We start from the raw sequence: 70,239 nt of genomic DNA on the forward strand, positions 1-70,239 counted from the left end.
CCCCAGTACAAGGACGCCCATAACCAACGAGAACATGCCCAAACCGGAGGGGGTGAACCTGACCTGCGTCGCCTCACCGTGCACTGGCAGAGGGCACTGGGCATAGCTGGTGCACACGAGGACCGGGAGATTGCCCATGCCGAGATGCCCCCCTGCCTGGCCCCTTTTCCCTCAGCCCCGTCCCCTCAGCCCTCTTCCCTCAGCCCTGTCCCCTCAGCCCTCTCCCCTCAGCCCTCTCCCCTCAGCCCTCTCCCCTCAGCTCCTTCCCCTCAGCACTCTCCCCTCAGCCCTCTCCCCTCAGCTCCTTCCCCTCAGCACTCTCCCCTCAGCCCTCTCCCCTCAGCTCCTTCCCCTCAGCCCTGTCCCCTCAGCCCTCTTCCCTCAGCCCTCTCCCCTCAGCCCTTTCCCCTTAGCCCTTTCCCCTCAGCCCTCTCCCCTCAGCTCCTTCCCCTCAGCACTCTCCCCTCAGCCCTCTCCCCTCAGCTCCTTCCCCTCAGCACTCTCCCCTCAGCCCTCTCCCCTCAGCTCCTTCCCCTCAGCACTCTCCCCTCAGCCCTCTCCCCTCAGCTCCTTCCCCTCAGCCCTGTCCCCTCAGCCCTCTTCCCTCAGCCCTCTCCCCTCAGCCCTTTCCCCTTAGCCCTTTCCCCTCAGCCCTCTCCCCTCAGCTCCTTCCCCTCAGCACTCTCCCCTCAGCCCTCTCCCCTCAGCTCCTTCCCCTCAGCACTCTCCCCTCAGCCCTCTCCCCTCAGCTCCTTCCCCTCAGCACTCTCCCCTCAGCCCTTTCCCCTCAGCTCCTTCCCCTCAGCCCTGTCCCCTCAGCCCTCTCCCCTCAGCCCTTTCCCCTTAGCCCTTTCCCCTCAGCCCTTTCCCCTCAGCCCTCTCCCCTCAGCCCTTTCCCCTCAGCACTCTCCCCTCAGCCCTTTCCCCTCAGCACTGTCCTCTCGGCCCCTTCCCCTTAGCACTCCCCCCTCACCCCGTACCATGACCCACACCGCCCTCCACCTGCCTAACCATGATGGTGTATTGTGTGTCGCAGGGCCATGCGTTGATTGACCAGGAGCACCTGGCAGACACCGCCCACATCCAGCGCCTGGACGGCCAGCCGGCGCAGATCAACCGGGTGCATCAGGCTTACACCGCCCTGGCCAGCGCCTGGACGGCCAGCCGACGCAGATCAACCGGGTGCATCAGGCTTACACCGCCCCGGCCAGCGCCTGGACGGCCAGCCCACAGGGATTCTAGCCGCGGCGGGGAGGGCAGCTCCAACAACAGTTCTCCGGCCCAGTCCAGTGACGACACAATGACACAGGACACTAGAACTCAGGGGACAGACAGACATGAAAGATCACAACACAACACCACCACGGAGGGGACGGACAGACAGGACATGGCACCCCAAGGGACCCCCGACCACAGGTCCAATGAAGACACTGAGGTTGCGTCGCAGCTGGCCCCTGAACTCTCTGCCACTGCAGATACTCTCACATCGGTTGGCCATTTTAGTGGTGAGGCTTCTGGGACACTAACTGGTTTGCACCACACAGCCGCTCCGGTACAGCAGGTGGAGATAGGAGCAGTCGAGGGGCCGGACGGTGGGAGGGCAGCCCAGCCCCGGGAAACATCTGCCGCCTGGACGGGTCCCGAGTCCCTGGAGTTCCTCCGCCTATCCATAGACCCGATGCAGTCAGGGTCCCAGGGGTGTGTGAAGGTGACAGCTGCTTTCCAGCACCTGCAGGCGCAAGTGCAGGAGTGCATCCGAGTCTAGGAGCAGGAAATGGTGCCGGTCATGAGTGCCACACACGCCAACACCTGGCCAGCACGGGTGGCGTCCACGGTGGAGCCAACGGTGGCAGCGGTGTCGGGCATGGGACTGAGTTTGCAAGTCCTGGGGCTATCTGTGCACGTGGCCTCTGCGGCCCAGGACAGGGATGCCATCTCACAGGTAACCATGAGCCAGGGCCAGCTGAACATCGCTGAGGCATTCAACAACCTGGCCAGGTGCTGGAACCGTTCGCACACCCATCCCATGGAGAGAACCGGGGCCAACCGGGCACCCCGAAGAGGAGGAGGTGCTGGGGCCCATTCCGGGCTCCCTGCAGGGGGGTCCCTGAACCCCGCGCCGCCTTGGTCTCCCACCCCTACCGTGCCTGGTACATCTGGTGGGCAGCCATCCCAATTACCCGAAGTGCAGCCTGGCCCATCCAGGCCAGGCCGCCACAGGAAACGGGGACCCTAGTCACATGGCAGGAATCACAGGAGTCCACCTCCAGTTCTGCTGTACAGTCTGGGGGAACACTGAGACATAGCCATAGGGCCCGTAAGACCAGAAAGGTAGACACTGGTGAGTAAGTTGGCACAGGTGCTGGGCATAAATGGTTAAATGGGCTAGGGCACATGTACAGGACATTTGTTATTAAACACATTCCACACCTATGTGAGCTGCCTCTGTGCTCTGTCCAATGCATGTGGGGGTGGGGCGGGGATTGTGTGCCAAGTGCGTGTAAGGGGTGCTGCGATAGAAGTTGAGCTCCGGTGCGTGTGACGTACGGCCCCGCGCACCCCACTCCCCACTCCCCCCCTTGCCAACCTGACCCCAGCCATACGACAAGGCCATGGGATGCAGTGTCTGGGACGCGTGCAGGGTCCACCCAGGTGAAGGGTCTTGATGTGGCCTTGAACATAAGAACATAAGAACATAAGAACTAGGAGCAGGAGTAGGCCATCTGGCCCCTCGAGCCTGCTCCGCCATTCAATTAGATCATGGCTGATCTTTTGTGGACTCAGCTCCACTTTCCGGCCCGAACACCATAACCCTTAATCCCTTTATTCTTCAAAAAACTATCTATCTTTACCTTAAAAACATGTAATGAAGGAGCCTCAACTGCTTCACTGGGCAAGGAATTCCATAGATTCACAACCCTTTGGGTGAAGAAGTTCCTCCTAAACTCAGTCCTAAATCTACTTCCCCTTATTTTGAGGCTATGCCCCCTAGTTCTGCTGTCACCCGCCAGTGGAAACAACCTGCCCGCATCTATCCTATCTATTCCCTTCATAATTTTAAATGTTTCTATAAGATCCCCCCTCATCCTTCTAAATTCCAACGAGTACAGTCCCAGTCTACTCAACCTCTCCTCATAATCCAACCCCTTCAGCTCTGGGATTAACCTAGTGAATCTCCTCTGCACACCCTCCAGCGCCAGTACGTCCTTTCTCAAGTAAGGAGACCAAAACTGAACACAATACTCCAGGTGTGGCCGCACTAATACCTTATACAATTGCAACATAACCTCCCTAGTCTTAAACTCCATCCCTCTAGCAATGAAGGACAAAATTCCATTTGCCTTCTTAATCACCTGCTGAACTTGTAAACCAACCTTCTGTGACTCATGCACTAGCACACCCAAGTCTCTCTGAACAGCGGCATGCTTTAATATTTTATCGTTTAAATAATAATCCCGTTTGCTGTTATTCCTACCAAAATGGATAACCTCACATTTGTCAACATTGTATTCCATCTACCAGACCCGAGCCCATTCACTTAACCTATCCAAATCCCTCTGCAGACTTCCAGTATCCTCTGCACTTTTCGCTTTACCACTCATCTTAGTGTCATCTGCAAACTTGGACACATTGCCCTTGGTCCCCAACTCCAAATCATCAATGTAAATTGTGAACAATTGTGGGCCCAACACGGATCCCTGAGGGACACCACTAGCTACTGATTGCCAACCAGAGAAACACCCATTTATCCCAACTCTTTGCTTTCTATTAATTAACCAATCCTCTATCCATGCTACTACTTTACCCTTAATGCCATGCATCTTTATCTTATGCAGCAACCTTTTGTGTGGCACCTTGTCAAAGGCTTTCTTGAAATCCAGATATACCACATCCATCGGCTCCCCGTTATCTACTGCACTGGTAATGTCCTCAAAAAATTCCACTAAATTAGTTAGGCATGACCTGCCTTTAACGAACCCATGCTGCGTCTCCCCAATGGGACAATTTCTATCCAGATGCCTCGCAATTTCTTCCTTGATGATAGATTCCAGCATCTTCCCTATTACCGAAGTTAAACTCACTGGCCTATAATTTCCTGCTTTCTGCCTACCTCCTTTTTTAAACAGTGGTGTCACGTTTGCTAATTTCCAATCCACCGGGACCACCCCAGAGTCTAGTGAATTTCGGTAAATTATCACTAGTGCATCTGCAATTTCCCTAGCCATCTCTTTTAGCACTCTGGGATGCATTCCATCAGGGCCAGGAGACTTGTCTACCTTTAGCCCCATTAGCTTGCCCATCACTCCCTCCTTAGTGATAACAATCCTCTCAAGGTCCTCACCTGTCATAGCCTCATTTCTATCAGTCGCTGGCATGTTATTTGTGTCTTCCACTGTGAAGACCGACCCAAAAAACCTGTTCAGTTCCTCAGCCATTTCCTCATTTCCCATTATTAAAACTCCCTTCTCATCCTCTAAAGGACCAATATTTACCTTAGCCACTCTTTTTTGTCTTATATATTTGTAAAAACTTTTACTGTCTGTTTTTATATTCTGAGCAAGTTTACTCTCATACTCTATCTTACTCTTCTTTATAGCTTTTTTAGTAGCTTTCTGTTGCCCCCTAAAGATTTCCCAGTCCTCTAATCTCCCAGCAATCTTTGCCACTTTATATGCTTTTTCCTTCAATTTGATACTCTCCCTTATTTCCTTAGATATCCACGGTCGATTTTCCCTCTTTCTTCCGTCCTTCCTTTTTGTTGGTATAAACCTTTGCTGAGCACTGTGAAAAATCGCTTGGAAGGTTCTCCACTGTTCCTCAACTGTTCCACCATAAAGTCTTAGCTCCCAGTCTACCTTAGCTAGTTCTTCTCTCATCCCCTTGTAATCTCCTTTGTTTAAACACAAAACACTAGTATTTGATTTTACTTTCTCACCCTCCATCTGTATTTTAAATTCCACCATATTGTGATCGCTCCTTCCGAGAGGACATTGTCGAACGATGTATGGCTCGGAGCCCATCGTAGGGCGGGCTGTCATCATCCTCCATGCCTTGTAACAGACTCGCTTACACCATCAACTCTGTGCCCCCATCCCGTTGTGCCACAGGTGAATGTGTCATGGAGCGGTGGTATGCATGCAGGTGATGTGGTGGTGGGGGAGGTGAGGGTGATGTGGGGGAATTGAGAGTGGTCGGTGGTGGGGGAGGTGAGGGCGGTCGGTGGTGGGGGAGGTGCTGAACTCTGCTGTCTGTGCCCATGCCCACCACTACTGACCCCCACCGTGGTCGCTGAAACGTGCAGCTACCAGCGACACCCGTGCCTGCTGGCCCAGCTGGCGGCGCTGGGCAGCCTCCTGTTGTCGTCCATCCCCCATGTCCTGGGCATCTGCTTCCCCCTTGCCCACCCCCTCACCTGGAGAAGAGTTCCCCTCATCCTGACCGTCCTCCTCCTCATCCAGCACATCGCCCTCTGCTGGGCTATGTTGTGCATTACGCAGCAGACCATGATGATGCGGCCGACTCTCTCTGACGGGTACTGGAGAGCTCCCCAGAGCGGTACAGGCACCTGAAGCGTATCTTCAGCAGCCCAAAGCACCTCTTGACCACAGTTCGAATCCCGGCACTGGGTCACTGTCCGTGTGGAGTTTGCACATTCTCCCCTGTTTGCGTGGGTTTCGTCCCCACAACCCAAAGATGTGCAGGTTAGGTGGATTGGCCACAATAAATTGCCCCTTAATTGGAAAAAGAAATAATAATCGGGTGCTCTAACTTAAAAAAAAGATAGGGCAGCATGGTGGCACAGTGGTTAGCATTGTTGCCTATGGCGCTGAGGACCTGGGTTCGAATCCCGGCCCTGGGTCACTGTCCATGTGGAGTTTGCACATTCTCCCCGTGTCTGTCTGGGTTTCGCCCCCACAACCCAAAAGAGGTGCAGGATAGGTGGATTGGCAATGCTAAATTGCCCCTTACTTGGAAAAAATAATTTGGTACTCTAAATTTTAAAAAAAGATGTGGGCAACCGTCTCCCGGTTCATCCGGAGTCCCCTCCTGCACGTCCTGACTGGGAGGTCCTCGAAGGACATGCGGGGCCGGTACACACGTTGTCGCATCGGCCGCCTTCTCCTCCTCCTCCTCCTCCTCTTTATCCTCGTGCTGTGGCTCCCGCACGGCATGGTGCTCCTCCTGCACTTCTCGGGCGTGTGGCCCTGCGGCCTGTGCGGCTTGCACATGCCCCACTGCAGCCTGCTGCACTACAGCAGGCACCGCCGCCTCCCTGTCACACCCGTGCTCCACCTCCCACAGGGCCTCATGCAGGGCAGCAGCTCCCCCACAGCGGCCAACAACGCTGAGAGATGGCTAAGCATTGTACGATCTGTAGGGGGTGGGAGTAGACAGGGTTTCAGCATTGGTATACCCCCCTCCATAATCAGGTGCCACGGGCTACATGGCTGGACCTGCTTGTCAGCACACACTCCACCCCTGCCCCCTCGGTGCCCTGACATCAGCCGGGCGTTCCCCTGCCAGGGCCACCGTCTGGTGGCACTGCCCTCACCATGGGTCTACCGTGTGTGCTGCCCTGAACCTACCCGCTGGTGGGTTCCGGCAGTTTGGTGGGGGCGTGGGGGGGGGGGGGTGTCTGGCCGTCATAGGGTCTGGCCGTTGGATCCGCCCTGCCATGGCGGGCCATGGCCGCCTGCAGCCTTTGTCGACCCCACCGCTCCTTCACCACCCGCACCCCGGCAGGGGATGTGTGGGACCAGCCCCGCCCCACCCCCGGCAGTGGGTGTGTGGGACCACCCCCACCACCTCCCTGCAGGGGATGTGTAGGACCAGCCCGCCCCACCCCCGGCAGTGGGTGTGTGGGACCACCCCCACCACCCCCCTGCAGGGGATGTGTAGGGCCAGCCCGCCCCACCCCCGGCAGTGAGTGTGTGGGACCACCCCCACCACCCCCCGGCAGGGGATGTGTAGGACCAGCCCGCCCCACCCCCGTCAGTGAGTGCGTGGGACCACCCCCACCACCCCCCGGCAGGGGATGTGTGGGACCAGCCCCGCCCCAACCCCGGCAGTGAGTGTGTGGGACCACCCCCACCACCCCCCGACAGGGGATGTGTGGGACCACGTCCCCTTGACCCCGGCAGCGGACGTGAGGCACCACGTCCCCTCGACCCCGGCAGGGGATGTGTGGGACAACCCCCCACCCCCACCAGCAGATAGTGTGGGACCACTCCTCCCCACCCACGGCAGCGAATGTGTGAGACCACCCCCCACCCCCCAGCAGGGGATGTGTGGGATCAATCCCCACCCCTGCCAGCAGATGTGTGGGACCACGTCCCCCCCCAACCCCGGCAGCGGATGTGTGGGACCACCCCCGCCACCCCTGCCAGCGGATGTGTGGCACCACCCCTCCCCACCCCCGCCAGCGGATGTGTGGGATCACCCCCCACCCCTGCCAGCAGATGTGTGGGACCACGTCCCCCCGCCACCCCCGCCAGTGGATGTGTGGCACCACCCCTCTCCACCCCCTGCAGCGGATGTGTGGGACTACGTCCCCCCCTGTCATGTGAGAGTACCTTTAAGAAATGGGTGTTTTATAGAATAACTGTAGTGGGTGTACCTTTAGAAATGAGTGTTATTACTGCAGTGATGTCAGAGTGTGGGTGGAGCTTGGCTGTCTGTCAGCCTTTAGTTTCACTTTGAGAAAAGCTTGGGTGTGTCTTCTGTGTTTTTTCTTTGTTTCAATTCAATGTTGGAGCTGAAGCCAGACAGAGCAGGTGTACTGTTGTCCTCTCTGCCATGAAAAGACTATCTCTTGATCATTTGGTGAATTCAGAATTATAAATGTTCTCAATAGTGAATTTAAACCTGATCTTTGTGTTAAAAGGGTTTTTTGTCTTCTGGATGTTGTTTGGGACTTTATTAAGGATGACATAGTGTTGTATTCTTTGAGGGTTGTATTTGAATTGATGGTTGCTAAGATGGTCACTGTACGTTTTAAAAAAGGTCAACGTGAGTTCATAGAATAAACATTGTTTTGCTTTAAAAAATACTTTTCCATTTCTGCTGTACCACATCTGTAGAGTGGGCCTTGTGGTCTCCATCCCACAATCTAGTAAAAGTTGTGGGTCAGGTGAACTCAATGATACACTTGGGGTTCTCTAAACGCTGGCCCATAGCAGCCCCCCCCCCCCACCCCCTGCAGCGGATGTGTGACCCCCCCAACCATGGCAGCGGATGTGTGGGACCACCACCCCCCCCCCAACCATGGCAGCGGATATGTGGGACCACCCCTCCCCCACCCCTCCCCCACCCCTCCCCCACCCCCAACCCCGACAGCCTCTCACACACCGCCTCGCACACACGGCCATGCTGCTCCCCCTCCCGGGCTCCCCACCCCCAACGCCGTCAACCAGCATGACTGGTTGATGCTGTTTTATACCATGTTAGAACGGCGCCAGCGTGACATCCGGTCATGCCGGCGGGACTTCAGCCAATCCGGCGTGGAGAATTCCTGCTCCATCGGAGAATCGCCGCTACGGCCGTTTTCACCAATTTTCCATGCGGCCAGGCGCCATGCACGGGCGCCCGTTTTGGCACACATCGTAGAATGGCGCCCCGGCGTCGGAGCAGTGTCGCGCAATTCGCATGACCTCGCGACGATTCTCCGACCCGGCGGGAGGTTGGAGAATCCCTCCCAAAGTTTTATTGTTTCCAATGGTAGGTGAACCTTCAAAAGCAAGGTTTTGTGGACCTTATCAGATTGAAAAGAAATTGAGTCAGACAGAAGGAAAACTCACCGTGTGTGTCATGTGAATATGCTTAAAAGGTATTTTGAAAGTGAAGGAGAGAAAAAGGTCCTGGTTTTAGTGATTCTAAGGCACAATCAGCTTTTTTCTCCAACTGGATACTGGCAGGTACCTTTATCCGAAAGGGTGAAGGAGATTTTAGCTTGTGTGACTCCAAATGATATATACCAATTCAAAGTTATGCCATTTGGCATGAAAAGACCCCAGCCCATCTCAACGGTTAACTAACAAAGACATTTCAGGATTACCCAATTGTGCGGTATATCCAGGTGAGTTTTAGTCAGACATGAAATTTGAAGCATCTGATGGAATTATTTGATCGACTTCAGGAGGCGGGTTTGGTGGTAAACCTAGCCAAAAGTGAGTTTGGAAAAGCCCAAGTTTTGAATAAAAAATACATTTAGAGTAGCCAATTATTTTTTTTCCAATTAAGGGGCAATTTAGCGTGGCCAATCCACCAACCCTGCACATCTTTGGATTGTGGAGGTGAAACCCACACAGATATGTGGTGAATGTGCAAACTCCACACGGACAGTGACCCAGGGCTGGGATTCGAACCCGGGTCATTAGTGCCGTAGGCTTCAGAGCTAACCACTGTGCCATATGCCGCCCTTGGAAAAGCACAAGTTACATTCCTTCGCCATACAATTGGACATGGACAAATGGTCCCACGGGATGTGAAAGCAAAAGTTATTGGGGAGTTTCCAACACCCTCGGAACGAAGGGAAATAATGCAATTTCTTGGCATGAGTGGATTTTACCGTAAATTTGTGCCGAATTTTAGCAGTGTGGTTGCTCCACTGACGGACTTGCTGAAGAAGCATAGCAAATTTCAGGCCTGAAGGCTGTGTTAACCACTGCTCCTGTGTTGGAGAATTGCTAGTGGCTTTGTTATAGTATTAAACGAAAGTACCTGACCGTAAAGAATGATGCAGAGGCATAGAGAAATGGATGGATCATGCAGAGACCTCCTTGTCCAAAGAGACTGTCAATCAAGAGGGATTCCAGTTGCAGGAAGAAGAACTAAAATGTACTGCATTATTATCAATGTTTGCCTGTTTTGTTTTTGTTTAAAAATGTATATATATTGACAATTGTTAATAATGGGCAAGTGAAAAGGTGAAAAATGAAACCATCTTTGAAGTTGATGGTTTATTTTTCTCCTGGGCGAGGTGTCATAGGAGTGTCCCTTTAAGAAAAGTTTTAATTTTATCACATGGCTTCAGTGATGTTATTGTGTGGTTGGAGCTGGGCTGTGGCTCTGAGTTTTTACTTTTGTTTTCACATTTGGCTGCTGTACTCAGAGACGTATCTTGGCCTGTCTCTCTATTTTCAATTTTAAAGAGTTAATCCAAGGAAGAAACCCAATGATTATATTTTCCAACTGTTTTTGGTAAAAAGGGGTTTGTTGGTTTATGAAATCTTGTTATTAAATTGGAACAGTTAAAGGGAGAATATATTAAGGGATATACATAGAATACTGTAGCTGTGTGGGGTATTTATGTTTGTAATTGATTCAAATGCTTACTTTGTAGGTTTGTAAAAATGTTAATTAAATTCACAGAATAAAGTTTGTTTTTTGATTAAAAGCGCCTCAGACCTCTCTTGAATAACACCTGATAGGCAGGCTCTTATGCTCATTGTAACAAAAATCAATAAACAGTTGTAGGTCAGGTGAACTCCATGATGTAAGAACAAAGAAAAATTACGGCACAGGAACAGGCCCTTCGGCCCTCCAAGCCTGCGCCGATCCAGATCCAACTATTGCCTATTTTCTAAGGATCTGTATCCCTCTGCTCCCTGCCCATTCATATATCTGTCTAGATACATCTTAAATGACACTCTCAAACCCTGGCCCATAACAACGGGTAGATCATAACATTGGCACTTAATTATCAAATTAAGATCCAAACGAATTATGTGGAACTGTTGTTTTAGAAAGCAGTTATGAATGACTTGGCGATGCTGTGAATGCTGATGGCAAGAATCCTGTTATTATGGAGTCAGACAAAACCTTGGCAGCCAATTTGTCTCAATATCTTGCACTAATAAATCATAGGCATGAATCAGCAGACTTCAAATTTAGCCCTGCTAACACAGCGTCCCTCCTCAACCCAACCCCACCATTGACCTGAATGACCCCCCAACACAAAGGACATGCCCACAAGGTGACTGACACACCCCCCATATCCATCCCCTCGCCAGGCCCCGACATGACTTCCCAAATCTTGATACCCCACCCTATCCCAACACCCCCTTATCCGACGCAATCCCCCCCCCCCCGACCCCCATGTCAGGCTGCCCCCCCCCAATGTTTGACATGACCCTCCCCATGCCCAACCCCCAATTTCTGACATGACCCCCCGATGTACGATCCCCCCATCTCAACAACCCCCATGTCCAACTCGACACCCGACATGTTTGAACCCCCAAACTCCAATCGCTTCCCTTAGAAATCAGTCGTATCCCTTATAATGGAGTCTTTAAATTCACCTGCATCACAGCAGTTAGTGAAATAAAACGTGGGCTGGGCAGGGCGGGGCTGGGTGGGGTGGGGCGAGGGCGGGTTTGGGGGGGGGGCGGCCCCTCCCATCTGCTCTTTTTGTTCCCTCCCATCTACTCGCTTTGTACTTTGCAGCTGGACCCACTGACCTGCTTCACTTCTTCTGCCTCATCCGGCCTGAGTCAGGAAGGTCGGGACAGAAAGGTACTTTGGAAGTCAAGCACGGGTAAGTTACTACGAGGAGGCAATCCACCGTTGATTGCCTCTGGGAGGCAGTTACAGGCCAATATTTTGATTGTGTAACCCACATGAATTATTCATATCTATAATGGATATGAGGGCACTTTTTCCAGATTTGTTGGGTCCACCAATATTTACAAATCTGCTTTCAGCTTTTTGATCTGAGATCATGTGAATAATTTAAATCACCTACTGGAATACTAGTAAACATACTGACTACACCAAAAGTTTAAAGAGAGGTTATTTATTGTTAAGTTTCTCACCAACAAGTCTGATCTTAATAAATAAACAATTGTTACCTTTAATTGTTATTAACCCAGGCTTGCTTGATTTGCTTCACATCAGGGTTTTATTTGGTAGTTTTTAACAAAATATTTCCATCCATAAACAGAACAAACTTTAATTACCAACATATCAATTATAAAACTAAACATTTGCCCTACAAAATGTAAGGTAGAAGATTTCAAGCAATGATTAAAACTTTTTTACGCAGGCAAAAAAAGCAAAAGATTACGGATGCTGAAAACTTGAAATAAAACCAGATGGAAATACTCAGCAAGTGCATCTATTCTTATTTTAATAACATTTAATCATAACGAACAGCATAGTGTCAGAACAGCAAATGAGTTTGAAACCCGGAAATAATGCAGGTTAATCTGCCGCATTGTAGATCAAACATCACTGCAGTCTGTAAAAACTGAGCAGTAATGTTGATCGGTGTAATGCGCGAGGTTCATGTCAATCTCTGCTCAGCGCAGCCTGGACCAGCCGTTGTCCAGTTTCCAAACGGTCGTTCAGTGAATCCTTCAGGAACTTGTAGGTAAAAGCAAAGGATGACACAGCCCCAAAGATAGAGAAGGCCATTGGACTGAAGCCATGTTTGATCCCAGTTATCATACAGGTGACGGCGGTGATTCCGAACAGTACGTTGGTAACTGCTGGTGATATCTTGCTTGGACATTGATGCTTCATTTCAGCTTTCAGAACTGAACTGAGCTTAGTGACATTGTTGGCCAGACTTTGCACCAACCTGTCACTGAGCCCCAGCTGTTTCCGGAGGTATATCCACCCAGAAACTGTGATCACGATGGTGGTAAATAAATACCACACTGGCACTAACATTGGCTCTGAAAATGGTGCTAAAACTGGCACTACACCCACTGTTCCGGAGAGAATGGCCAATAACAGGACTCTGGTCATCAATGTGCTTCTTTTGGGCTCTGTGATTTCCAGCATCATCTTTGGGATTGAGAGAGAGAAAACATTTGACTTAATGTTCGGGAGATCCCTGGCGAGGGTGGACTTTATTTCAGGAAAGTCATATTTCTCCCGCTCAAAATTGGAGATGAGAAAAAGTTTTGGAGGTGTCACCCCAACACTTTGGAAGTTAATGATACAATCCCTGCGGATTGAGCTCAAGCCTTCATTCAGATCAGCACCTTGCATCTTCAGTGAGCGAGTATCATTGTCTATTTTGGATCGGATATAATAGAACTCTTTACCCTGTTCCTGAATCTTTTTGGCAATTTCTGCATCGTTCTCTCTGAATCGGGCCTGGGACATAATGATGAAAAAGTCAAAACTTTCAAACTTCACCTGCTTTAGGTAATTAATTAGTTCAAAACCAAAGGAATTTGTTCCTGGAAAATCCCAGAGTTGGACATTGGGCAGAGCTCGATAAGGATACCTGGTCGGCTCGATCCAGGTTTCTTCATTACCAGTTGGAGCAGCTCCTTGATCATTGCTCCGAAGATCTCTCATTGCGTTGATGAAGGTGGATTTCCCTGAACCTACATCACCCATCACTGCGATGTTAAGCTGCACATTGTCTAAATGGTCTGACTTTCTCTTCACCTGAAGAATCATTGTTTCCAATTCCCCCGTGTTACACAGAGATTGCAGGTTCCTGCAGTCCTGAGTACAGAAGAACTTGGAGAGAGTAGACTGGGCCATTTGATCTCTGAAAATGACATAAATATATAAATGTTAGATGAGTTCAAGAATATCTGAGAATATTCAGATCTTTAGGAGGATATTATCTAGTCCCATGTTACTGTGCATGGTAAAATTTAACAAAAAGATCACTCTGATGAAAGGTCATCAACCTGAAACATTACATAGAACATAGAACAGTACAGCACAGAACAGGCCCTTCGGCCCTCAATGTTGTGCCGAGCCATGATCACCCTACTCAAACCCACGTATCCACCCTATACCCGTAACCCAACAACCCCCCCATAACCTTACTTTTATTAGGACACTACGGGCAATTTAGCATGGCCAATCCACCTAACCCGCACATCTTTGGACTGTGGGAGGAAACCGGAGCACCCGAAGGAAACCCACGCACACAGGGGGAGGACGTGCAGACTCCACACAGACAGTGACCCAGCTGGGAATCGAACCTGGGACCCTGGAGCTGTGAAGCATTTATGCTAACCACCATGCTACCCTGCTGCCCTCTATTTAACTCTATTTCTCTCTCCAACGATACTACCAGACCCACTGAGTGAATCCAGCATGATCTTTTAATTTCAGATTTCAAGCATCTGCAGTATTTTTCTTTTATATTAACAACATTGATTAAGTCAGTGGTTGGACAAGCTGATAACCGTTTTGACAGCTATTCAGTGTTATTTCCGTGTTAAACTGTGCTAGCTAAAGTTAGTCCACTCATCAAAAGTGCTCAGTGTTTATTAAAGACCAATTGCAGGTCAGCCCAACTCAGCAGGGGATAATTCCATGCACTGAAACCATTGTGTACAGTTATGTCTGAGGGGAAATTGTGTCTCATGCTACTTGGGACCAGCATATCGTGCAGGACAAGGGGGTGGGAATCTGTTTCATCGGAGTACAATGGATCAGTGTTCATGTCGCGCTATTCACAAATTTACTATTTTGCCATTATTTTTATTCACTATTCAATAATTCGCTATTCACAAAGCCACTTCCACAGCCAACCCTCATTGTTATTGACCCATTGTGCCTTTGCAAAGAGTGCAGCTCTCCAAAAGCTATATGAATCATCTGGTGGCCCTGACACAGCAGACCACCTCGAGTCTCTCAATGTTGTTTAACACGCCGGATGGGGTGAAATGACAGTGGGTCTCAATTTCACTCATTCCAGTCGGAAATACTGGAGCCTGATTCACCGATTTGGAGTAGCCCAAAATCATTCACATTAAAGCATGCATTAGTCAACCTGAATTACGTTGCTACTCATCTGCTTCCTGTAGAGAGGGCACGGTTGGAAAAAAGATAGAATACATTGTCCATAAAAATCTGAAAAAAATACTAACAGCACAAAGAATACAACAGTCCTTTTAAAATCATAGTGGTTTATAGCATGAAAACAGGCCCTTCGGCCCAACTTGTCCATGTCGCCCAGTTTTACAACTAAGCTAGTCCCAATTGCCTGCATTTGGCCCAAAGCCCCGTAAACCCAGCTTTCCCATATAACTGTCTAAATGCATTTTAAAAGACAAAATTATACCCTCCTCTACTACTGCCTCTGGCAGCTTGTTCCAGACGCTCACCACCTTTTGTATCTCTCCCCTCTCACCTTAAACATGTCCTCTAGTTTTAGACTCCCTAACTTTGGGAAAGAATGTTGACTATCTACCTCATCTATGCCCCTCATTTTTTATAGACCTCTATAAGTTCCCCCCTAAGCCTCCTACGCTCCAGGGAAAAAAGTCCCAGTCTATTCAGCCTCTCCTAATAACTTAAACCATCAAGTCCCGGTCGCATCCTAGTAAATTTTTTCTGCATTCTTTCTGGTTTAATAATATCCTTTCTATAATAGGGTGACCAGAACTGTACACAGTATTCAAAGTGTGGCCTTACCAATGTCTTGTACAACTTCACCAAGACACCCCAACACCTGTATTCAATGTACTGACCAATGAAACCAAGCATGCCGAATGCTTTCTTCACCACTCTGTCCACCTGGGACTCCACTTTCAAGGAGCTATGAACCTGTACTTCTAGATCTCTTTGTTCGATAACTCTCCTCACCTCCCTACTATTAACTGAATTGGTCCTGCCTCAAAATGCACCACCTCACATTTATCTAAATTAAACTCCATCTGCCATTCATCGGCCCACTGGCCCAATTTATCAAGATCTCGTTGCAATCCCAGATAACCTTCTTCACTGCCCACTATGCTACCCATCTTGGTGTCACGTCAAACTTACTAACCATGTCTCCAGAATTCTCATCCAAATCATTAATATAAATAATAGTGGACCCAGCACGGATCCCCGAGGCACACCACTGGTCACAGGCCCACAGTTTGAAAAACAACCCTCCACAACCACCCTTTGTCTTCTGTCGTCAAGCCAATTTTTTACACAATTGGCTACCTCAGCCTGTTTTAGGTATCCTTTTTTTTTGAAAATATTTGATTGACGCATTTATAATTTTAACACTTTTCAACAATAACACCCAACAGAACTCACAACGAAAATAACCATTTCCCCCCCCAAATACAAACCCCAATCAACATGGCTTATAATGACAAACCACCAGCCCTTCCCGCAATCCCACTGTCATAATATGCACTCATGTAGATAATGAGATACAGACAGGCAGTGATAGACACATAAAAGAACCAATCATCACACAGGACACAGAACAACCAGTCACCAGGCAGGATGCTACGGGGTACATTACCACTATAAAACATACGAGGCGTCAAGACTCTGCCTCTTCCACGGGTTATAGCTGTAGCGACAGTCAGGGTGTAAAAAGCAGTTAGCACCTTCTACATGTGGACCAGAGCTAGTCTGGTCAAGATAGGCAGAGGATAGCAGCTTAGATTAGTCGAGTGTCAAACCCACAGCGAACTGTAAACAATTCTCAGTGAGTTCAATAAAACCGTGTTGAACCAACTTCAGAGTTAGAAGTCTGATTTCAAGTTTTACAGCATCCAGTTGCAGTCAATGTTAACCCAACTTTTATAATACAACACACACCATTGGTTTTCCTACCCTTATTTATCACTTCCCTTCCCCCCTCTCCCTACATCCCTGCCCCCATCCCTGCTGATAGTCTAATTTTTCTTGAAGAAGGCAATGAACGGCTGTCACCTCCTCTAACAAACTTTTTACAGCAGCATCACAACTCAAGGTCCACCTTCTCCTGCCAGTCCATTGTCTCTCATAAACTCCACTGTCTCCTCCGAAGATCCAACATACAGTTCCAGGTCCCCATATGTCACCCATATGCGCGGCGGGTACAATAGTCCAATCTTCACCCCCTTCTTGTAGAAGACCGCCTTGACCTTATTAAAACTTGCCCTCTTCTTGGTAATCTCTACACTCAGATCCTGAGACACACAAATCTCACTGCCCTCCCAGGTGCAGGGCCTCGCCTGCATGGCCCACCTCATAATTCACTCCTTATCAAGGAACCGGTGCAGCTGCACCACCATTGCCCTCGGCGGCACATTCCCCTGGGGCCTCTTCATCAACATTGGCTCAGTCAAACCTCCAATGGCCGGTCAAACGCACCTACACCAAGCAGCTTCTCGAGCATCTTCCACATGTACATGCCAGCGTCGGCTCCTTCTCACCACTTCGACAGACCCACAATCCAATTATTCTGCCTGCATGACCGTTTCTCCAAGTCCTCCACCTTGGCCTCCAACCGCTTCTGATGGTCCCGCATTAGCCACATCTCCGCTGCCTTCGAGGCAAATTGTTCATCGTGTTCCCCCATCAGCTCCTCCTACTTCTGGATTGTCTGACCCTGAGCTGCCAGCCTCCTCTCCACACGGTCACAACCACGCCTTGATCGAGTCCCCGCCTTGGCCAGGTCCTCTAGACTCTCCTTTCGTTGCTTTCTCATTCAAGAAGCTCACCAGCTGTTCCGTCGACCATTGAGCCAACAGTGCAGTCTCCTGCCCCCCCCCCCCCCTCCGCCATCTCCATGTGCGCTGCCAGCTCCACACCCACTGCGGCCGACTTATTCCTTCTTTTTCGGGCACTTCTGGTCCCCAGCTCCATAAACTAGAGGGTCAATCTCCTCCACTCACACTCCTTCACCTTTTTCCATCAATCTTCCACTTGGAAACTGAAGAAAAAAGCCCCTAAAAGACCACCATGAGCGGGAGCTACTAAATGTGCGACCACTTACTCCATGGCAGTTCCCCGGAAGTCCCCCGTGAGATTTATCCTTATCAACAACCTACCATGTGGTACCTTGTCAAAGGCCTTGCTAAATTCCATGTAGACAACGTTGACTGCACTGCCCTCATCTACCGTCTTGGCTATCCCATCAAAAAACTCAATCAAATTTGTGAGACATGATTTTCCACTCACAAAGCCATGCTGACTATCCATCATTAGCCCTTGCCTCTCTAAATGCCTGCAAATCCTGTCTCTAAGAATATATTCTTACAACTTATCTGGCACAGATGTTAGGCTCACCGGTAGGTATTTCCCAGGCTTTTCCATGCGGCCCTTCTTAAACAAAGGCACAACATTTGCTGCCTTCCAATCTTCAGGCACCTCACCCGTGGTTGCCGATGATTCAAATATCTCTGATAGAGGACCCACAATTTTCTCCCTAGCCTCCCACATTGTCCAGGTATACATTTCACCAGGTCCCGGGGCTTTATCTACCTTGATTCTCTTTAAGACTTCTAGCAACTCCTTCTCTGTAATATGTACAGTCCTCAAGCATCACTATTTATTTCCCCAAGTACCCGAACATCCATACCTTTAACAGTAAATACCGATGAGAAATATTCATTTAGGATCTCACCCATCTCTTGTGGATCTGCACATAGATGACCTTGTAGATCCTTAAGAGACCCTACTCTCTCCCTTGTTAATATTTTGCCCATTATGTATTTGTAGAAGCTCTTTGGATTCTCCTTTGCCTTATCTGCCGAAGCAATCTCATGTCCCCTTTTTGCCCTCCTGATTTCTCTCTTAACTCTAATCTGACAAGCCCTATACTCTTCAAGGGATCCATTAGATCCCAGCTGCCTCTGCATGCCATATGCCTCCTTCTTCTTTTTGACCAGGGCCTAAATATCCTGAGTCATCCAGGGTTCCCTACTTCTATCAGCCTTGCCCTTCACTCTAAAAGGAATGTACTTACCCTGAACCCTGGTTAACCCACTTACCAGCCGTCCCTTTGCCTGCCAACAGACTCGCCAATCAACCTTTAAAAGCTTCTGTCTAACACCATCAAATTAGCCTTGCCCCAAGTTATCTTAAAACTAATGGAATTATGGTCACTGGTCCCAAAGTGATCCCTCACTAAGACTTCTGTCACCCGCCCTTCCTTATTTCCCAAGAGAAGGTCAAGTTTTGCCCCCTCTCTAGTCGGGCCATCCACATACTGAATGAGAAATTCCTCCTGAATACACTCAACAAATTGCTCTCCATCCAAGCCCCTAATGCTATGGCTGTCCCAGTCAATGTTGGGAAAATTAAAGTCCCCAACTATTACCGCCCTATTTTTCTTGCAGCCATCTGTAATCTCCTTACATATACACTCCTCAATTTCCCACTGACTATTTGGGGGCTTGTAGTATAATCCTATCAAAGTGATCTCTCCCTTCCTATTTTTCAGTTCTACCCATATAGACTCAGTGTGTGAACCCTCGGATATACCTCCTCTCAGTACTGCCGCGATACTGTCCCTCATCAAAAAAGCAATCCCCCTCCTCTCTTACCTCCTGTTCTATTTTTCCGATAGCATCTGCACCCCGGAACATTGAGCTGCCAGTCCTGCCCCTCCCTTAACCATGTTTCAGTAATAGCTATAATATCCCAGTCCCATGTACCCATCTATACCCTGAGGTCATCTGCCTTTCCTGTTAGGCCTCTTGCATTGAAATAAGTGCAGTTCAATCTAGACTTCACTTGCTCTCTGTGCTGTTTTCTCAGACCATCTGTCTGGTCATGATTTGTATACTCTCCCTGTGTTTTATTTGTCTTAGCCCTACTGGACTCATTCACTGAGTTATCTAGTCTCTGTATTCTGTACTGTGGCCCTTTTTGATTTTTGACTTTGGTTTCTCTGCCTTTCACTTTTTCCCCTACTGCCTTTTATTTCTGTCCCCACTTTACTTCCCTCCGACTGCCTGCATTGGTTCCCATCCCTCTGCCACATTAGTTTAATCCCTCCCCAACAGCAATAGCAGACACTCCCCCCAGGACATTAGTTCCAGTCCTGCCCAGGTGCCGACTGTCCGGTTTGTACTGGTCCCACCTCCCCCAGAACCGGTTCCAATGTCCCATGATTTGAATCACTCCCTCTTGTATCATCTCTCAAGCCACATTTTCTTTTATCCATCCTGACATTTCTACTCTGACTAGCACGTGGCACTGGTAGCAATACTGAGATTACGACCTTCGAGGTCCTACTTTTTAGTTTAACTCCTAACTTCCTAAGTTCAGCTTTAGAACCTCATCCCATATGTTACCTATGTCGTTGGTGCCTATATGCACCATGGCAGTTGGTTGTTCAGCCTCCTCCTCCAGAATGTCCTGCAGCGGCTCTGAGACACCCTTGTCCTCCCTCATGTCTTTGTAGTTACCCTTATTTAATTGTAATACCATTACATCTGACTCATACTGCTCCCTCTCAAACTGCAGGGTAGATTCTGTCATATTGTGGTCACTGCTTCCTAAGGGTTCCTTCACCTTAAGTTCCCTAATCAAGTCTGCCACATCACCAAACCCAGAATTGCCTGTTCCCTCGTCGGCTCTGTCACAAACTTCTCCAAAAAAACATCTCTTAGACATTCCACAAATTCCTTTTCTTGAGACCCACTACCAACCTGATTTTCCCAGTCCACCTGCTATTGAAGTCCCCCATGATTATTGTAATATTGCCTTTTTTACATGCCTTTTCTATCTCCTGATTTATTTTCTGCCCCACATCCTGACTACTGCTAGGGGCCCTGTACACAACTGCCGTCAGGGTATTTTTACCTTTCCGATTCCTCAACTCTACCCACAGATATTCAATGCCTTCTGATCCTGTGTCGCTCCTTGCTACTGATTAACTTCATTCCTTATTAACATCCCTTCTCGTAGTCTCTGGCTCTCTGACTGCATCTGCACTGTGGCTGGGACTGGATGTTCCAGATGCCCGGGATACGTCTGGACGGCAGCTGGTTCCTGGGGCCGGCCTGCCCGCCAACCGTCTGGCCTCTCGACGACTCTTAACTCTACCTGCTGTACCGGATGCGTTGTGTGGCGCAGACCAGATAGTGTCCCAGGAGCCTCTTCACTAAAGTGCCCAACCGAAGTGATGATAGTCTCTGGGATGGTGGAGGGTGTTAGAGACAGCTGTGATGGAAAGTCAGTGTCATGCTCCGACTCGAGCTCCGGGGTGTCCAAAGCTTTGGGCGGAGGCCTGGTTTTCGGGCTGCTCGTCCCATCGGTGCTCGGCTATCTGGGGGGCACTGCCCTGGCATGGCTGGGGCGGGGGTGGGGGGAGGGGGGGCAGATAGACCGGCCCCATCTCTGGCAGGTCCTGCAAGGCACAAGATGACATGTGTGATCAGAAGGCTGGGAGGTGGGGAGTGTGGCGGAGGTGAAAAGAGGGAAGGGGAGAGCCTTGGCACACGTGTCATGGGCAACCGCAACTAGGCTGGGTCTCACTTGCCTGCCGTTGACTGCACTCCCCCCGGTGACGTTCCTTTCCTCTGGACCACCAGCCATGTTCAGGGTCCTCTGCTCGGGCATGATGAGGGGCCGCAGTTCTGCCATTCCCCCTCCAGTCTTCTCCCGCTCCCTAGGGTTGTGTGTGGCCTTCTACTGGGGAGAGAGGGGGGAGAAACACAAATAATTAAACCACTAGACGGTCCGATGCATGCAGCCCAGGGGTTGAGTAAATGGTGGCCCGAGTTATCAGGGCACCATGCCATGGCAGTTGGCATGGGTTCTGGCATGTGGGGCAGGGTGGGGTTCAGCCATCCCCCGGATGGGGGGGCTGGGGTTAATGACAGGGGTACGGAACAGCCAACTCACCTTGTCCGCCCTGAGGAGGTTGTGGAGTTTCTTGCGGCACTGCATGCCAGTCCGCACGATGTTGCCTATGGCATTGACCGTCACTGCCACCTGCGCCCAGGTATGGTGAATAGCGGCACCTGGCGGCCGTCCTCCCGGGCCGGGATATAGGGTCATCCTTCTCTCCTCCACGGCGTCCAGGAGGGTGTTGAACTCAGCGGCCCTGAACCGTGGCGCTGCTCTCCTTCAAGCCATCTTGTTGGCTGGGTTGGTGTGTGTGGGGGAGATGGACCGTTTAAGTGCGGCTGCAGCGTGTCAGCCTCATGAGTGCCAATTACGGACCCGGCGAATCCGGCACCGTTTTTCATGGAATTGATTGTGTTCCACATGGCACCGGTGCGAACCCATTTAATGTAGCTGAATCGGTGCAGGTATTGCGCTGATTTTTCAGTCATAAAACGCCACACTTTCTCCACTGGCATCAACACTTAGCCTCAGAAACGGAGAATCCAGCCCCAGATTTCCTGTTATTTAAAGATTCAGCTTTGTGGATATCATCCAGACAAACCTTTGATCTCATTGACAGGCCAGGTGTCCTGTGGACTGGGAGCATTCTATTTTTTAGAAAACGGAACTGAATTGAAAGAGGTCTGTTTGCAAGTTTTGCGATTCTCTCAAAGAAATTGAATTTCTGGAAGCGACAACGTTAGTTTCTGTCGTCGCGTTAGCAGGTGGTTGATTTCATAGAATTTACAGTGCAGAAGGAGGCCATTCGGCCCATCGAGTCTGTACCGGCTCTTGGAAAGAGCACCCTGCCCAGCCCCACATCTCCACCCTATGCCCATAACCCAGTAACCCCACCCAACACTAAGGGCAATATTCGACACTCAGGACAATTTATCACGGCCAATCCACCTAACCTGCACATCTTTAGACTGGGGGGAAACCGGAGCACCCGGAGGAGACCCACGCAGACATGGGGAGAACGTGCAGACTCCGCACAGACAGTGACCCAGCCAGGAATCGAACCTGGGATGCTGGAGCTGTAAAGCAACTGTGCAGACCACTATGCTACCGTGCTGCCCTCCCAAGCTTGCGCCGATCATGTGTCCTATCTAGACCAACCGCCTGTATCCTTCTTTAGATGTGCAGGTTAGGTGGATTGGCCATGATAAATTGTCCTTAGTGTCCAAAATAAAAAGGTTAGGTGGGTTTACTGAGTTATGGGGATGGGGTGGGCTTACGTGGGGTGCTCTATCCAAGGGCTCGTCCAGACTCGATGGGCCGAATAGCCTCCTTCTGTACTGTAAATTCTATGATTCTATGAGAACAGTGGCACCACAACTGGTTCTGATGCTCAGCAGTGGAGGGAAAAGTGCAGGGGAGCTATAGTTGTAGACTATAGCTAGAGACTATAGAGGGGAACAGATAGGCATTTCTGTGGACGTGAAGGAGACTCCAGGATGGTATGTTGCCTCCTTGGTGCCAGGGTCAAGGATGTCTTTGAATGAACACAGAACATCCTGAAGGGGGAGGGTGAACAGCCAGAGGTCGTAGTACACATTTGTACTAACATAGGCAGGAAGAGTGATGAGGTCCTGCAGAAGGAGTTCAGGGAGTTAGGCAGTAAGTTAAAAAGCAGGACCTCTAGGGTTGTAATCGCAGGATTACCCCCTGTGCCACATGCCAGTGAGGCTAGAAATAGGAGGATAGTGCAGCTAAATATGTGGCTAAACTGGTGGTGTAGGAGGAAGGGATTCAGAATTCTGGACCACTGAGATCTCTTCCGGGACAGGTTTGACCTGTACAAGAATGATGGGTTGCATCTAAACTGGAGGGGCACCAATATCCTGGCTGGGATGTTTGCTCGCGTCCTCAAAGAACAAAGAACAAGACATAGAACAGTACAGCACAGAACAGGCCCTCCGGCCCTCGATGTTGTGCCGAGCAATGATCACCCTACTCAAGCCAACATATCCACCCTATACCAGTAACCCAACAACCCCCCCCCCCCCCCCCCCCCCCCCCCATTAACCTTATTTTTTAGGACACTACGGGCAATTTATCATGGCGAATCCACCTAACCCGCACATCTTTGGACTGTGGGAGGAAACGGGAGCACCCGGAGGAAACCAACGCACACATGGGGAGGACGTGTAGGCTCCGCACAGACAGTGACCCAGCCGGGAATCGAACCTGGGACCCTGGAGCTGTGAAGCATTTATGCTAACCACCATGCTACCGTGCTGCCCAAACCGTGCTGTTCATGTGCCGATCCAGATAAGTCTTAAAGGTCACTCACGTATTTGCCTCAACCACCTCACCTGGCAGTGCATTCCAGACCACCACCACCCTCTGTGTAAAAACTTCCCCCTTGTCATTGTCATTTCCACCCTGGGAAAAAGTCTCCAACTGTTCACCCTATCTTTACCCCTAATAATTTTATAAACTTCTATCAGGTCGCCCCTCAGCTTCCTTCTCTCTCGGGAGAACAATCCCAATTTATTCAATCTCTCCTCATGGCTAATATCCTCCATACCAGGCAAAGTCCTGGTAAACCTTTTCTGCACTCTCTCCAAAGCCTCCATGTCCTTCTGGTAGTGCTATGACCACAATTGGATACAGTATTCCAAATGTGACCTAACCAACGTTCTATATAATTGTAACAAAATTTTCGAGCTTTTATACTCGATACCTCGTTTATGAAGGCAAGCATGCCATATGCTTTCTTTACCATCATTTCCACCTGTGCTGCTACTTTTAAGGATCTGTGGACCTGCACGCCCAGGACTCTCTGTGTCTCTATACTCCTGATGGTTCTGTCATTTATTTTATCGCTCCCACCTGAATTGAATCTACCAAAATGCATCATCTCGTATTTGTCCAGGTAAATTCCATCTGCCATTTATCTGCCAAATTTGGCAGCCTATCTACATCCTGTTGCATTCTCTGACAATCTTCATCACTATCTGCAACTCCTGCAATCTTAGTATCATCCGCAATCTTGCTAATCAGACCCACTATGTTTTCTTCCAAGTATATTAGAAGGAGCAGAGGTCCCAGAATTGAACCCTGCGGAACACCACTTGTTACAGACCTGCATTCGGAAAAAATACCCTTCCAATGCTACCCTCTGTCTTCCATGGCCAAACTAATTCTGGATCCATAAAGCATGTTCACCTCTGACCCCATGTGTTCTAATCTTTTGCACCAGCCTGCCATGAGGAACCTCATCAAATGCTTTACTAAAGTCCACATATATAACATCCACAGCCTTTCCCTCGTCAATCATTTTTGTCAGCTCCTCAAAAACTCCAATCAAATTAGTGAGACATGACCTCCCTCGTATAAAACCATGCTGTCTGTCACTAATAAGACCATTAACTTCTAAATGTGCATAGATCCAATCTCTGAGAATCTTTTCCAACAATTTCACTATCACTGATGTCAGGTTCACTGGCCTACAATTACCCGGATTATCCTTGCAACTCTTCTTAAATAATGGTACAACATTGGCTATCCTCCAATCTTCTGGGATCTCACCCGTGGCCAATGAGGACACAAAGATTTCTGTCAGAGGACCAGCGATTTCATCTCTTGCCTCCCTCAGTAATCTGGGATAGATGTCATCTGGCCCTGGGGATTTTTCTATCTTAATACTTTTTAATACACCTAACACTTCCTCCCTCGTAATAACGACCTGTTCTAAAGTGTTTACACATCCCTCTGAGACACTACCAATCAGCCAAGGTCCCAGGTTCGATCCCGGCTCTGGGTCACTGTTCGTGTGGAGTTTGAAAATTCTCCTCCTGTTTGCTTGGGTCTTGCCCCACATCCCAAAGATATGCAGGGTAGGTGGATTGCCCACGCTAAACTGTCCCTTAATTGGAAAAATTGAATTGGGTACTCTATTTAAAAAGTGTGAAATCAGGAAGCTACTGATTCACTGTCACCTTTTACCATTGTTTCCAATGGGAATCTGGGGAGATATAAAACAGGCTTTGGATTCACTGTTTTACATTGTTCGGTTCATTCTTGTTTGTTCCGTCTTTATTCCTTAATTCCCCATTTATTTTATTTTGCTGTTACATTTTTGACCCATGGATGATTAATGGACCTGTGACTTTAAGGCAAGCAGCTTGTAAGAAGGCTGTACCTTTCATTCAAACAAAAGAAACCTGAAGGCTATGCTGGTTTAAACTGAGATTGACCACTGACAGAAAGATCAGTAAAGACTTGGTTTGGTTTATTGGATGTTGGTCTATGAATTGGCCCAAAAGGCTGTACGCTGCCTGGTAACTTGACTGATTCAGCGATCATGGAGGGGCTAGCATGAGCGCCAAGTGGAACACAATCTATTCTTTTTTTAAAATAAATTTAGATTACCCAATTATTTTTTCCAATTAAGGGGCAATTTAGCATGTCCAATCCACCTACTCTGCACGGGGAGAATGTGCAAACTCCACACGGACAGTGACCCAGAGCCGGGATCGAACCTGGGACCTCGGCGCCGTGAGGCGGTTGTGCTAACCACTAGGCCACCGTGCTGCCCAACACAATCTATTCTAATGATAAATTATGTGGCATTAACTGGGTTCAAGATTAACATTTGGGAGGCAGACAAGCTGAAGCCACTTATACTCACTTCACTCCCCACACACCCTATCCTAGCCAACAAGTTGGCACTGGTTGAGCTGGAGCATTCCAATCCCGCTAATGGGTCGGTTGGAGCCAGAGAGCTCCTGGAAGGGTGCCCTGGGGGGCACCTAAAGGACCTGTGGCCCTAAGTTCACAGTGGTCAGTCAGTGGCGTGCGCAGCTGCATGGCTGCCTTGCACGCCGGGTCAGGCTCGCTATTGACATGCCAACGGCACTTAATGTATGTGTGGAGTGGGGCACCTTGACACCGTTGTCCAGTCAACGGAGAATTGCGATTTGGCATGAAACTGGCGCCCGCCATGATTTCAGTGCCAAAACTGATTCTCTGACCAATCGTGTTTCCCGCATCTGCCGTCGGCCAACGGAGAATCCCGCCCCTTATCTTTTGAATTTCATCCGCATTATTTGTCACCCTTTCGACCCAACCCTTCTGTGCTTCTCTGTCTTCTGTGTGTGGGTAGAAGGTGGGGCAGTTAAAGTTGCAGTCAGGAGTTTGATGATAGTTAACCAATTGTATTTACTGTATATTTCATATTGCTATTATCCTGCTTGAGGCAGGAGTCACTTCAGTCGCTGGAGTCTCAGGACTTCCTGACAGTTCTGGAAGCCCTGCCTTGGGCATATCCTTCGGCCGCAGGCGCAGCTCTCTCATGACTGCTCCCTGAAGTCTTCTGATGTAGTGACTCTAACAGTCCTGGAGTTCTGCGGTCATTGGTCCATATCATTGCGTATAGTCATTCAGTAACGCCCAGGTGGTGGGCGCGGAGGTGTTGTCTGCAGCCCGTCTGGTTTTCCCATAATGTGGATGTCCAAAACTAAGCACGCTGCAGTCCATTGCACCTTGAAGTTCCTGGACCCCTTTTGCTCATTTTTCAGGCACAGCGCTAGTTCAATGGCTCTTTTAACTCCAGGGCGGGTTCCGCGAGCAGTTTTCTCTGTGTCCTGATGTTGTTTATCCCACATACCAACCAGTCCTGTCGCATCTCCATCTTGCATTGTCCATACTCAGCCAGTGCTCAGCCAGTTTCCTGAACCTAGTCAGGAACTCCGTTACAGGCTCTCCACCTGTAGTGCTGGAGAATAATTGATGGTCTCGGATGTTAGTGGTTTGCCACTAAGTCCACCAGCTCAGTAAATAGTTTTGAGTACGGGGCTGCCAGGTATTTCAGGCTCTTAAGGATGCCGAATGTCTACAGGCAGTCAAAAGGGTTACCTTCTGTTGGTCGTCATTTGCATGAAAGAAATATTGCAGTCTATAGGAGTACCAAGGCCAATCTAACACACTCACATCATGCAGCACGAGTTTCCAAAATAAAAATAACGGCATTTCTGGGATTCCTTTGTACACTTCTTTTAAGCATGGCTTCCCATAATCAGATTCTTGCTCCTCATCGCCAGCATAGTAGCCCAGGAGACATGATGAAAATTATTTTAACCTAAAGTAAAGCCGCACCTGCAGCATACAATATTAGTGTGTCCCAGCCCAGGACTGACAGGAACTCCTATCCTAGTCTGTGTGAGGGACTGGATTTTAAAGGCTCAAAAATGAGCCCCAGCTGGACGGACCGCAGCCCGTTACCATGGGAACACGTACTCAATAAACCCCATAGGGAGATCAATGGGTGATTTCTCATGATCCTCGTGAGGATTATCACAGTGGGGATTATAACTGACTGATCTGGGACCCATTCAATTCCTCAGACCCATTTTGAAATGTACACTGAGAGTGAGATTGTGAAAACACACAGAATATTAGAGTTGATGTGAGAAATTGAGTAGAATCTGGGGTGTATTGTCAATCTTAAATTGCTTTTCATCACATTTACTCCAGTTATTTTAATTTAATAAGGCCCACAATATGAGCAGCCCAAGGCAGTACAACACTGTCCAGAAGGCAGGTATCTGTTAATTGTACTTGTAGAAGTATTGGGTTCCAATAACTGGTGGAGGGACTAACAACAATAAATTTTTATTGATAATACTAAGCACCTTGAACATGCTGTGTGATTGCCCCGTGACAACGGGAGAACTCCCGCACTCCCGAAAAGTGACCCCTTTTGTATCTGTGTCATCCCAGCGTCCACGTTATCCAACAGTACTCATGTCTCTGAGTCAGAAGGTGGACAACTTGATGATTGAGCAAACATCTCAGCTAACACTCCAATGCAGCACTGAGGGAGAGCTCCTCTGTCTTCAATTACTGATGTATGTCACTGATTCCATGGAATTCTCTTAAAGAAGACCAGGGCAGTTATCCCGTCTGTGAGCCAATAGTTAATGCTTCACCACTGAAAAAAAATTAGCTTTCATTATCTCACTGCTGTTTGTGTTTGTGTAAGATTTCTTGTGCAAAATTGCTGCCATACTTCCAACATTTCAACAGTGGCAACATTTCAAAAGCATCTCATCGGCTTAAAGCATTTGGAACATGCGGAGATCATGAACTGTGCCTTATAATTGCATGTTGCTCTTTAACTGGACAAGAGATAATTAAAGGTGATGGTGTAAATTTCTTTATTTAATTGCTTCTCCAATTCAAAAATCAAAATTGTTAAAACAATCATTTAAAACATGACAGGAATGGAAATTGCAGTCAGGCAGATTTGGCTGCATTCTATTTGGTTCCAAAGTATGAGATTACACTGCAATTGCATCTATGCTATTAGATTACACTGCAATTGCATCTATGCTGTTAGATTACACTGCAATTTACTCTATACTATTGGATTACACTGCAATTGACTCTATACTATTGGATTACACTGCAATTGACTCTATGCTATTGGATTACACTGCAATTTACTCTATACTATTGGATTACACTGCAATTGACTCTATGCTATTGGATTACACTGCAATTTACTCTATACTATTGGATTACACTGCAATTGACTTTATACTATTGGATTACACTGCAATTGACTCTGTACTACAGTATTGGATTATACTGCAATTAACACGGTACTATTGGAGTATACTGCAATTAACTCTATAATATTGAATTACACTGCAATTGACTCGGTACTATTGGATTACACTGCAATTGACTCGGTACCATTGGATTACACTGCAATTAACTCTAACCTATTGGACTATGCTGTAATTGACTCGGTACTATTGGATTACACTGCAATTGACTCTATACGATTGGATTACGCTGCAATTGACTCTATGGTATTAGATTATAATGCAATTGACTCTAACATTGGATTACACTGCAGTTGACTCTATCCGATTGGATTACACTGCAGTTGACTCTATACCATTGGATTACACTGCAGTTGACTCTATCCGATTGGATTACACTGCAGTTGACTTTATACCATTGGATTACACTGCAGTTGACTCTATCCGATTGGATTACACTGCAGTTGACTCTATCCGATTGGATTACACTGCAGTTGACTTTATACCATTGGATTACACTGCAATTGACTCTATACGATTGGATTGCGCTGCAACTGACTCTATTGCATTGGATTATGCAGCAATTGACTCAATGGGATTATACAATAATTGGATGCTGTTTGTGGCACACCCCAAATGTTGGAACCACCCATCTTTACAGGGTCCTTAAAGGGGTCTTGGCCTTACTACTTGAAGGCAGCACACCGTCTCTGGATCAAACCACCATAGTCAGTGTGCATACTGCCCCTGTGGAACAGACTAACTGTACACCCCTCGGGATGAACCCTGTTCACTTGGGGACCTCAGTATCCTGAAGGTGGGGAATAATCCTATACCAGAAGTAAGGGGACAGCCGATGCAAAACAGGCACCCGTCGGACAAATTCTAGAGTACCCAATTATTTTTTTTCCCAATTAAGGGGCAATTTAGCATGCACTGAGGAACAAGGAGTCAGCCTGGAGGGGCCTCCAGAGATAGAGGTCTCCCCGGTGTGTGACCCTCTCCTCCGCAAATGGCGTCACTCCAGGTTCTTTTCCATAGATATCACGCCCAGTTCCCAAAAGAAAAGAGGCGGGGGGATAGTGAGGAAATCCCAGCAGCTGCCGCTGTCCCCCGAGCAGGGGCCTTCAAGGTCGGATGGGACCTTAGAGGGCCAGTTCTACCCAGTACAATTTAGCACCCCGGATTTTTTAAATTTCTCAGGGGAGGGGGTCAGCGATAAACCCGTGCTTCTAAAGTTCTCAGCGGGTTATAGTTTGGAAGACCCTCTGTACCAACCGCTGTCTTCGGGCACCACCATTCCGGAGCTGTTTCCAGACGATGGGGGCGGAGCAGGCATCTGTACCACCGCCTCCCACAGCCCGGGACCCCAGGAGGAGCCTGAGGAGATCCCGCCTGTCGATGATCTCGGTGGCGGGATCAAGGCAGCCCCTCTGTTGGTTGGTGGGCCCATGTCACCCGGTGCATTCAGTGTGGTGGAGGATTCAGGGCCGGAGGGTGACTGTCCGAAGGCTGTCAGCTGCCCAGTGTCAGGACCGGAGGGTGCACATGAGGCTCTCTGCAGTGGGGTGCAGGGCTCACTCGTGCCTGACACTGTGTCACCCCTCACCCCCTCTGGAGGATTCCCCGAATCTGGCACATCATAATTGAAGGTTCTTTTGTTTTTCTGCCTCCGTAAATAGTTCAGGCAGTGTCCAATTGGGCTTCCCCCTCTGCCAACACCCCGACTCTGTCCCTCCTAACCACCCCACTTTACCCTCTTCCCCCCCCCCCCCCCCCCCCCCAGCCTCCTTCCTTTCCCTTCTGTTGGTACAGAGGTGAGGGTATCCGGTCTCTCTAGTGTAAAGTTTAGCGCTTATATCATTTTTTTTGTACAACTGTGTTGTGAACTGTTTTAATGATCAGAGTACCCTACCCTCCCTCCCTGTACATTGGTACTGAGGGGGAGGGTGCCCTGTTTCTCCAACACAAAATTACTGTTTTTTCCAATTGACCTTGTATATATGTTTTACTGTTTTAATAAAAAGATATGGCCAATCCACCTAACCTGCACATCTTTGGGTTGTGGGGGTGAAACCCACGCAGACACAAGGCGAATGTGCAAACTCCAAATGGACAGTCACCCAGGGCTGGGTTTCGAACCCGGGTCCTCAGTGCCGTAGTCCCAGTACTAACCACTGCACCACTGTGCTGCCCGATAAATTCACTTTATAAGTGTGCATATGTGTTGCTTTGGGAACTATGTCCATACTGGGGGTGTTTGCTTAAGTGAAGTTTCAAACTGAAGGGGAAGGTCCTGTTTGGCATGAGTGAACCAAGTGGGTTTTGAGACAATCACTGATAGTCTCTGATAATCACTGATAAGGCAGCATGGTAGTACAAGTGCATAGCACTGTGGCTTCACAGCGCCAGGGTACCAGGTTCGATTCCCCACTGGGTCACTATTTGTGCGGAGTCTGCACGTTATCCCCGTGTCTGCGTGGGTTTTCTCCGGGTGCTCCAGTTTCCTCCCACAGTCAAAAGACATGCAGGTTAGATGGATTGGCCATGATAAATTGCCCTCAGTGACCAAAAAGGTTAGGAGGGGTTATTGGGTTAGGGGGATAGGGTGGAAGTGGGGGCTTAAGTGGGTTGGTGCAGACTTGATGGGCTGAATGGCCTCCTTCTGCAATGCATGTTCTATGTCTCATGGTCAATGTTACTGAGAGGTGTCACAATTCCAGATGTTTTTATTCATTAATTAAATTTATTCATTAATTATTCTTTGCTGATTTATTCATATTCAGTGTGTGGAATGGAGGAAAAAGCTCAGTGAGTTCAGAACTTAATTGTGGCCATTCTCTAATTTATTCACATTTATACCAAAGACCTGAGCACATTGTCTAGCTGCTACTTTAGTGCAGTGCTGACTGCTGCAATATTGAGGTTCCATTGCTACATTCCATTGAGGTTTTAGCCAAAGTCCTGCTGTCTGTCCATGTAGATATAAAAGATCCCCTGGCATTATTTGAAGAGCATGTGAATTCTCCTAGTCCCCAGGCCAACTAACAGCAATAAAAATTAATCTCTCATACTTGCTGTTTTTGAGACCTTGATTTGATTTATTATTGTCACATGTATTAGTATACAGTGAAAAGTATTGTTTCTTGTATGTTGTACAAACAATGCAGACCATTCATAGGGAAGGAAGGAGAGACTGCAGAATATAATGTTACAGTTACAGCAAGGTGTAGAGAAAAGATCAACTTAATACGAGGTCGGTCTATTCAGAAGTCTGATGGTCGTGGGGAAGAAGCTGTTCTTGAGTCGGTTGGTACGTGACCTCAAACTTTAGTATCTTTTCCTGACGGGAGAAGGTAGAAGAGAGTATGTCCGGTGTGCGTGGGGTCCTTAATTATGCTGGCTGCCTTTCTGAGGCAGCGGTATTTATAGATAGTCAGGTGATGGGAGGCTGGTTTGCGTGATAGACTGGGCTACATTCACGACCTTTTGTAGTTTCCTGCAGTCTTGGGAAGAGCAGGCTCCATATCAAGCTGTGATACAACCAGAAAGAATGCTTTCTACGGTGCATCTGAAGTTGGTGAGGGTTGCAGCTGACATGCCAAATTTCTTTAGTCTTCTGAGAAAGTAGAGTCGTTGGTGGGCTTTCTTAACTATAGTGTTGGCATGGGGGGACCAGGACAGGCTGTTGGTGATCTGTACACCCAAAAACTTGAAGCTTTCGACCCTTTGTACGTCATTCCCATTGATGTAGACAGGGGCATGTTCTCCACTACGCTTCCTGAAGTCGATGACAATCTTGTTCGTTTTGTTGACATTGAGGGAGAGATTATTGTCGTCGCATCAGTTCACCAGAATCTTTATCTCATTCCTATACTCTGTCTCGTCATTGTTTGAAATCCGACCCACTACAGTGGTGTCATCAGCAAATTTGAAAATTGAGTTGGAGGGGAATTTGGCCACACAGTCATAGGTGTATAAGGAGTACAGTAGGGAGCTGAGGACACAGCCTTGTGGGGTACCGGTGTTGAGGATGATCATGGAGGAGGAATTGTTGCCTATCTTTACTGATTGTGGCCTGTAGGTTAGAAAGTTCAGGATCCAGTCGCAGATGGAGGAGCCGAGGCCAAGGCCACGGATTTTGGAGATGAGTTTTGTAGGAATGATGGTGTTGAAGGCTGAGCTGTAATCGATAAATAGGAGTCTGACATAGGTGTCTTTGTTAGCTAGGTGTTCCAGGGTAGGGTGCAGGGCCATGGAGATGGCATTTGCTGTGGACTTGTTGCAGCGGTAGGCGAACTGCAGTAGATCAAGGCAATCCAGGAGGCTGGAGTTGGTTCGTGCCATGACTAACCTTTCAAAGCACTTTTGCTATCCAACCTACATTACAACAGGATACTTCAAATGTCATTCATTTGTTGTAGACTAATTAGCATTGTCCTCAGGATGTGGTAGGTGTCAAATCAACACACCAGTATGTTTCTTTCTTGAATTTATGATGATTTATCTGTGCTCAGTGTTCCGATGTTTTAGTGCTGACCATTTTAATCAATCCCAAATGCAGCTTTTGCCACTCTCTTTGCGTTGTCTGTAAGATCATCCAGTACATCATTCAGAAATTTGTAGGTCACAGCAAAAGATGATACTGCTCCAAAGATGCTACCAATGACTGGCATCCAATCGAGAGCTACTTCAGCTGCTGAAATGGCAGCATATCTGGAACTCAGCAATGCTGTTTTCACAAATTCCTTTCTGATTTCACCCAACCAGGGAGTTTTTACCACTTCTTTCAGATTTTCCATATGTTTCCCTGTTTTGTCAGCCAGTCTTTGAAGAGAGGCATCATCCAGACCCATATGTTTACGGAAATCAATGATTGTTTTAGCCAGTATTCCAAGATCACAGGCAAATGATAGGCCAGGAACTGGCACCGCTCCCACTGCTCCGGAAAGTATGGCCAACATCCAGATTTGTTTCTTTAGCTCATTTCTTTTCTTCTCTATAATCTCCATTGTTGTGTTTTGAAGCGACAGCAAGAAAACATGTTTTTTTATATCATCAAGATCATTTTCGAAGGCTTCCTTTAATGCTGGAAAATCAAACTTATTAATTTTAAAGTTTGATATCAGGAAAATAGCAGATGTTGAAATCCCTGCCTTTTCCAAGTTGCTGACACAGTAATCCCTGACCTTGTCCAGTTCTTCTTTTGTGTTAAACTTTCTACCTTCCAGTTTAAGAGCACGGATATCATTATCAATTTTAGTTCGAACAAAGTAGAATTTCTTCCCCAGCCGTTTAATCTCTTTGGCGAGTTTTACATCATTTTCTCTGAAACGACAGCCTGAGATAATGATGAAGAAATCATACTTATTAAAGTTCATTTTCTGCAGGTACATATCTGCTTGGAAGTTCAAAGTCCCTAGTCCTGGCAAGTCCCAGAAGCAGACACTTGGCAGGTTGGGATGTGAGTATGAAGCTGGTTCCATTGTCGTTTCTGTGATACCAGATATAGCTGCTCCCTGATCAATGCTCTGGAGTCCTCTCATAGCATTGATGAAGCTGGATTTCCCTGCACCTGACTCCCCTGTCACTGCAATGTGCAGCTCTGTATTGTGCAGCTCATTTACCTTCTCCTGTACCAGAGCCACAGCAGCCCCCAGCCCATCCTTTTCATAAATGGCCTTGAATTCATTCATCTCTTTCAAAGTGAAGAATATTGATATTGAAGATTGAGTGATCTCTGAAAGAGAATGAATATTTTATAGTGTATCACTTCCCACTGTGTCCTTTCTTAAAGATTGAAGGAATACTATAATCAGTATTTATTGATTTCAAACAGAACAATTCACTCACAGCTACTTGAAGATTAATGGAGCTGAAAATCAAAGGGAGTTGTCACTCTGTAAAATTGATGATCTCTCTATCCTCATCCTTTATTCCTGTTCTCAATGCTTCTAGGACATGTGTTGCAAAGATACTCCTGAGTAACGTATGTTCATTTTGGATTGAAACAGAATGTGCACCGACATTGTGGTTTTCTATTGATGGAGATTAGAATCATAAAGGACAGTGTGCTTATTTGATGCTGTTTTTCTCAATCGGGTAACAATTACTCTCACTGTCCTGGAGGAGTAAATAGATTAGCAGTGTTTTCATGTCAGAGGATGGAAAATAGATTATGGGCTGGATTCTCCCACCTCACCTACTGCAAAAATGCCACGGATGAGCCATGTACAATGGAGAACTCCATTCACCTTGTGCGGGATTCGATGGATGCGGCCGGAGAATCCCACCCTAGATCTGAAAATGGGCGCCAACATGTGCAGGCTGTGGTGACAAAAGTAGAGAATGTAGACAGGAATTCTTGAGAGGTTAATGTACACAAGGAAAATAAAAAATTCAACTAGAGATCATGTTCCAATAGACTGAACCCAAAGTTAATAGATCCTGCCTCATGATACCGGAAAATCGGGGAAGTAAAGGACAGAAGGAAAGAAGATAATGGATTGATATTGAGCTTGAGAAAATGATGGCAATAAATAGAAGATGAAAGGAGCAAACCCATGTTAAAGGAGTAGAATGGAATGGGAAATGGACATTTTTTTAATTAATCGAGCACAGGATTAGTTAACAGGACTTAGTTGGCGTGGCACGGTAGCGAATGTTAGCACTGCGACCAAAGCTCTAAGGACCCGGGTTCGATCCCGGCTCTGGGTCACTGTGTTGCGTTTTCACATTCACCCCGTATCTGGTGGGTTCCACCCCCACAACCCAAAGATGCGCATGTTAGGTGGATTGGACAAGCTAGATTGCACCATAATTGGAAAAAATGATAATTGGGTGTTCCAAATTAATAGAAATAAAACTTGGAGGGTTTCAGCATAAATAAGCTGAGCTTGGGACAGAATTTAGGAGAGAAAACTATACAACTAGATTCAACTAAAGAAACACATGGCTATTCAATGCAGAGGCTGCACATACTCCCGTTTTGTACACTGGGGAGCTCCTCTCGCCAGAATGCCCCTTTATAGAGAGAGATTGGGACGTCATTTTTATATGCTGTCCTGAACTCCGTGGCCCCCAAAGCGATCCCTGACACCCCCAGTACAAACTCACTATGGGAGGGTCCCTACCCAGCCCCAGCACCCCCACCCCCCGACCCACACAGGACACCCCTGGCCCTGTCGTGCATGCACAAAAAATGCCAAATTCACAGTGCCAACCTGTTACCCTGGCAGTGCCCCATGCCAGCTGACAATGCCACATACACACCTTGGCTATGCCAGTCTGGCACCCAGGTGTCATTGCCAGAATTCCAGGCTGACACTGCCAGTCTGGCCAGGTGGCACCAGCAGTACCAGGGCACCACCATGTCCAAAGGGCATACAGCTGGGGCCCTCTGATCCCCTGGGAGATCTGGTCCCCATTTGCTGCAATTTTTCCTTAAAGTGTCAGGTCTTTCACTGACCATCTTGTTCGTTGGAGTGTGGCCACTTGCCAGGAAGAATGCAACATGTTGTTCAAGCCTAATCATCTACCTAGCATCCTTCTTCCCCTCTGAGAGCACCTGTGCCCTCTCACGTGCCTTAAGCCAACTATCAACTTTGCATCATCATTGATAAACCAGCTATACCCCTGGTGCAATATTCAAGTATGGCTCGGAGGAAGAGGCAGCAGAAGGGAAAGAAACTAACTATTTTGTTGATAAACATCCAGCTATGATTGACAGCTAATGGCCACATGAAAAGCAGTTAAGTGCTTTCTGCTGAGAAAGAGATGTTTATAAATTGTGATCAGGTTCAACCCAGGATACATGAGATCCATTGAAGCATGAATAGAAATGAAATGAAACAATCCAGACGTCTGGCTGCCAGGAAGCTGTCAATTGTAGCCAAGTAAAAGCTATTTCTCTGGTTCCGGTGGCAGCCATGGAGTGAGTGGTCGTATATTTGGTAGATCCCACTCGTGGTGGATCTTTTGGACCTTTTCCCACGATCTGCGGTGGATTTGATAGTCAAAACAGGAGACTGGTGAAGTAGAGGAGAAGGATTCCCCATCAGTGTATGGTTTCATGGACCAGAAGTGGTCTGAAAAGGAGAGAACGTTGGTCGAAGATGGGAGTGGAGTTTGCAGCACAGGAGAATATGGCGGAGGGTCAGGGACCAAAACTGCCGGCCCAGTGGTCAATGGAGCAGCTGGTGGTCTTTCTTCAGGAGAAATTCACTCAGCAATGCATGGAATACCTGGACCCAATTGACCCGATTGATCGTGTGGAACAGAGATTGGAATCCCAGGGCCAGGTGATCTAGAAGGTGAAAGAGGTGGTGCCTGAGCACAAGAACCAGCTAGCCGCGATGGCGGTGGAGATAGGGCTCATGAAGGACCACCAGAAGAGGCTGCAAGAGAAAGTGGAGGATTTGGAGAACAGATCGCGCAGGCAGAACCTGATGATTGTTGGCCTGCCGGAGCACAGCGAGGGATCGGACGCAGGTGCATATGTGGTGCGTATGTTCGAGAAGCTGCTGGGGCTGGTTTAGCTCACCAGGCTAAGTCACTGGCTTTTAAAGCAGACCAAGCAGGCCAGCAGCACGGTTCGATTCCCGTACCAGCCTCCCCGGACAGGCGCCGGAATGTGGCGACTAGGGGCTTTTCACAGTAACTTCATTGAAGCCTACTCGTGACAATAAGCAATTTTCAATTCAGGATGGTGCGTTTGCTCGGCCCTTGGAGGTGGACAAGGCGCACAGGATGCTTATCAAGAAGCCGCTGAGGAATGAGCCGCCGATGGCGATGGTGTTACGAATACACCGGTTCCTGGACAAGGAACAGATCTTGAGGTGGGCCAGGCAGATGAGGAGCTGTTCATGGGAAGGCAATGAACTGCGTATCTACCAGTACTTAGGTTCAGAACTGGCCAAACGAAGGGCGAGTTTTAACAGTGTGAAATCGGCCCTCTTTAAGGGGGTGAAGTTTGGTATGCTGTACCCAGCACCCAGTGGGACACTAATGAGGGCCAGGAAATTTACTTTGGATCGCCAGATGAGGCGATGAACTTTATTAAAGATAGGGGACTGGCAGGTGATGGAGGACATTGAACTTGGGGGCGAGTAGATGTGTTTTTGATCTTCTGCTAAATTTCTCTTTTTTTCTTCTGGTTTTGTATGTATTGTTTTGCACTAAGTTTGGGGCCATTGCTCCGTTTTGTTTGCGGGTTAACTTTGTTCTTAATGGGGGTAGTGGGTGGAATTTTCTTCTTTGTTTTTGCTGGGTCTGTAATGTTTGCATATGTATGTTCGAGCGGAGGGGAGGGAGATCAGTGGGGGGTAGCTTGCTTAGCGCCATGGGCGGGGGCTACCAAGCTAGCTGGGCAGACTAGCTCACAGAAGCACAGTGGGGGGGGGGGGGAGCGAGCAGGTGATAAGCTTGTTGAGGGTGGTTGGGATTGTTCTTTTGTTATGGTGGGGGAGAAAGGGGGGCATTGATCTTCTGACATGAGTGGGGCTGGTGCTTGGAGACAGACTAGGGGTCAATGATGGTGGGCGCCTGAGGGCTGGCCTAAAGAGGCGTGGGACGCGGGCTGTAGGCTGGACTGAGAAGAGTTATGGTTGATCGACAGGTGGGGGAGGGGGGGCGGTGCCCACATGGGGCTGATCACAGGGAGAACAAGTGAGAGGGTTGAATGGGCCGGTCAAGAGCACTCGCATGTTCGCGCATTTGAAGAGCTTAAAGGTGGACGTGGCAATGCTACAGGAGACACGCCTGAGGGTGGTGGATCAGACTAGGCTGAGGAAGGGGTGGGTTGGGCGGGGCTAGACTCTAAAACTAGGGTGGAGGCGATTCTGATCAATTTGAGGTACGGAGCATAGTGGCGGACTCAGGGGTAGGTATGTTATGGTGAGTGGGAAGTTGGAGGGGATGCCGGTGGTATTGGTGAATAACTATGCACCAAATTGGGATGACGCGGAGTTTATGAGGTGGGTGTTAGAGAAGATCCCGGACCTGGACTTACATAGGCTGATCATTGGCTGATCAGGTTCGAGGTCAGGGAGGGTGCCAGCTGCGGTGATGGAACTAAAAGGGTTTATGGAGCAGATGGGAGGGGTAGATCCATGAAAGTTTGGTCGGCCAAGATCGAAGGAGTTTTTGTTTTTCTCCCATTTTCGCAAAGTGCACTCCCGTACTGATTTATTTCATTTTGGACAGGGCTTTCCTGGAGGGGGTGGTAGATGTTGTGTAATTGTTGATTGTTGTGTCGGACCATGCACCACACTGGGTGGATTTATGGGTGAGCAAGGAGGGGGGCCAAGCCCACACTGGAGATTAGATGTAGGGCTGTTAGCGGATGAGGTGTGCGAGCGGCGAGGGAGGCCATCCAGAATTATGTGGAGATAAATGACACAGGAGAGGTTTCGTCAGCAAAAGTATGAGAGACACTGAAGGCAGTAGTTGGGGGGGGGGTACTAATTTTGGTGGCTCATATAGGGAGAAGGTGTGAGGAAGTGAACAAACGAATATGATGGACAATAGGACCCTGAGGGTAATGAGTTCACAGACAGAGAACAAAGGGATGAGCATGGCATGGCTAGGAAGGGGGGAAGGGAGATTTGCCTCATGGATAGAATGGAGAAAAGGATGCTGGGTAACACGAGGCCAGGACGGGGAAATGCGAAGTGAGCCAATCAGGATATATGGCCAGGTCAGAGGGTGTATACATTGACCTTTGGGGAGCTTGAATGCGAATCTTGATGTGATTCAATCAATATGTGCTGTCATTTCTTTGTCCTAGCTCTCACTGGCTTTTGGGAGCTCTAGAAAACAGCTGTGTGTTCTGAGGTCCCACGAGCGAGTCAGCCTTGCAAGCTGGTGGAAATAAAACAATAATTGATACCTGCAGATCCGTCTCAGATTTTATTGAGTCCAGACTGGTGAAAAGGATCAGGGATTGTCATTTGGTGCCGAAACCCGGGATTACTCTACATGCTCGCCTTTCATCTGCGAAATCAGAATTGGTCCGCTCTCAGAAGGGGAAAAAGGAAATGGGCCCACGAGATGAGTAGATAAAACTTGCCATATCGATTTTCCTCTCTCTCGTATTCTGCTAACAGTCTAATCACTCGCATTTGACCAGGTAAGATCGTCTCGACGAAATCAAAGGTCAGTCTGGCGGATTAGAAGAAGTGATTTCAGTCAATGCAGGTATGACTGAGGGTTGGAATGAGGTTACAATTCAACTGGTGACTGATGGAATGTTGCCTGGTCAGTCAGTTGCATGTGAGTAGAAAATTAAAATTGGTTATATTAAATTACACTTTAATTCGGTTAAGGTCTTTAACGGGTTGTTGGGATGTCGGCGAAACAGTTCAGTAAAAGACCGCGGATGAAATGTTTGCGGACAGTTGAATTCCGTACAATTATAATTGGCTAAGTTAAAAATCTATTGTTGGAAGATATGGTTTTTTTTGAGTGAAACAGAGAATTGGGAGATGAATGGCCACTAGGGGGAACCAGAGACAAGGGGACGTTTCGAATCGTGTCGAAGAGCTCTCAGAAAAAAAACAAGAGATTCTGTTTTAATTCTTTGAATAATTCCAATTTGTATTGTTTGGTTGGTTGAGATGAATGAAAGTATAATGTTTTGAATTCCTTTTGGTTGTCTGGAGATCTCCAATGAATGAAAGAGTCCGTTTAATAAGAATTCGTGCATTCCTAGTTTTGCAAAACGCAGTTGAACATCAATTAGGAGGTTTTAAAGTGAGATTTTAAATGGGGTAAGTATTTGAAAGTTCTTTAGAAAATCAGTAATAATGATTAACGTTGTGGGAGTTAATTAGAACATAATTCTCAGGGAGCAAACAAAAAGTGAAATCCAAATGTATAAATTGGGATTTGTAAATGATTAGTTGCAACTCAGCATAGTCTTGGCTGCAAAAAAATTAATTATGGAATAATAGAACAATGGAATCTAAATTGAAATGTGAAGACTAGGCACTCGGTGTCCACCATGTGCTCCTTTGTTTGTTCGGTGTGTTCCAAATTTGTTGAGATTTCAGTATTTTCTCTGGAAACTCACTACATCTCAAATTTACTGATCGGGGATTTTCATACAGCAAAGGTTATGGAGTTTTTATTTTTTTTTTCTCTTTTTTTGGACTACATTGCAGAAGGAGCTTTAAGGAATAAAGGTATTAGACCAGAAGTTAGAGATTACATTATAGAGGGGGTATTAGGCAATAGAAACGTTAGACCCGAAGTTAAATTAGGAGAATTACTTGCAGTATCAGGAAATAAGAATCTGATGATAGGGAAAGATTTAATAAAATTAAGATGGTGCAGGAAAAAAATTAGGATATTAAAACCAATTGATAACAGCGAGGAAGTGTGGGTGAAACTGGGCGAATAAAACCACAGTGAAAGTAATCAGTGAGGCGGTGACAGGTACAGACAAATCATAAAAAATTTGGGTGAACATACAATTGAATTAGAGAACCATGGCGTCTGGAGCAAACGAAAGTGTGTCAGAATTTTTAAAAATCTGGTCAAATTGAACGATAACAGAGGAATTATGATACTCCATAGGCAGCCTATGGGCAATGAGCGTAGGAACTGAATCAGTAAAGAATTAAATGTATGGAATGATAGATCAAGGGTGGTGATTAATGGCCCTCAGTTTCAAATGATTCACAGTGAGCGTGAGGAAACAACATGTCAGGGCTGTGGGGCATACTGTAGCCCGATTGTTTGGGCAGGTAGTACATAGAACAGTACAGTACAGAACAGGCCCTTCGGCCCACGATGTTGTGCCGAGCAATGATCACCCTACTCAAGTCAACGTATCCACCCTATACCAGTAACCCAACAACCCCCCCCCATTAACCTTAACCGTATTTTTTTAGGACACTAAGGGCAATTTAGCATAGCCAATCCACCTAACCCGCACATCTTTGGACTGTGGGAGGAAACCGGAGCACCCGGAGGAAACCCACGCACACACGGGGAGGACATGCAGACTCCGCACAGACAGTGACCCAGCCGGGAATCGAACCTGGGACCCTGCAGCTGTGAAGCATTTGTGCTGCCCAAAGTAGTAGTCATATGAAACCCAGGAGATTGACAGATACTGGGTATTCAGGAGAATTGATAATGCATTTGCAAAGACAGTGATGGGGCGATGCTGCAGCCCCAGGGAGAGTTGGGGCATTCAGTTTTGACATGATTGTTTTGTGCAATATCAGGCAACTTTAATGATTGAGGTTTGTGACCACAGGGTGGATTTTGAATCCAAGAAGTGTCAGTGTAAGTGGGATGGTAGATTAATGACAACGTGCAATTACTGCAAGGATAATTTGGCCGACAACAATGTGACTCTAAAAGGCTGTGCCAGCTTGTGGATAAGTGACAGACTTGTATCGATTCGTGAGAAAGTACGTAGTTCATGCTGTTGGGATGGCCTGGGGACGTAAAATTAGCCTAACAGTGTTAGAGACTGTATCACTGCAATGATGCCGTGCCACAGGATAGATCATATCCCCAATTTGCTCAGACAAGGAAAAAATGAATGTTTGGGCGTGGGTGTCAGGATGCCAGTGAACTGAAACCTGTTAGCAGCATCAATAGGACAGATGATACAGTGAAAACATTGGGCGCGATTCTCCCAAACCGTGAGAAATCGTAAGGCTGGCGTCAAACCCGGGCGGGTTCTGGTCCCCGGTCGGGGCTAGCAGCCCGACGCCGCAAGCTCCGGCATCACGGGCTTAACGAATTTCGTTAAGCCCGCTTGCCGGAGTTAGCGCCGGCTGACGCGTCATATGACGTCAGCCGCGCATACGCGGATTGGAAGACTCCAACCCGCGCGTGCGCGGATGACGTCATCGCGTATTTGCGCGAAACCCGCGCATGCGCGGGCCGGGATGCCCCTCAGCCGCCCCGCGAATGGATACTGCGGGGCGGCGGAAGGACAAATAGTGCGCGGGCATCGGGCCCGCTGCCCGCGATCGGTGGGCACCGATCGCGGGCCCATGGCACCCTTGGCACGGCCGTGGTACTGCCGTGCCAATCGGTGCCATGGTTATAAAAAGCGAGTTGTTCCCGCCGTTTTTACGAACGGCCAGACCAGGTCTGTTTGCCGTTCGTAAAAACAGCGTAAAGGGCTGGGACTTCGGCCCATCGAACAGCTGTGAATCGCTGCCGGCCGTAAAAAAACGGCGGCAGCGATTCGTGTCGGGAGTTGGGCGGGGGGGGGGGGGGGGAGAATAGCGGGAGGGCGGGAAAAATGTCGGGAAGGCCCTCCCGCTATTCTCCGACCCGTCGTGGGGGTCGGAGAATTTCGGCCATTATGTTTGGAACTTATCCTGTCACAATCAGAATTAAAAACATTGAAGTAGATGCAGTAGCAATATCCAAAATGTATCAGGGACAGTTTCGACCTGATTGAATCACTAAGTTAGAAAAAGAGGAATGGTGGCAATGGAAATCCGGAAGTCCTGGAGATGGTACTTCTGGAATATCCAAGCAAGGATAGGAAGATACAAATCAAGAAATAGGGCCCCCTCTGCCTTTGAACTGTTCATTTGAGTTTCAGATGAAGCAACAATAATACAGATGAAGAACCTGAACAACACTCTGAAGAAGAAGGTTTCAGACAGTATGGGGGAAAAACTAATGATACAATTGGCCACATATTTGAGGGAATTAAATGACAGAGCCCGGAAGAAAAACCTTACGGGTTAGCAACAAATCAAAATATTACTGAATCGTGAATCAGACATCTCTAACTGGACGTTAGCTGATGGGAGATCTGTGGTCTCCAGGAGGGGCGTATTACGCGGTGGAGTTATTAAGGGTCTCGGCAGACAGCAGTGACTGACGAGGAACCCCCGTATTTTAAATGACAATAGTTTAACAATCTTGGCAGCTTGCTGCCGCGAGGGGAATTTGTAACCAATGTAGCAACCAATGTGCCTTTGGGGAGTATAACAGTTATTACAGATGAAATGAGTGAATGAATGGAGTGAAGTGAGAATCGCTTATTGTCACGGGTGGGCTTCGGTGAAGTTGCTGTGGGGGTTCCCTTCGTGGTCGCCGCGTTCTGGTGCCTGTCTGCAGAGGCTGGTGCGGGGGTCGGGCCGTGCTGCTGGCCTGCTTGGTCTGCTTTGAAAGCCGGCAATTTGGCTCAGTGAGCTAAACCAGCCCCTGTAATGACCTGTAAGTTGCTAGGGACTGTTATGTATGGATTCAATGGGGTTGTAACCACAAAAAGCTAACTGTATTAAATGTGCGATTGGTGTTATTAAAAAAAACAAATGAATAATGGCAAGTATACACTTCATGCTGTAAGGAAAATGATAACGGACAAAAGGGGTTTGAAGAAAACTGAGCTATTGTCTCAAGTAAGCCAGGGCCGGCAAGCTACATGGTTCAGTATGACATTTGACGTTAGTGTAAGGAAGTCAGGAATAGAAACAGGATCGGTTGAAGCTCCTGCAATTAATAAAGCAAGATAATCAGTGGATGATACATGATATCATAATTTACCATTCTGGTGTTCCCATGAGAAACGGAAAACACTTCCTACATAAAAAAAACCCGTTGAGGGATAAAGACGTTTTGGTCGCTGATGGACTGAGTTGGGTGCTGTTTCTCAGAGACATGAGGAAGCTTTTTACGGTGCTGCTACCCCGAGGTAGTCAGATGCCTTGGAGGTAGTGGACCAACCGGAAATAGCTATTGTGTTACCTTCCTGAGCGGCGACAGCTATGGTTCACGGTGATTGGACTTGAGGAAAGCACATCACAAAGGGTTATCGACACTGGTCTGCGGGATGGATGCATTTACCATTGATTTTCCTGCACAGTTTACAAATCATGACATGTACATACGAATGACAAGGCTGAGGGATGGTTGCTAGTCAGTACAACTATACGAAGGATAAACCCGAAGGGCAACACGGTAGCATTGTGGATGGCTATCTATCTAGTCGGATTTAGCTCAGGGTTCTCTCTCATAGCTCGGTCATGGGGTTTTACCTGATGCATGGATTGATAATACTTGTTATTATAATTGTATACTGTATAATCATTGGATGCCTTAATATGTGTTGTACGCTGGCTATGGCTCGGATGATGCCGTTAGGCTTGGCCCATCATTATTCACCAAAGATGACATCTCGTTACTGGTGACCATCACACCAGACGGAAGAGGACGGAGAGCCAGAAGCTGTGAAAATGTGATGAGGTGTTTATGTACGGAATACCAGCTCAGTTAAGTTCTCATAACAGGCATTTTATTGGACAGATTAACAAGGAGTTCTGCTCCCAGTTGAGCATACGCCAGCAGTTCCACTGTGCGTACAGACCGCAGGCTGGTTGAGAGACACAATCAGACCCTCAAAACAAAATTGGTTAAATTAAGAGCGGACACGGGACTGACATGGCTTAAGTTCCTTCCCATTGCCCTCTTCCAGCTGTGGGTCACACCTGCAGGATCGGCCTGGCTCTCTCCTGCCGCGATCTTTTACGGCAGGCCCATTAGAACAGCACAGGCGGCCCGCATCCAATCCGTCATGCTCCACACCTGTAAAACAGCGCTGGAGAAAGGAGGCAGGTTAGTGACCAACCTTTTTGCAGCGGTGGAGCTAGACCCAAGCACTTCGCCCCTCCACTTTAACTGCAACCCGAACCCCGCATCGGTGTCTAGGTTATTTTCCGTTTCACCACTTTGGGGAACTCCCCAAAACGGTGGCTCACTGTCAGAGTTCTGAGCCACCGTCCGAGCAAGTTACTCTTCCTTACGATCCGGGTTCGGCCCCACCAGCTATTTGCCTTCCCCTCCCTCAGGATAATTCCCACTCACATAGGCTGGGATAGGCTGCAAGGGTGGAGGGCGTATATACCTAGCCCCTTCACTCCCAATAGAGATTCCCGGTCGTGCGAGAATTGTTTCAGCAGTGAGGGGTATGGCTGTTAGCTGGTAGAGATGAAAACAAATATAACGGGCGCGATTCTCCGCAAAGGCGGCGGGTCGTGAAGGCTGCCAAGAAAACGGCCGTGTTTCGCGGCAGCCTCCGCGCCCCCTCCCGGGACCCGATTCTGCTCCCCGGTGAACTACGGCATCGCGGGCTTAACGAATTTCGCTAAGCCCGCGCGCCAAAGTTAGCGATGGCTGATGCATTGATGACGTCAGCCGCGCATATGCGTAAGACCCGCGCATGCGTGGTCCGTAATGCCCCTCAGCCGCCCCGCAGACTGATCCAGCGGGGCGGCGGAGTAACAAAGAGTGTGCGGGGTAAGTACCCGCTGCCCGCGTGGTGTGGCCATGCCAATCGGTGGCATGGTTGTGCAGAACAGCACTTTGGCGCCGTTTTCACGAACCTGTATAGCAGGTGTATTCAAATTCGTGAAAACGGCCTTAAAGGCCTTGGAAATCGGCCCATCGGCCAGGGGAGAATCGCTGCTCGCCGTAAAAAAATGGCGAGTAGCGATTCGTGTTGGGGGCGGGCGTGGGGGGGGGGGGAGAATAGCGGGAGGGCGTCGGACCAGCGTCGCCGTAAAAATTTGCGCCGCCCGCTATTCTCTGCCCCGTCGTGAGTGCGGAGAATTGCGCCCAACATGTCTGTTCTCCACTTGTACTGATCCAAAGTGTCGCATAATCCTGACATCAGGTCAATGCGTCTGTTACAATGCCACTTGTGTCCCGCTGACGCCAGGCCTCCAGCTCCTTTGTGGCTGGGCGAATGTCTCATATCACTGTTGGGACTAGGGCTTTCCGCATTGCTAGGAGACCCGAATGGGCGTTCCGAAGCTGGATGAACTGGGCTACTGGGGAATCCCTACTTCACCAATATACTGATTGTGATGCTAGCCTGTACACGGAGCGAGGATAATATTTTTAATGGCACAGCGATCAATGTTTTGTCACCCCCATTTCCCCGCAGAATTGCTATCGGGACTCTAGTCCCTACCAGGGTCCCCTGACCCTCTGCGTGGATACTGCACCACCAGTTGGCACGCTGGGCAGATTCAGTTATTTGTGGGCTTACCATCCTGGGCAACGAAACCTTGGGGGCCCTCGGGGCAATAACCAAGGAATTATCTCAACTCAGAACTGGTATGCTCTTGACTATCTCGCCTGTATCTTTGTGGGCCTGGCCATCCTTAAATGCGTGATGGGTAAAATGTAGGGTGCGCTGGAACAGATGGCCGCCCCTAGAGTCTTGGCTGTTGGGATCCACAAGGGTGCAGCTTTCCCATTCGACTGGGGGCAGTGGAGGCTTGAAGTGACGTGCGTGAAATTGTACTGCCGGGCAAAATCCGTCCACTCCTGACTGAAGAAGCATGGGCCATTATCAGTCAGGACCGTCAGTGGAATGCCATGATGGGCAAAGGTCTCTTTGCACATCCTGATGACTGTTGCTGATGTGAGGTCATTCAGTCTGACTACCTCGGGATAGTTGGCTGCAGCTGGCTGGAACCGTTGGCACGTTGGGCAATTGGGGACAGTGTTGCTGATGTCCTGATTGATGCCAGGCCAATATTCTGCCTCTCGGGCTCGCTGGCGACACTTTTCCACCCCCAGGTGACCCTCGTGGAGTTGGCCGAGGACGAGCTCTCGCATACTTTGTAGTATTACTATCCTGTCCAGTTTCATTAGTATGCGATCGACTACTGCCAGATCGTCTTTTATATTACAGAACTGCCAACCTTTTGCCAACCGTCTGTGAGATGGCGCATGACCCGTTGGAGTAAAGGATCCCCGGCCGTTTCCTGCCGAATCTGCAAGTCCCTTTCATCAGTGGCCGGAAAGTGGATGCACAGAACTCAACACGGGCGTCGATCTGGCAGACAAAGTCCAACTGCTCGCACAGCGTGGTGATGGAACGCAAGAGTGCATTAGCCACAATGAACTCCTTGCCCGGGGTGTGATGTTTTGGGTACTCTGGATCTGTGGAGACTGCGTTTACCTTAGCAGTAATGTAGACAGGCTACCAACACTTGTAATAGTACAACACTATTTTATTAAGCTAGGAACTGTTGAATATACTTCACTGTGGGTCGACACTATGTTAGATTAAACTGAAGACCTATGCCTATCCTGACCAGTCTAAACTGTTCGCACATGGTGAAGGTCTGTGCTACAAGCTGAGAGCTCTGTCCTTCTCAGAGACTGCATCCCGAATGAATGGGAAAACTAGTGTCCTCTGGCTTTATAGTGAGTGTGCCCTAACTGGTGATTGGCTGCTGTGTTGTGTGTGTTGATTGGTCTTGCAGTGTGCCAGTCAGTGTGTGTCTGCACCATTATATACTGATGTGTATATTACGACATCCTCCCTTTAATAAAAAAAGTGTTCATGGTAATAAATAATGTGTGGTGAGAATGTTCCTAACTATGTGTGGTATGTGGAAGCATATTTACAAGACTATGTACATGAACACTAAGCTATTTACATTGGAAGGTGTCCAGTTCAGATGGACAGTAGACAACAAAAGAGTAACTAGAGCAACATTATGTACAAACCATTGAGTTGATTAAACAAAGCAACAAAACAATTCAGAGAGTCCATGAATTCAGAAAGTTCATAAATTTAGTCTCTGAGGTGGGCACCAAATTTTGGTTGACCACCTCAAGGGTGGGTCAAGAGCCGCCGGTTCTGGAACGGGCTGGACTGTGTCAGAGTCAGAGGGTGGCAGAGTGACAGGGAGCTCTGCAAAGTCCATGATGGGGTCATCGTGATGGTGAGGCAGGACCTGAAGATCACGTTGCGAGCGTGGAATGAGTCGCAGTGCACACCTATTGCGGCGCAGAAGAGAGCCATCCGGTAGACGAATCAGGAATGAACGGGGGCCACTTGTCTGAGCACCACAGCGGTGGCGGACCAGCCACCATCTGGAAGTTGGGCACGGACATTGTCATCAGGAGCCAGAGCAGGGAGATCAATGGCATGGGAGTCGTAGGCCGCTTTGTGTGGGCCCAAGTTAGCTGCATCCGGCGAAGGACCGGAACATGGTCCAGGCTCCGGGACATGGATGGATGGCACCGTCGTCCGCAGCGTGCGATTCATGAGTAGTTAAGCTGGTGACAGGCCAGTGGGCAAGGGGGCGGAACGGTAGGCAAGCAAGGCAAGGCAAAAATCAGAACCAGCTTTGACCGCCTTGCTCAGGAGCCGTTTTACGATGTGCACTCCCTTCTCTGCTTTACCATTGGATTGGGGGTACAGGAGACTGGACGTGACATGCGTAGAGTTATACCATCTGACAAATTTGAACCACACCTGACTAGCGAAACAGGGGCCATTGTCGGACATGACCGTTAGCGGGATGCCGTGTCGAGCGAAGGTTTCCTTAAACGCACGAATGAGTGCAGCTGAGGTGAGGTCGAGCAACCTTACCATCTCCGGGTACTTTGAGAAATAGTCCACAATGAGGACATTGTCCCGGCCAAGCGCATGGAACAGGTCGATGCCACCTTGGTCCAGGGCGATGTGACCAACTCATGGGGTTGCAAGGTTTCCCGTGGTTGCGCAGGCTGGAATCGCTGACGTTGCGCAGTTGAGCACGGCATTACTTATGTCCTCATTAATCCCAGGCCAGTACACTTCCTCACAGGCCCGTCGGCGGCACTTCTCCACTCCCAAATGTCCCTCATGGAGCTGCTCGAGGACAAGCTTGCGCATGATATGCGGGATGACAATGCGGTCCAGCTTGAGAAGAATCCTGTCTACTACCGCCAGGTCATCTTTAACATTATAGAATTGAGGGTATTGGCCCTTGAGCCACCCGTCCGTTAGGTGGCGCATGACATGCTGGAGCAGGGGGTCGGCGGCTGTTTCTCGACGAATTTGGACGAGGCGTTCATCCGTGGTGGGCAGATTGGAAGCAGCGAATGCCACATGGGCATGAACCTGACAAACAAATCCCGCTGGGTCACATGGTGTGGTGACAGACTGGGAGAGAGCGTCAGCGACGATGAGCTCGTTGCCCGGGGTATAGACAAGCTGGAAGTCGTAGCGTCTGAGCTTGAGGAGAATGCGCTGCAGGTGAGACATCATGACGTTAAGGTCTTTTTGAATGATATTGACCAGCGGTCTGTGGTCTGTTTCGACTGTGAACTTTGGGAGTCCGTAGACATAGTCATGAAATTTAATGACGTCACGTTGAAGGAGCACTGCTCCAATGCCGGACTGCATGGCATCCGTCGAAATTTTTGTTTCTTTGGCCAGATCAAAAAATGCCAAGACCGGGGCCTGGTCAGCTTGGTCAATATATTATGACAGGGTGTAGACCAAGTCGAAATCATAGCGTCGGAGTTTGAGGAGGATATGTTGTAGGCATGGCATCACATCATTGAGGTCTGTGGTCCGTCTCGACCGTGAACCTGGGGAGTCCATACACGTAATGATGGAATTGGTCAATCCCCGTGAGGAGGCCCAGGCACTCTTCTCGATTTGAGCATAGCGCTACTCAGTAGGTGTCATGGCTCAAGATGCATATGCGACTGGTGCCCAGGAGGAGGATTTGTCGTGCTGGAGGAGTACTGCCCCAATGCCAGCCTGGCTCGCGTCAGTGGAGATCTTCGTCTCCTTGGCAGGATCAAAAAACGGCAGTATCGGGGCCTTGGTGAGTTTCGGCCTGAGCTCACGCCACTCTCGCTCATGAGCGGGGAGTCACTGGAAGTTGGTCGTTTTCATTTACAAGATTGCGGAGAGCTGTGGTGCAAGGTTGGGGATAAACTTCCCAAGGAAGTTGACCATCCCTAGGAAGCGGAGGACCGCCTTCTTGTCCTCCGGTGTCTTCATGGCGTTGATCGCCGCCACCTTATCTGCGCCTGGCTGCACACTGAACAGTGAAATATGGTCGCTGAGGAACTTTATTTCTGCTTGACCGAACGAGCATTTGGCTCTGTTGAGTCGGAGGCCATGCTCGTGGATCCTATGGAACACTCACTTAAGGCGATCTATGTGTTCCTGAGGAGTTTTGGACCAGACAATAGAACATAGAACATAGAACAGTACAGCACAGAACAGGCCCTTCGGCCCTCAATGTTGTGCCGAGCCATGATCACCCTACTCAAACCCACGTATCCACCCTATACCCGTAACCCAACAACCCCCCCTTAACCTTACTTTTATTAGGACACTACGGGCAATTTAGCATGGCCAATCCACCTAACCCGCACATCTTTGGACTGTGGGAGGAAACCGGAGCACCCGGAGGAAACCCACGCACACAGGGGGAGGACGTGCAGACTCCACACAGACAGTGACCCAGCCGGGAATCGAACCTGGGACCCTGGAGCTGTGAAGCATTTATGCTAACCACCATGCTACCCTGCTGCCATCTACGTCATCTACGTACACTCGAACCCCCTCGATGCCCTCCATCATTTGCTCCATTATTCGGTGGAACACCTCCGAGGCAGAGATGATGCCAAAGGGCATCCATTGTAACAGTAACGACCAAACGGGATGATAAATATACACAGCTTTCGACTGGACGCGTCCAGCTGTATTTGCCAAACCCCTTGGAGACATCCAGCTTCGTGAAAAACGGCGTGAGCCATTTCGCTGGTGAGCTCTTCTCGCTTTGGGATAGGGAAGTGTTGCCTCATGATGTTAAGGTTTAAATCTTTGGGGTCGATACAAATACAAAGTTCCCCAGACAGATTTTTGACACAGACCATGGAGCTAACCCAGTCCGTGGGTTCCGTGACTTTAGAAATGACGGCCTGGTTCTGGAGGTCTTGCAGTTGCTGCTTGAGGTGGTCCTTAAGGGGTGCCGGCACCCGATGCGGTGCATGAACCTCAGGTGTGGCATTCGATTTCAGAAGTATCTTGTATCTGTAGGGGAGTGTGCCCATACCTTTGAAGACACTGTGGTATTATCACAAAGCTAGAGTCACAGATTAGCGTTACATACTCTCAGCGGTTGTGGCAAGGCCTAAACAACATAATGGTCTACAAAGCAAAGCCGAGCACTATCTCCAGCAGCAGCGCACCCCTCCCCGATGAACTCAATGCATTCTATGCTCAGATCGAGTAGGAAACCAACGATCCACTGTTGAGTGCCCCAGCAACCCATTACCCACCATTACAGCTTCCGAAGTCAGATCGGCCTTCCTGATGTCAGACGTTTAGCTGCTGTTCTATAAAGAGTCAAAGGTTCTGCTCCTTTTCACAAACACCTTTATTTCACTTTAACAGACTCTGCACAAAACTCTATCATCGCATCACCTAACACAAAGGACACCTGAAGCCTCTTTACATATTAGCGTCAATTATTGGATACTTAACATAAATGAGACAAGTAATTGGAATGTCTGTTAATCCATTACTTAACATGAGAAGGCTGCGGGTCCGGACAGGATCCCTGGTCCAGCTGGCAGATGTGTTTGCGGACATCATCAACCTGTCCCTACTCTGCTCCGAGGTCCCCACCTGCTTCAAGAAGACCACCATCATACCGGTGCCAAAGAAGAACCAGGGAACGTGCCTTATTGACTACTGTCCTGTGGCCCTGACTTCAGTCGCAATGAAGTGCTTCGAGAGGTTGGTCGTGAAGTGCATTACCTCCATACTCCCAGAATGCCTTGATCCACCGCAATTCACCTACCGCTGCAACCAGTCCACAGCAGACACCATCTCCCTGGCCCTACACTCATCCCGAGAGCACCTCGACAACAAGGACTCCTACATCAGACTCCTATATATTGACTACAGCTCCGCCTTCAACACCATAATCCTAGCCAAGCTCATATCAAAGTTCCAAAATCTCTGACTTGGCTCCTCACTCTGCCACTGGATCCTCGACTTTCTGACCCACAGACCACAGTCAGTAAGAATAAACAACACCTCCTCCACAATAGGCCTCAATATCGGGGCCCCGCAAGGCTGCGTACTTAGCCCCTATACAGAAAAATATAGATAGATTGGAGAGTTGGGCAGAGAAATGGCAGATGGAGTTCAATCCAGGCAAATGCGAGGTGATGCATTTTGGAAGATCTAACTCAAGAGCAGACTATATGGTCAATGGAAGAGTCCTGGGGAAAATTGATGTCCAGAGAGATCTGGGAGTCCAGGTCCATTGTACCCTGAAGATGGCAATGCAGGTTGATAGAGTGGTGAAGAAGGCATACAGCATGCTTGCCTTCATCGGACGGGGTATTGAGTACAAGAGTCAGCAGGTCATGTTACAGTTGTATCGGACTTTGGTTAGGCCACGTTTGGAATACTGCGTGCAGTTCTGGTCGCCACATTACCAGAAGGATGTGGATGCTTTAGAGAGGGTGCAGAGGAGGTTCACCAAGATGTTACCTGGTATGGAGGGTGCTAGCTATGAAGAAAGGTTGAGTAGATTAGGATTGTTTTTGTTGGAAAGACAGAGGTTTAGGGGAGACCTGATTGAGGTCTATAAAATTATGAGATGTATGGACAGAGTGGATAGCAACAAGCTTTTTCCAAGAGTGTGGGTGTCAATTACAAGGGGGTCACGATTTCAAGGTGAGAGGGGGAAAGATTAAGGGAGATGTGCGTGGAAAGGTTTTTACGCAGAGGGTGGTGGGTGCCTGGAATGCTTTGCCAGCGGAGGTGGTAGAGGTGGGTACGATAGCATCATTTAAGATGCACCTGGACAGATATATGAACGGGTGGGGAACAGAGAGAAGTAGACCTTGGTAAATAGGCAACAGGTTTAGATAAAGGATCTGGATCGGCACAGGCTGGGAGGGCCGAAGGGCCTGTTACTGTGCTGTAATTTTCTTTATTCTTTGTACTCTACTCCCTGTACACACACGACTGCATGGCAAAATTTGGTTCCAACTCCATCTACAAGTTGGCTGACGATACGGCCATAGTGGGCCAGATCTCGAATAACGACGAGTCAGAATACAGGAGGGAGATAGGGAACTTAGTGGAGTGGTGCAATGACAACAATCCATCCCTCAATGCCAGCAAAACTAAAGAGCTGGTCATTGACTTTAGGAAGCAAAATACTGTACACACCCCTGTCAGCATCAACAGGGCTGAGGTGGTAATGATTAGCAGTTTCAAATTGCTAGGGGTACGCATCTCCAAAAATCTGTCCTGGTCCACCCATGTCAACGCTGTCAGCAAGGAAGCACAACAGTGCCAATACTTCCTCAGGAAACTGAAGAAAGTCGGCATATGCTCATTAACTCTCACCAACTTTCTCAGCTGCACCATAGAAAGCATCCTATCTGGCTGCATCACAACCTGGTATGGCAACTGCTCAGCCCAAGACCGCAATAAACTTCAGAGAATCGTGAACACAGCCCAAACCATCACACGCACCTGCCTCCCATCCATTGACTCCATCTACACCTCCCACTGCCTGGGGAAAGCAGGCTGCATAATCAAAGACCCCTCCCACCCGGCTTACTCACTCTTACAATTTTTTCCATCGGGCAGGAGATACAAAAGTCTGAGAACACGCTCAAAAAGACTCAAAAACAGCTTCTTCCACGCTGTTACCAGACTCCTAAACTACCCTCATATGGACTGACCTCATTAACACAACACCCCTGTATGCTTCACCCGATGCTGGTGTTTATGTAGTTACATTGTGTACCTTGTGTTGCCCTATGTATTTTATTTTATTTCCTTTTCTTTTCATGTACTTAATGATCTGTTGAGATGCTTGCAGAAAAATACTTTTCACTGTACCTTGGTAAACGTGACAATAAACAAATCCAGAAAAATCCATTCAGATGTTCACAACAGGCAAATTATAGTCCTTACCCAAACAACCCTTCCTTCCTTGAAAAGCTGAAAAAATAGTGTCCAACCTGAGATGTGATTAAATGATTGGACAGCACTTACTAAACAATCCTGATTGTGCCAAGAATGACACTGAAAACAAATTTAAGATTATCAACAGTAGACATATTGAGGCTCACAACCACGTTAGATGCTGCATATGGTGACACTCAGGGTCCTGTCCTTCGCAGAGTAAAGGAGTATGCCCATATATTGTGCCTTTTTTTAATGACACAAGCCATTCCCTCAGTAATTCCTCCTTGACCAATCAAAGTGGACCTGCCTGGGTTGCATTAAAAATGGCTTGGCCGTTAACTAATCCCTGATGCATTTTCATTGCAATGCCTCAATCAATCAGAGTTTTTTAGAAAATCAAATTCGCCATCCGAGGGTCGGACGACGGCTTCCACAGAACGTGGGAGCCATTCATGCAATTGTTCCGGGACCTGTTTGTGGCCAACGTACAAGAGGAAGAATAGTCGGGGAAAGGTAGCCGGGGGGGGGGGGGGGGGGGGGGCGGGGGGCTACGGGTTTGTTACGGGGGTTTGATGGCTAGCTAAGGCCCAAAACCAAACTAAATAAATGCCAATAAACATGTTGGGGAATGTAAAATATGTATGCCGGCTAAAGGGGGGAGGCCACAGTTATTACTATGAAGATGCTTACCTGTAAATATATATGTTGATTTTTGCGTGTTCTTTTTTTTTCTCTCTCTAACAATTTGTAATTTGTTCAATATAAAACATGAAAACTGAATAAAAAAACATTTATAAAAAAAAATTTAGAGTACCCAATTCATTTTTTCCAATTAAGGGGCAATTTAGCGTGGCCAATCCACCTAGCCTGCACATCTTTGGGTTGTGGGGGCGAAACCCACGCAAACACGGGGAGAATGTGCAAACTCCACACAGTGACCCAGAGCCGGGATCGAACATGGGACCTCGGCGCCGTGAGGCTACAGGGCTAACCCACAATCAATCAGAGTTGAATTGCCAACCAATCAGTACTCTCTTACAATGCAGTACTTATTTTGTTCCCTTTTCAATAATTTTGAATCATTCCTGATGAGTACAAGGTTTTTGGCAGCATGTCTCTTTTTTCAACAACACAAGAGTATTATGAATTTGCTAAATATTTATGCAGCAATAGCAAACAGCGATTGCTCAATTAAAGGGGATGAAATGCTTTCAATAATTAGACCGACAGGGAAGGTGAGAGAAAACAAAATCAGAATTGCTCTTTTTGATGTTGAATTTCTTTCGAGTTGCCTCTCACTGTATTAATGGTAATGTCACCTCTACTGAGAGTCATCTACATATCCTACCTCCTGTTCAGCACCACACCCAGTTCCGATAAATGCACAAAACACATTTTATCAACAGACATTTCCCAGTTTATTTCTCCAGTTCATTTTTAATCTTCACTCAACTTCTTGTGGAACAAAATAAAATTCTTCATTAGAAATTCATATTTAGCACGGTGGTACAGTGGTTAGCACTGTGGCCCCACGGCGCTGACGTCCCAGGTTCGATCCCGTCTCCGGGTCACTGTCTGTTGGAGTTTGCACATTCTCTCCGAGTTTGCATGGGTTTCACCCCCACAACCCAAAAGATGTGCCACGCTAAATTGCCCCTTAATTGGAAAAGAAAGGATTTGGGTACTCTAAATTTATTTTGAATAACACGAAATTCATATTTTAAACAGATCCCAGATTAGAAGGGGAAAAGGACATTCGGAAAATCACTTTAAACGTCATTAAAGTTGAACTGTAATTTAATTTAAAGTTGTGAATATGGTTCTTTCTCATAATTTTGATAACCTTACCAGTTTGTAGTTTGATTTCTTGCCACTTACCTCACACTGACAACACGTTAATTCAGAGTGACTAGTTACTGCAGCTTCTCTCACTCACAAGCGGCAGTGAGGAACTGTTCCAGTAACACAAACTTTTATACTCTTTGGACAGACTGCTGTAAATTGTCCAATGGGAATCAAGCACAGTGGAAGGTCATTTGTTGCCAGGGAGATTATATTTTTACTGTTTCTGATTCCCAGATGTCTATATTTAGAGGATAGCCAGGCTGGATTCAGAATCAGTGAATCATGGACCTGCATTTTGTGCTTGTTGTGAGCTAGTGAACCCAGAAGTGAATGAACAATCTGCTCCAGGGTGAGATCGCATTGTCCCCGTGATTTCATGTTGGTCCGGCCCGCGTGCAACACATCCTGAGATAGGCCTGGGGAAACAGGAGGGGCAGGATCATGTTGGGCACTGGGTCCAATGGGAACTTGGTGTGGGCTTCAAATCGCTGCAGGCAGGACATTGAAGGCTGCTGGGGGTTGTAGGGAAGGAGGTCAGAACATTCTTCACTAGACCAAAGGAAAAATATCTGCAGCTTTAATGGCCTTAACACCCAATGTCAGAGGGCAAGTCCGGTGGGCACTTCGCCTGCAGTGTCCTGCCTGCAATGCTTTAAAGATCTCAGAAGGATTATACAAATTTATGGTTCATTCACTGATGTTGGAACTCTGAGGCCTGTGGGACTAGCAAGAATTGGCTGCGCACTCCCCAGGGTATCGTAACACGCTCCACGTACTGTTGAGCAAGGAGCAGGAGTGGTGCTTGGGTGCTTCTCAGGATGAGTCATTCGTTGCCATTAAGGTGCATCTGTCTTTAAAGCAACTTTGTACACATGGTAATCCGACAAGGCCTCCAATTTTAACATGTGATGCAACCCCTTATAGCATCGGGACGGGGCTAGCCCATAGATGGGACAATGGCATGGAATGCCCATTGCATTCATTTCAAGGACCCTAGTGGACACCGATTGCCGTTACAGGCAGATAAAGAAGGAGGATTTGGCTGTGATTTTCAGCATTAAGTTCAATCAGTATGTGCATGGTCAACAGGAGGAGCTTCCAGAGGTTCTTCGGTCTTACACCCAGATATTCTCCGAGTTCAGTTTGGAGGATGGCGTTATATTGTGGGGCGTTCAGGTGGTCATCCCCCCACAGGGTCAGGAAGCCCAACTACAGGACATGGCCACTGGGGACGTGGAAAATGAAAATGTTGGCCCGGAGTTATTGTTGGGCTGGTGTCGATGGGGACATTGAGAGAGTTTTGAAAAGCAGTCTGGTGTGCCAGGAACCCCCATCAATGACCCTTGGTAATGGCTCGGACGCCGATGGGTTCGCCTCCATGTGGATTTTACGGGACGTTCATGGGGTCCATGTTCCTGGTGGTCATGGATGCCCACTCGAATTGGTTGGAGATGTGCAGGTTAACCTCCGCGACATCCAGGGCCATGATTGAGAAGCTCCGGAGGGGCTTTTCGCACCCATGGGATCCCGGTAGTCCTAGTGATGGACAATGGTACGCAGTTCACTGGTGAGGGGTTTGTTATGTTTATGTGGAGAAACAACATTTGGTGTATTCGGACTTTCCCACATATCATTCCTCATCCAATGGAGTAGCAGAACAGGCAGTCCAGACTTTCAAATGGGGCTTGAAGAAGCAGCAGATTGTGTCTATGGACACGCAGTTGGTGAGCTTCCTGTTTAATTATCGTACGATGCCGCATGTGATGACAGGGATCTCCGCTGCAGATGTATTGATGGTCGACATCTCAGGACTCTGCTGAGTTTGACTTTTCCAAGCCTCATTGCCTCGGTCAAGCAGCAAGAGGAATCACAGAAAAGATACAACGGTTTGAGGCCGCCGGAGTGGGCATTTCATATCGGGGATATGATATTTACTCGAATGTTTGGCAAGGATGTATTGTGGTTTCCAGGCGGTGTTACTGGAACAGATAGGCCCAGTCTTGGATAGAGTGTGGGTCAGGGGAAGATCCGAAAAAAACATTTGGACCAATTAACCAGGTGTGAGCCCACAAGTCAGGGTGTCTGACCGGCAGTGTTACCCACTTTGCTGCATCAAGAGCCGCCCCTCAGTCTGAATGCCTTGCCATCTGGGTTGCCATGCCAGGACATGCAAGAGGACGATGACTCAGTTTCTGACATAGACCCAGCAGTGTCCATGTTGGTGGATGACCTGTGTCCGGCACCAATGTCGCAGCAGTACCTCTTCGGCTTTCTGCCAGGAAACAGCTTTGTACTACTCGATACACTTCACTCAACCCAGAGTCACGACAGGCGGAAATGCAGCTGCTGTTGAAGCGGTGCAGAAGGCAGCTTCCATTGGCAGCTGAAGGGGGAACTTTGGACTTTGCCTGGGGGGGGGGTGCCATTACCCCCATGAGGACCACGGGAGACAATGATTGATCTCCTAATGGACCACATGGAGGTAGAGCTCCAGATCGGGTCAGAGGCCAACCACCTGGGACTTATGACCTTAAGACTTATAACCATCTGATCCCCATGATCTGAAACTGAGTTTGATGTGTGAAGGTTTTCCAGATTGATTGTGAGCGGCACTTGGAATTCTGAACTTCAGTCGGTATGCTTTGAGCTGAAATATTAATCTTTCTCTTGGACTTTGGTTTCTTGCGAGGTCTTGGCTTTAGATGGATGTTCATCACAGATTGATCAATTTCATGATCTGGGGCGGAATTCTCGAACCATCCGCAGAATCGGGGAATCGCCCGGGGCCGGCGTAAATCCCGCCGTGGCCAGCGTAAATCCCACCGTGGCCGGCGTAAATCCCGCCGTGGCCAGAATTCTCCACCACCCGGGAATCGGCAGGAGCGGGAATCATGCACCGCCGATCGGCATGCCCCTGCGGCGATTCTTCGGCCCGCGATGGGCCGAAGTCCCGCCGCTGACAGGCCAATCCCGCCAACTGGTTTAAACCACCTCTGGTGGCGGCGGGATTGACGGCCCGAGCGGGCCCCCGGGGTCCTGGGGGGGGGTGCGGGGCGATCGGACCCTGGGGAGTGCTCCCACGGTGACCTGGCCCGCGATTGGGGCCCACCGATCAGTGGGCAGGCCATTGCTGTGGGGGCACTCTTTTTCTTACGCCGCTGCCACAACCTCCACCATGGCAGAAATGGAAGAGACTCCCCCTACTGTGCATGCGCCGGTGGTGACATCAGCGGCCGCTGACGCACCGGCGCATGCGCGGACCGGCGAAGGCCTTTCGGCCAGCCCCGACGCTGGGCGGCGTAGCGCCAAAGGCTGTTGCCGCTGCTTTTGGCGCCATCGGCAGAGTGGAAACCACTCCGGCGTTGGTCTAGCCCCTAAAGGTGCGGAGAATTCCGCACCTTTGAGGAGGCCCGACGCCGGAGTGGTTGGCGCCACTCCGCTACGACGGGACCCCCCGCCCCGCCGGATGGGGGAGAATCCCGGCCCTGATCAGCAAGCAACAGTATGCAGTAAGACCAGGAAATTATCTAAAGGAGTTCTGAGATTTGTGAGAACTTATGAATGCCCGAGATGAGGTGAGAGTAACTGCCCTTGACAGCAACGCAGCAGTTTCAAAGAGCCCAAGCAAAACTGGAGTCAATGGGAATCGGAGGAAAACCCTCCTCTGGTTCGGTCATACTTGGCACAAAGGAAGATGGTTGTGATGGTTGGAGGTCAGTCATGTCAGCTCCAGGACATCAGTGCAGGCGTTCCTCAGGGTGGTGTCCTCGGCCGAATCATCATCAGTTGCTTCTTCAAAGACCTCCCTTCCATCAAAAGGGAGGCACGGTAGCACAATGGTTAGCATTGTTGCTTCACAGTGCCATGGACCCGGGTTCCATTCCCGGTTTGGGTCACTCTTGGTGTCGGAGTCTGCACGTTCTCCGTGTGTCTGCGTTGGTTTCCTCCGGGTGCTCCGGTTTCCTCCCACAAGTCCTGAAAGACGTGCCGTTAGGTGAATTGGACATTCTGAATTCTCCGTATGTAAACCAAACAGGGGCCGGAATGTGGTGACACTGGCTTTTCACAGTAACTTCATTGCAATGTTAATGTAACCCTACTTGTGACAATAAAGATTATTATTCTTATAAATTCAGAGGTGGGGATGTTCCCTGATTATTGCATAATGCTCAGCACCATTCGCAATTCCTTTTACTGAAGTAGTTAATGTCCAAAAACAGCAAGACCTGGAAAATATACAGGCTTGGGCCAGTAACAATCGTGCCACATAAGGGCCAGGCAATCACCATCTTTTCTTGACATTCAAAGGCATGACCATCGCTGAATCCCCCACTATCAACATCCTGGGAGTTACCATTGACTAGGGAGGCACTGAGGGAGAATTCAGAATGTCCAATTCACCTACCACGCATGTCTTTCGAGACGTCAGTGATCTGTGGACCTGTGCATCCAGATCCCTCTGCCTGTCAATATTGTGAAGGGTTCTCCCATTTACTGTATATATTCCACCTGTATTAGACCTTCCAAAATACATTACCTCACATTTGTCCAGATTAACCTCCGTCTGCTGTCTGTCCGTCCAAGTCTCCAAATGATCTTTATCCTGCCGGATCCTCTGACAGTCCTCATTGCTATGCACAATTTCACCAATCTTTGTGTCGTCTGCAAACTTCCCAATCAGAGCAGTTACATTTTCCTCCAAATCAATTATATATACTAAAAACCGCAAAGGTCCAGGTTCATTAAAGGTCTTCAAATCTGGGGCTGCTGGGTTGGTGAGGCTTTTGATTACACTGACAGCTGGGGCTCTGCAGGTGGTCTGGAATATTACCATTTTCCGGTCGTCTCCTGCAATACTATTAGAGAGAAAGAAATACCGCATCCATTGGGTATACTGGGCCCAGTCTTCCACACCTGCATCAGAGGCTTCTAGTCTTCCAAAAAGCTGCATTTTTAAATCCTCATCAACTTTATTCTCATGCTGAGGAATTAATGTGCACTCTGGAGGTCCAGTATTGCAGCTGGAGTTCCAAGCTGAGGAGACCCGAGCAGGTGATTCAAACAGAGGTTTATTTATAACCAGAAGAAAAGGCCAAAATTGCGGTACACAGCACATAGGTCCCAACCAGGACTACTGATTATGCCGGTCCCAATCCAGGTCGGCTTTTAAGGGTTGATTCTAAGTGCCCAGCTGATGGGCCTCCGTCGATTGTTGCATTACCTCACACTTTTACAGATTGAATTCCATCTGACGCTTTTCTGCCCACTCAACCAAACCAAACTGAAAAGGAAGAATGTACACGGTTATAGGGAGAAGGCTGGGGAGTGGCACAGGGATAATTTCTGCTTCAGCAAGTCAGAACAGACAAGGCAGACCGAGAGGCCACTTGCTGACCACGTAGCAGAAACACATTCCACTTTTATCCCAATTCTGAGGGTGAAGCACAGTTTGTGGACTTAACCTGAATGATTATTAATTGTCTGAGAGAAATGTCATTATGGAGTTACAGAGAGTAAAGTGTAATCACTTCACTGTCCCATTCTCATTTACTCATCAAGGGTGGGATTCTCCGAACCCCCGCCGGGTCGGAGAATCGCGAGGGGCCGGCATGAATCCCTCCCCCGCCGTCTCTCGAAGTCTCCGGCACCAGAGATTCGGCAGGCGGGAATCGCGCCGCACCTGTAGGCGGATCCCCCCCCGGCGATTCTCCGGCCCGCGATAGACCGAAGTCCCGCCTCTGTCATGCCGGTCCCGCCAGCGGGAATCAAACCGCCGACCTTACCGGCGGGACCAGGCGGCGCGAGCGGGCTCCGAGGTCCTGCGGGGGGCGCGGAGTGATCTCGCCTCGGGGGCGCCAGGCCGGTGATCGGGGCCCACCAATCGGCGGGCGGGCCTGTACCATGGAGGCACTGTTTTCCTTACGCGTTCGCCAGAGACTTCACGATGGCAGACGCAGAGGTGAACCCCTCCCCTGCGCATGCGCGGGGATGACCCTTCGGCCCTGGCTGGCGTGGCGCCAAAGGCCTTTCCTGCGGGCCGACGGGGCGCCAACCACTCCGGCACGGGCCTAGCCCCTCAAGGTTAGGGCTTGGCCTCTAAAGGTGCGGAGAAATCTGCACTTTTGGGGCGGCCCGACGCCGGAGTGGTTCATGCCACTCCATCCCGCCGGGACCCCCCCTCGCTGCCAGGTAGGGGAGAATCCCGGCCCAGATTCTGATGCTTTTAAAGCACAAATTTCACAAAATACGAAACTTGCTGTGTGTCTATGCAGAAATTCAAGGGTTAATATAAAATATCCGCAGTTATGCATTAAAAAATTCAGATTTTAAAAAATCAGAACTTTGTGACATTGTATTGAGCCATGGAAACCTCAGCAAACACCCAGCATTATTGGAACGTGTATCTTCTGCTGTCAGCAATGAGAGCTGTGGTTACAAGTGGTTTCCTGGTTTATTGCACATCTTCATTCTACACGGAGCTTCTTTCACATCTCACTATAACAATGTGATGGGAAAATGTATCGTTCACGGATGACAGGAAACCAATGGTCACGTATATTCATGGTGTTAGTGCTTAAATATGAAGATTGTAAATCTCTCTGTGATCCCCTCTCCGGGAAGAGACAAGCTGACAACAAGGTTCAGATTACAACTGCTGGTCACTTTCAAACAGGTACTGTAAGATTTGATTTTCATTGTGGAATAAAGTGCACATCGAGCTTTAGTGTCTTGGATTTATTCCAGATTTCTAAGTCAAAATTATTTCAGACTGTAAACTAAGATGTGAAAAGAGGCAAAGTCTAACAGTTCATAAACTATGACAGAATTGAGTGTCGGTGAAACTCTAACCATGGGAACTCTCACATAGAAGCCGTGGAAATGTCTCCACAATGTCAAAGCATGTCAACAGCCTAAGATCCGAACCACGGCCATTGTTTCTCTGACTAAGTGGGCACCCGAACTTAAGTATAGGCGTTAGCATTAGAGATAGCTTAGTTTGTAGTGCTGTTGTGCATGAGTAGATCTTACTGTGTGTGTAAATAAATAGTATTGACTTTGAACTAACTAACTGGTGTATTGGCTCTTTGATCAGTATTCGGGTTTGAACCTTGTGGTGGTATCGAGGGATACCTGGTGACTCTAAAGTAAACATAATTAGGATTGAGGAAGGCGACCATATTGACGGCCATATTTATAACCAGATAAACAGAGTAACATTACTGGCGAGTCTGGTGGGACTCGACCTAGAAGTGGATTTGTCACTCCGAGGGAACCCCATTTTGAATTAGAATCCAATTGGAAAAGAGAAAAACCACAAGTGTAAGACCAAGACTGATCAAACCACCAAGATTCAGAAGTGTGTTACTTGCATGCGTACTAACAGGGATACAAGTTAAACTTGTGATTTTGTTGCTTCAAACTGTCAGGAGTTTTGTAGAACGGAAAATAGCGTAAGCCGTACCTGTGTTTACATCACCACTTTATTCCCCCCGTTCCATATTCAGTAGAAATCCCAGAGATAGCGATAGAAATGGCAATGAAGGCAATGGAACACCTTATGAACCCCTAGGAATTTGAGTTTGCAGTGACCAGTAAAGCAGGACAGTATCCCGTATGGGAAGGGGAGATTAGAAAATATCCCAAAGGGAAAAGATGGACCTTTTGGAATGAATTTTGTGCAAACGAAACAGGTCCCAGAAGTATAAGGTATACTTGGTGGGAGAACCTGACCGAGATCCATAAGAAGAGCTGAGGGAAAGCTCATAAGTCGATGGCAATCGTGTCCTGCTTGGCACAATTGCAAGGCACAGAGGAGGTCGTGAGGATGCTCGCAGAGAGATTGAAGAGAGAGATAAGAATAGTGAAGGAGACGTGAGTGAGTATGAGAATGAAAACAGGGAACTGACAGAGCATTAGCGGCGAAGGACAAGGAGATGGAGGGTGTCAAACGGGCAGACCAATCTTGTCTCGCCCATTTAAGCAGCTTTCAGTCGCAATATGACAAGACACGCAACGTAAGAGTTGTTGGTAAGAGAGGAAACAGAAAACCAAGTTGGGCAGTTACAGAAACAACGTAATGATCTAAAAGCAGCCCGACGAGCACTCCACAGTTCCACGACGGAACAAAGGCAGAGCTTGATAGACCATGCTGAATGCCGAAAGCAAATTGCAGACCTGCAATCTCTGCTTTATGTCCAAATGGATTGCAGAACACGCTTGGATCCCAATTAGACCAGGAAAATGGCCCCGATTGGCAGGAGTTAAATGAGACTGCCCATAGATATGTACATGGCCAGGACAAACCACAGAAAACGCATATTTAAACATATAAAATGATGAAGGGAATAGATAGAATAGCTGCGGGCAGGTTGTTTCCACTGGTGGGTGACAGCAGAACTAGGGGGCACAGCCTCAAAATAAGGGGAAGTAGATTTAGGACTGAGTTTAGGAGCAACTTCTTCACCCAAAGAGTTGTGAATCTCTGGAATTCCTTGCCCAGTGAAGCAATTGAGGCTCCTTCATTAAATGTTTCTAAGATAAAGGCAGATAGTTGTATGAAGAATAAAGGGATTAAGGGTTATGGTGTTCGGGCCGGAAAGCGGAGCTGAGTCCACAAAAGATCTGCCATGATCTCATTGAATGGCGGAACAGGCCTGAGGAGCCATATGGCCTACTCCTGCTCCTAGTTCTTATGTTCTTATGTAAATGGGAAGCGCCCCCACCCCCGACTGCACAGGCAGAACACAACCCTATGAACCCTGTCACCACACAGCGCAGGGCCACAACAAATGGAGACCCAGATTTTCTGTACACAACCCCATTAACAGTCACTCAATTATGGGATGCATGTGATAAGATTACACCGTTCCTACCCACATCAAACCTACACCATTATTTTGCTAGAGTCAAACAACAGGCGACCATGTACGGCCTGGATGAAAAGGAGCAAGTGAAGCTCACAGTTTTGAGCCTCGACCCCTGAGTCGTGGCAGCCCTTCCCGAACCACAAAATGTAGGAGGAGGCACCCTCCAAGAAATGCATGCAGCGATCCTAGATGCGATCGTCTACAATAAAGGAGACCCCGTAGAAGGCCTAAACAAATGTAGGCAGAAGAAGACAGAGCACCCCACAGCGTTTGCTGGATGCTTGTGGATTCATTTTGCAGTGATATTTCGAGAGTTCGCCCGCGCCCATTTGACCCCAGACAATATGGCCAAATGGACTCGAATCCGAGTCTCCCACGCGACTGAAGCAGGATAGAGTTATTGCGCAAATTACGACCTCTCAGACGAGGCCCACAATGCGAAATGGGTGCTAAAAAGATTATTCCGAGCTTGGGAACAGTATATTAAGGGTAAATCAGCTTACGGTAAAGCAGATGAAGAGCAGGCAGATGCTAACATGCATCCAGTTCGGACGCACCAGAACCCCACATGGATAAATGAAGGAAGAACCAGCCCACAGCAAACTAAATCCTACTCAATTCACCGGGCGGACCGCACGGTATCAACAGGCAAAGCGAGGAGTGGGGTGGTGTGCCTCCTCATCAACTCCTACTGGTGCTTGGATGTGGTGATCCTGGCGACCTACTACTCCCCAGACCTGGAATACCTGACCGTGAAGTGCCGCCCATATTATCTTCCACGTGAGTTCACTTCAGCCATTTTCACAACGGTCGACATCCCACCCCAGGCAGGTGAGGAAGCCGCTGGATGAACTGTACAGTTATAAGCAACTACGAAACAGAACACCCGGAGGCCTTGTTCATCGTGGCCGGAGACTTCAACAAGGCCAACCTCAAGAGTGTACTGCCAAAATTTCACCAGCACATCTCCTGTCCCACCAGGGGCTACAACACTCTTGACCTCTGCTACTCAAAAATCAAGGGCGCCTACCGTTCCATCCCCCGACCGCACTTTGGGAAATCAGACCGTAAGATGGTGCTCCTTCTCCTGGCACACAAGCAGAAACTCAAGCGGGAGAATCCAGCTAAGAAGGTTGTGCAGTGCTGGTCCGAGGAGACATAAGGGCTCTTATGTGACTGCTTTGAGACAGTGGACTGGTCCATATTTAAGAACTCAGCGACCAACTTAAATGAGTATGCCACCACCGTCACAGACTTCAATCAGCAAATGTGTGGACGACTGCGTGCCAAAGAAAGCAGTACGTACGTTCCCCAACTGGAAACCATGGCTCAATCGCGAGATTGACTCTCTACTGAAGGACAGATCTGAGGCGTTCAAGGCAGATGATCCTGACCTATACAAGAAAACCAGGTACAACCTCCGCAAAGCCATCTGAGATGCCAAGAGAGAATATCAAACCAAGTTAGTCACAGACAGACTCTTGGCGGTTGTGGCAAGGACTAAAAACATAACGGGCTACAAAGTGAAGCCGACCAGTATCTCTGGCAGCAGCGCACCCCTCCCCGATGAACTCAATGCATTCTATGCTCGGTTCGAGCAGGTAACCAACAATCCGCTGTCCAGTGCCCCAGCAGCCCATAATTCACCCATATCCACCATCACAGCTTCCGAAGTCAGATCGGCCTTCCTGAAAGTGAAACCTTGGAAGGCGATGGGCCCAGACGGGATCCCTGGTCGGGCACGCAGAGCCTGCGTGGACCAGCTGGCAGAGGTATTCACAGACATCTTTAACCTGTCCCTACTCCACTCTGAGGTCCCCACCTGCTTCAAGAAGACCACCATCATACCGGTACCAATGAAGAACCAGGCAACGTGCCTCAATGACTACCGCCCGGTGGCCCTGACGTCAGTCGTAATGAAGTTCTTCGAGAGGTTGATCATGAAACGCAACACCTCCATACTCCCAGAATGCCTTGATCCACTGCAATTTGCATACGGTTGCAACCGGTCCACATCAGACGCCATTTCCCTGGCCCTATACTCATCCCTAGAGCATCTCGAAAACAAGGACTCCTACATCAGACTCCTATTTATTGACTACAGCTCAGCCTTCAACACCATAATCCCAGCCAAGGTCATATCAAAGTTCCAAAACCTAGGACTTGGCTCTCCACTCTTCAAATGGATCCTCGATTTTCTGACCAACAGACCACAATCAGTAAGAATGAACAACGACACCTCCTCCACAATAGTCCTCAATATCGGGGCCTCGCAAGGATGCGTACTTAGCCCCCTACTCTACTCCCTGTACACACACGACTGCATGGCAAAACTTGGTTCCAACTTCATCTACAGATTTGCTGACCATACGACCGTAGTGGGCCGGAACTCGAATAACAACGAGTCAGAATACAGGAGGGAGATGGAGAACCTAGTGGAGTGGTGTAGCGACAACATTCTCTCCCTCAATGCCAGCAAAACTAAAGAGCTGGTCATTGACTTCAGGAGCAAAGTACTGTACACACCCCTGTAAGCATCAACGGGGCCGTGGTGGAGATGGTGAGCAGTTTCAAATTCCTAGGGGTGCACATATCCAAAAATCTGTCCTGGTCCACCCACGTCGACGCTACCACCAAGAAAGCACAACAGCGCCTATACTTCCTCAGGAAACTAAGGAAATTCGGCATGTCCACATTAATCCCTCACCGACTTTTACAGATGCACTATAGAAAGCATCCTATCGCGCTGCATCACAACCTGGTATGGCAAGTGCTCGGCCCAGGACCGCAAGAAACTTCAGAGAGTCGTGAACACCGCCCAGTCCATCACACAAACCTGCCTCCCATCTGAAGTGTTGGCTAGTGTAGACTTGAGAGATGAACAGATACTTCCAACACTGATGAAGGTTCAGCTCAATTTTATTAACTAACTTCTAACTGACTAGCACACGATGACTGTGGGTCTAAATGATGCTAACTTAAACTAGAGACCTGAGCCTTGTCTGAACCAGTTGATTCCCTCAGCCCGTGGTGTGAGTCTGTGCTGGGCTGGATGAATTCTTGTTACACTGAAAGGCAGCACCCAGAATGAGCAGGAACCGTGGTGCACTCTGCCTTTATAGTGTGTGTATTCTAACTGGTGATTGGCTGCGGTGTTTGTACATGTTGATTGGTCCTTGTGTGTGTTCATCAGTGTGTGTTTGCACCATGATATACTGGTGTATATTATGACACCATCCATTAACTCTATCTACACCTCCCGCTGCCTGGGTAAAGCGGGCAGCATAATCAAAGATCTCTCCCACCCGGATTACTCACTCTTCCAACTTCTTCCATCAGGCATGAGATACAGAAGTCTAGGAACACGCACAAACAGACTCAAAAACAGTTTCTTCCCCACTGTCAGCAGACTCCTAAATGACCGTCTTATGGACTGGCCTCATTAACACTGCACCTGTATGCTTAATCCGATGCCAGTGCTTATTTAGTTACACTGTATATCTTGTGTTGCTCTAGTATGTATTTTCTTTTATTCCCTTTTCTTTCCATGTACTTAATGATCTGTTGAGCTGCCCATAGAAAAATACTTTTCACTGAACCTCGGTACACGTAACAATTAAAAAATGCAATCCTAATCCCAAGAGTGTTACAATTGCGGACAATTAGGACACTACGCACAAGAGTGCAACGCGCCCCAGAAACAGCAACGAAACCAGCAGACAGGCACCCTGAATAAGAATAGGGCTAAGCCAATCCACAGTATTAGCACCCGTTCCGATAACACAGATATGAATGGCACTGTTTGACGGTGTTCAGACTCCCCAACCTGGGTCTGCGATACCCTTTGGGACGAATCCGGTAGACCGGTAGTCGAAGGCACAGTCCGGGGACATCCCGTAGAATTTCCTTGGGACACAGGAGGGTTCCGCACCACACTCAATTCCTCCACAATGTTTCAGCGAGCCACATGGCCCACTAAAGACACCATTACTATCAGCAGTTTTACAGGGCACTTGCAGCAGGGACACATCACAGCCCCTGTAGCGATTCAGATAGGGAACATTAAAACTGAACACCACGTAGGTCCAGTCGATCTACCCTAGACAGCCGAACACATTTTAGGTATCGATTTTATGAGCTCCCACAATCTATCATTCGACCCAGTAAACAAATGTGTGTGGAGAATGGCAAAGGCAGCATGAGATCCCGCCACGCTCACAGTTGGAGACTTCGCACACAGAATTAGCGCAGTAAGAGACTTCTGGTTCGACCCTCGAGCCATTAGTCAGGATAGAGAAGGTAGGGAAGTTTTGCAATGACACAAAGCAGCTTTTGCCCAGCACAAGCACGACTGTGGCAAGATCGCTGGCTTAGTGAACATTACAGGTCCCGACCCCAAACCCCAAAATCAGTACGGTTTTCCCCCAGAAGCAGAGAGAGAAATCGCAAAGGTTATTCAGAGTCTGCTTGACCAAGGCGTACTCCGTTCAGTAGCCTCAATGAATAATGCACCAATTTGGGCCATCAGGAAACCCAATGGATCATGGCGACTGACCATTGATTATCGGGAACTAAACAAAGTAACCCCAGTAGCAGCCCCCACCATAGCCATGAGTCCTGAAACAGTGCTAAAACAGGGACTACTTTTAATTATTTTTCTGGTTTTGGACATTAGCAATGGCTTTTGGCCCATTCC

At 48.5% G+C, this 70,239-nt stretch overlaps 2 protein-coding genes across 2 annotated transcripts; both read right to left on the bottom strand.

Annotated features, from left to right (window-relative positions):
* Positions 1–11,880: 11,880 nt before the first annotated feature.
* Positions 11,881–28,199, bottom strand: LOC119951921 (T-cell-specific guanine nucleotide triphosphate-binding protein 2-like). The gene is made up of 3 exons (XM_038775315.1): positions 28,176–28,199; positions 21,185–21,333; positions 11,881–13,510 (listed from the first exon to the last, which is right to left on the bottom strand). Exons 1-3 carry the CDS (start codon positions 28,182–28,184, stop codon positions 12,289–12,291), a joined length of 1,380 nt encoding a protein of 459 aa, XP_038631243.1. The 5' UTR covers positions 28,185–28,199; the 3' UTR covers positions 11,881–12,288.
* Positions 28,200–33,580: 5,381 nt separating this feature from the next.
* LOC119951923 (interferon-inducible GTPase 5-like) lies at positions 33,581–56,780 on the bottom strand. Its single transcript, XM_038775317.1, has 2 exons — positions 56,710–56,780; positions 33,581–34,833 (listed from the first exon to the last, which is right to left on the bottom strand). Exon 2 carries the CDS (start codon positions 34,787–34,789, stop codon positions 33,638–33,640), a length of 1,152 nt encoding a protein of 383 aa, XP_038631245.1. The 5' UTR covers positions 34,790–34,833; positions 56,710–56,780; the 3' UTR covers positions 33,581–33,637.
* Positions 56,781–70,239: the final 13,459 nt, after the last annotated feature.

Source organism: Scyliorhinus canicula, chromosome 17 (genome assembly GCF_902713615.1).
Source record: "Scyliorhinus canicula chromosome 17, sScyCan1.1, whole genome shotgun sequence".
Classification (NCBI taxonomy): domain Eukaryota; kingdom Metazoa; phylum Chordata; class Chondrichthyes; order Carcharhiniformes; family Scyliorhinidae; genus Scyliorhinus; species Scyliorhinus canicula.

Excerpts from the sequence above, each read along its gene's own strand:
- LOC119951921 (XM_038775315.1), bottom strand. Across the intron at positions 13,511-21,184 it reads GGGAGTGCAGTCAACGGCAG|AGATCAAATGGCCCAGTCTA; the intron begins GCAAGTGAGACC and ends TGTCATTTTCAG.
- LOC119951923 (XM_038775317.1), bottom strand. The coding sequence starts at position 34,789 with ATGAATGAATTCAAGGCCATTTATGAAAAGGATGGGCTGGGGGCTGCT.